General features: G+C 37.8%; 1 protein-coding gene across 1 annotated transcript; it reads right to left on the reverse strand.

Moving 5' to 3' along the window:
• Positions 1-1138: 1138 nt before the first annotated feature.
• LOC131069846 (uncharacterized) lies at positions 1139-59373 on the reverse strand. The gene is made up of 3 exons (XM_058005441.2): positions 58916-59373; positions 2245-2374; positions 1139-2132 (listed from the first exon to the last, which is right to left on the reverse strand). The coding sequence occupies exons 1-3, from the start codon at positions 59039-59041 to the stop codon at positions 2113-2115; spliced, it is 276 nt and encodes a 91-aa protein (XP_057861424.2). The 5' UTR covers positions 59042-59373; the 3' UTR covers positions 1139-2112.
• Between the last annotated feature and the right edge of the window lie 12716 nt (positions 59374-72089).

Raw genomic sequence — 72089 nt, forward strand, 5'->3', positions numbered from 1 at the left:
TTGTAGACCATTTATTCTTCCAATTTCTTTTTGGTTTTATATTTTGGGCTTTTCTTTATCACTACTTTCTGGCTGTTGTAAGTGGGTGACGTTCTGGGGGAAAGCTGTTGTTTTTTATTTTTTATAAGCCAAAATAAAGCTCCATTTTTGGTGGAGAGCACGGGGCAGCAGCAGGGGGAGTTTTTCAAAATGGAATTAAGGAAATCAATCTCTATGCTGTGTCTTTTATCCTTTCAATGACTAATGGAAAATACATGTTGCAGTTATCTGTTGTTTTGGTTATTTACTGTGTAACATGTGGCTGATTTCCAATCCTTTTTAATTTTTATTAGATTTCTGTTAGTAAGAACTTACAGGTGCAGAGGCGTTATCTGCATCACTTGGTAATGTTTCCTCAATGCATTCCTAGTGATAGCTGATTGGAGTTTGTCCCTAACCCTTCCGTGTTGTGGTCACTGGCAGTGCTCATTTGTCCATACGTTTGGAAGTGATTAAATTCTCTAAAAGATTCCCCTACTTGTTTTGGGGTGAAATTTTGAGGAGGACCAGTATTCTAGGTTAAATATGGTTGTGGATTCAACCAGTTTTGACCTAGTTTGTCTCATCTCCATGCTTAGACACATAAAAATTGGAAGCTTGTCCTTGAGAATGTAGAAAGCTTCAGCTGCGCATAAACTTTTTCATTGATGTTTTCAATTCCAAAATATATAGAAATTTTATGTTTAACGAGATACTTTGGTTCTGGGGAAAGACTGCTCTTTTAATGAAGTAGTGGTATCCGGCTTTCAACCCTCTAATAGAATCCTCATCCATGATGTCGGTTTGATTCATGTGCCTAGCCTTCCTTTACAATTTTGGCTATTCTTTGGAGGCTATAGGAGATTCTCTTGGAAGTTTAATGTCTCTCTTCCAAGACTTCTGCTGTCTCATCCCAGCTTTCCCTGTATCCAAGTTGAAATAAAATGGATATTCCAAACGGTGTTCTAGCACAAATTTGGCTCAAAGTAGAGGGTCAAATCCAGAAACAGTAGTTGGATTATGTAAGGATTGAGAATGCAATTGGATCATAACTTGAATCTCAATTTTAGATCTGCAATCTTGATTCTACATTTCATTATAGGCATAGATTCATTTCAAATTCTATCCAATCATCACTGTTATTTTCATTCCATGGTCCATAGGGTTGCAGTACACTGTAGTGATACACCCAGGGTCACATGTAAAATATGGAAACTTCTAAAGAATCGCAGGAGGAATTCAAAACATAATTTCACTGTGGAAGGTTTATGCATTTGCTCAGTAGCACCTGATGAGTAGATTTATTAAGTGCCTTCCATGCGACTCCTCTGTTAAAGCACTTCTTACCAGTTGTCGTTATAATTATTTCATCAAAAGCAAAAAAAAAATTGATAGACAATAATTCAGCTACTATGACCCCCAAGAAAAGGTACTGAAGCTGCAAATATATCACATAGGGAAATTTTGCCAGTCTCCCACGATTACAAAGACGCAGATGAAATTTTATAAAGTCCCCTTCTATGGGACCACTCCGATAGGGCGATTGTTGCTTCTTGCACAAACAAACCAGGGCAAGCTTTATCAGGGAATGATCTTTACAATAAAGGCTGCATCCAAGACTCTTAAGCAGTTCCGACATATTTGACAGGACATCAGAGACAGATAAGGATGCGCACCCAAGAAACCTGCCTCAATTTCTTTAAGAAAATTAATTTGGTATTGGTATCTTCATAAAATTTAAAATAATTTAGTATGGTTTTCAGATTTGGCTTAATTTTTGTAGATACATTAGATGTATAAACACACCTGCACCCCATTAAACCTTAGAAATAAAATTGGATATCCCTACTGAGACACCCACACTCTGGAAACTCATTATCCTATATCTACTATTTACATAACCCCCAATTAACCTGTCAATGGTATACATTTTCCCCAAATAGATGACCTTGCCTGATTTCACATTAACCCCAGTCCATAACAGGTAACAAACACAAAACAGAAGAGTGGTTCATATCACCAGTTTTGACGATGACAACATAATTTGATAAATGGTAATATATGCATGGCTTGCCACCTTAATCAAGTGGATATCTAAAATTTCTCTGAACATCCTGCAGGAAACAATTACAACGATCAATATAATATTTACAGAATTATAGATGTGACCAAATATAAATTCTATCAATATATGAATATAGATATGTTGTACATTCTCATGCTTACGTGTAGGTAAGATTGGCCTTAGAATTGGCTGAATGTTGAATGCTTTAACACAACCCAAAACATACTCATTGCCTGTTGCGACAAAAATCCTCAAGACTCTTTCTGTCAACTTCCCAGCAGACAAGGTTTTCTGATAAATGCAGAATACATTGTCCTCGTCATATTTACTAATATTGTCTTAACATCAATGACAATTAAATTAACCAGAATAATAAAAATATTAACCAAGTCTTGTCAAAACAAGATAAAGAGCAACAAAAACATTGTTCTTATTCAAGCTCCCAGTCAGTTTACTTGCCACTAAGAGAAAAGCTTGATATGGTTTCCAATTTCTCAGGAAAATTCAAAATTGTCATACCAATTAGCAGCACATTGTTATCATCCAAATGCAATACAAAACAACAAAAATTAATGCAGTTGTGTGTGGTATAAGAACTATCAAGATGCAGATAAAAAAAATATACACACTTTCAGAGTAATCTAATACACTTGAAAGAGAGCCCACAGGATTAGTGATGAACGAATCATTAAATGATGCCAGAGCATCTGGGTCCACATGTGATCCTGCTTGCCCAAAAACAACAGTTTCATTTTGGCTTTTGTTCTAATTTTGTGTGTTTTCAGGTTGTTACTACTCTTTTTGAGAAATGCTTTAGGGTTTATATCTTGAGTCTCAATGACATCAGAACCTCCATGTGCTATTATGCCACACTGGACTCTTCAACAAATACCATACTATGTTTTAGTTCCACTTAGGCAAGGATAACGTACCTGCCATTCTTCAATTTCATGTGGAAGCTATCATCACCAAAGGGAAAGCCATACGCGATTTGACTATGTGGTGCATCTCCATTCTACAATTTGAGAGTTGCTTAATAATTTCACACATTCATTCCATAATAAGAGCAATTGTTCATGCATTTGATAATCCGATGGGTCATGTAACAACCATTGTTGAGGCATTTCAGACTCTGATCAAATTCATTACCTAGACAAATAACATGATGAAGGATTTGGCTCATATATGGTCCCCTCCAATTTATCAAAGACTTCTTAATGCTGATAAAGAGAATGTGACATGGCAGAAAGGTGTCTTTAAAAATTAAGTCAACTATCCTACCTCCATTGCCACTCCTTTCAACGACTCTTGCTACAGACATCTACCAGTACTTACTTTTGCAAGTGGAGAAGATAACTGCAGAATCATGGCTGGTAAGTATTCCATTCTGAGCAGCATTTTCAGGCAGTTATTTCATTCCTGCATGCTGCTGACAGTTTCCTAGCTGGGCGTAAATATTAATGCCTGCTAATCGGACAGACAATTCAGGGCATTATTCCTTTTATGAGGTCGTGTAGTTTATTTGCCTGCAGTGATAGTTTCAATATGCTAGGCAGGAGTCATGCTGTTCTCTGGCTGGCAGTTTCAAACTTTAAAAGCTGACTAGAGCTTCCTGTAGCAACAATTCCTTACCAACAGCAATTATGTTTTAACTGCTGACAGTTGTTCATCCTTTTGCTGTGTGGCAGTCTTTCTCACAGGCTGTTACACTTAATTTCCTAGCCTGGCCATGGATTTCAGAAATTGAATGTTGCAATTACAGATCTTAATATTCCCAGATGTTAGCACGTTAGAAGAGATCATCAACGGTATTTTAATTCTCCTATTACCATGACAGGCTTATCTATTTTGTCTCATACCATAAAACATGATTGATTGATGGCACGACATTCTGGACTAAGCCTACTTTTCGGCTGGCTCCGACCTTCCCATATTTAGGAATCATGTTCCTATAAAAACAAACACATAAGTATGGGTAAAATACCTAAAAGAGTGAACAGGAAAAACAATGACAGATCCTATTCCTTAGGTGAGGGTTCAGAGATTAAAGCACATAAAAGGAGAACATATTATTTACAAGGCTGTTGTAAAGGCCTATTGCATGTGACGTGAGATTGAGAAGGTTGTAATCCATGGCATCATCGAAGGCCGACTGATTGTTTAAGGTCAAGAAAAAGACTGGAAGCCTGTAAGGCAAGTATGTTAACTGAGATTTATTAATAAAGAAAATTGTTTTCTATTATTTTTTCCGAATGCATGTTTTAGCCCATGGCTGTAAGTGTGAAAGTTTTGGCTGCTAGGATTAGCTACCCTTCATCAGGTGCCTGATCATTGACTGCATCATTAAATCTCAAGGAATAAAGCATTTTGTTCAGATGTACCCTTACAATCCTCATCAATTCACTCATCTTGGCTCTTCACAGATGGTAAAAAGATTAGACTCCTCACAAATAGAGCATTTAAAAAAATAATCTGCGATTCAACATTCTCACTACTAGGATACTCAAACAGTGGAATCAATCTTCTCTAACCAATGCCTCGTAAAATTTCATGAATGTAGTAAACCGAGTTACAACACTTGCCAAATCCTGAACCCAGCTAGACCAACCAAGGTCTGCCGACTCAGCTACAATCTAGGTGAGCACAAAATGTTAGGTCCCAGGGACAACTGAGCGGGGGGGGTGAATCAGTTGTCAAATAAATTCAAACCAAAACAACTTAACCAACTTTAATGCTTAATACCGGTAAACCAATCTTTTATGCCGGTAGACAGTTTTATCAGTTAATTACAGTACCCGTAAAGATTAACGCATGAAATAGAAACACAATAACATCCACAACACATAACACCAATATTTGTACGTGGAAACCCTGTAAGGGGAAAAACCACGGTGGGAAAACTTACCCACAATCAGATGATACTACTGCAGATAATATGTGTATACAAAGGGGGTCTGCACATGCAGAAAGGCCAAGTGCCTAGAGCTCACTGCTCAATCACAAATGGGAGTCACACTGACGACAATTGGATGGTTAAATCCAATAAGGATGTACTGCTCAAAATAGCATCTTACTATGTTGGATTCAGTATCGGTGTAGTTCTGATTATCTTCACAAAACCCTCCTTCAATCTTCAAATGATGTCTGTGTGTATAGCTCTGCTTATTCTCGCATATACGTTCACACAATTCCTTTTCGCATTCCACGTTCGATCTTGCAAATAAGATCTTACATTTATATCATAACCTAAGACCAATTTTAGTAGGTCAGCTCTAAAGGATCTTACAATTAAGTCAATTTACAAATAAAACAATGTCCGATGCAATAACTAATTCAACATGTCGGCTCAATGCAATTACAACATTAATAAAACATCTCCATAGTGTGCCGTGCTGATCTGGAATAGATAAGCCTGTCGGTGCTTATTCTGGACCTGTTTGCCGGTAACAGCAAATATGCAAATACGAATATGCCAATGAACAAATCTCCAAGACAAAGTGTCCAAACGATGTCTTCGACATAACCAGGTGTTTTCCATGGCATTCCAAGTGTCGGTGAACATTATATCCTGCCGGTGTACCAGATACCGGTGACTGTGCATAAGTCATTTGCTTGCCGGTGAACATTGCCAATTCTTCAAAGTGCCAGAGTTGATAAGTGATAGTAGGTGTTGACATCAATGACAAAACCATACCAAAATACCAACACAAAAACCCTGACATTACACCGGATAGAGCTTGCCTTTGTTTAAAAAGCAAAAAAAAAGGAATTGTTTTGAGTTGCACTAGATGAAAAAGCAACGCATTTTTTCCTTTGTCTTGAAATAACAAAATCAGTATTTTTCCCCATTTTTCAGAATTTTCAACAGTTTCTGATTCTCCAAATTTTCCTGATTTAATCTCAAAGAATTGAATAACCATTACACTTTTGGTTTGCCCAAGTCAATCCCAATCCCAAGTAATGCTACTATGGCTGTAGCAGTATTTTGGACCTATCTGAGCTAAGAGCATAGGACCCACCACAGCACTAGTGATGCTGGTGCCAAGTGTACATGGTCCCCTACAATAGTTCATGAATCCATGTGATTTTTATTTTTGATGCCAGGGATATCATAATTCGTGAGTTTTGTGGACCAAAATCACTTGGGAATATGATACATTTAAAAAAATTGTCTTGTTTGGCTCAAAATCGCTTTTGTACTCGTTTGTTCGATTTATAATAGTGCATGTGATCAAAATACCTTGTAATTGATTTGGTTTATGTCTTTAAAATTTTGGAGAAGAGTACATAGAACAACCTTGAAATCCTTTAAAAATCTCTATATTTCATTGTTTTTGGAATTTGCTAAGTCTGTGCAGAGTCTGAGTGTCGTGCCAAAGTTCAAGTCTGGTAACTAAGTAAAAGGTAAGAAGCACATCTACTCTGATTATTAACACTTGGCTAAATGGTATTATAAAGATTTCAACAAAGCATGTCAACGGGTATATTAAGGCAAATCTTGTTACACTTGCATGGTAGCATGCCTGCAAACATTAAGTACAATCTGTGAAAATTTTCTTAAATGCATATCAATCTTGCTGCTTGCATATCACAAACTTGCTGATTTGTATATTGGAGCAAGTTTGCAGAAATGGTAACACCTATAAGACACCATGCAGGAAGCAGGGCTGTCAGACAGATTTGGGCGAATAGCAAAGAAAAGAATTGAGAAAAAATTACTGAGTTTAGTAATGCAAACTACTCATTACCTGTAAAAGTAATGACAGCTGTAATAAATTCAAGTAACCTGCACTATACTCATCTGCCCAAAATTTATGCATTTTAGATTATCAGTTGTGTGCTTAAATGGAACTCAGTGCTCACGCCGTGATAATCACCTTTCATGATTTCAGCATTATAATTACACCTCATGGACACTTGGCACATACAATAAAGACTTGTCAATTGATCAAAAATCTTAAATAAAAAATTTAATCATTAATCAACCAGTTGAACTGATTAATGAAACTCAATCCCTGAATAGATCTGTCATGACTCATTTGAAGTAATTATTGATGATAACTCCAACATAAGGTCATCCTTAAGTTTAGCTGTAACTGGCATTGACCAGGTGACTGAAACAGGAGAGAGAGTATTTGTGTGAGTGGGTAGCACCATAAATACCACATCAAGGGTGTTAACATCAAGGGCGATATCACATCAACCAAATGGCGCCACAATTTCATCAGATGACCTATTACAAGTGCATTTATTACATTATAGTTAATCCTTGAGTCTAATGTGCCTTCATGAATGCACTTTGGCTCAACGAGATCATCACCATATAAAATAGAGAATCAATTTGGAACAAGTCCATTATCATCCTCTTTGTGAGAAAAGATTTCTCCTTTAAAACAAGTCACTCCCTCAGCAACAAACCTTTCCTTTTGGTAGTGGCTTAGCAAATTTACAATATCCAGACCTAAAGGAACATATTCAAAAACCAATGCCTGCATTGTACCTTGTCTCAAGGAAAATGAATTGGATGCCAATTTCTTCACATCCATTGTGGAGAACAATTAAAGCAATATTATAATATTTAGCTTATAATGGTCATTTGAATCATTTTGTTAGTTTTTAGTAACTTTCTATTCTGTAAGTAGGTCAGTATTTCAAATCTTTCTATTCTTTCTTTAGTTCTCCATCGTTTCTGTTATGGAAAGATCTTATGAAATTGCTTATATAAAAAGTATTCCTCTCCTTTGTTAATAGAACAATCAATTATCATTTCATGGTATCAAAGCATAGGTTCCTTTTTTGGCAAATTTTTTAATAAAAAATTTGTGGTCCATTTTGTAATGTCCCCAAAACTTTGGTGAAATGAATTAGTTATAATAATTATTCTAAAGCTGTCCAAATAAATAAAATATTAAAAGGATGACTTTATTTTAATTAATTTAATTGAAAGTGACTTAAATAAAATAAATATTATTAAAAGTCACTTCATTAAATAAAGTTCTCCAACATTCTCTAGAAGTTGCTTCAAGAGGTGGAAAATAGAAACTTCTAGAAGGCTCATCAAAATATTATAAAAAGAGCTTTGGAAGGGTTACAATATGTTCAGATGCTTATGGATTTTTATGATGAGTTGATATATTGATGCTTGCATCAAACTGGATCTCTGACGATAGAAACCTTAAGCAGATTGACAGAAGGGCTAGGTGAAACCCTAGTTCTTCTAACTTCTAAGGAGTGGATTCGCGATGGAGTTCACACTTATGCCAAATTTATTAAGTCTCCCTTGGAGACAAATTTGTAAGGTTTAAGATTTTGTTTCAGAACTAAGACAGTAGCATATTTTGAATATTTTATTGTTATCTCCAATGTTTTAATGAATGAACGAGTGCTTCTACAATAATCAAGTTTTATAACTGTAGAGTCTAATATTTGTGATGGAGAGTGAAATCAGGCTCTCGTTATTATTTGCAAATGTTTAGGGAGTGGATATAATGAAGTTCATATTTACTAACTTTCATTTTGTAAAATCGTGGGCTCCAAATTATTATGAAACAATGCTATATTAATGTTTGGTGACTAATATTTTTGACACCCAAAAACTATCGCATAACTATTGTGGTTGTGCGAATAATACTTGTGCCATAAAAGATTTATAAATCTAGTTCACAACTAGCCAATTGATAACTTGGAGATGGTTGGGATTGTTATCACTGGCGGGTGCAATAAGAAGAATACTGAAATCATGATGATAGTATACTGAAGCAAATTATTTGAGTGAGTTCTCTATTAACGGGAAGGGGCCAAACCATTGGGCAGCGCAGGTTACTTTGAATAGAGTGGTCGCTGTCATAGCGGCACCCCTAAACATTGCCGACAATTTATATCCCCAATCATAATGACTTCATACTATCCGGAAACCACAGAAAGCAGGGGAACATATATATTTCTATAGCTACACACAACTGGAATCATCGGATGTGTATACAGTCGACCTTGGCAATGATCGTCCACCTCAAGGCTGTCGTGGCTTTATCCCTCCATGCTACCGAACCTATAATAAACAAAGAAGTCTTCATGAGCAATACGGTTGAACATACAAGCAAACAATAGATCAAAGAGAACCTAAGTGTTGTTCTTCAAAAGGCTAATGGGCTCAAATTATAGATTCAGAAGGCTAATGGGTGTTGTTCTTCAAAATACTAGAGCCTTCTAAAGAACAACACCTTAGATGCTCGCCATGAGTCACCATCCTTGAATGGTGTCCTGTGTTGCTTCCCAGCCTGACAAGCTTCACAAACTCGCTAATTCTGAGTTTGAATTTTAAGTAGGCCACGTACTAAATCTTCCTGAACAAGCTAAGCAAGGTAGTGAATGTTCAGGTGACCATATCGTTGATGCCATAAACTAGTGATAGAGGATGATTTAGTTGCGAAGGCATGCTCAAGAGAATCACCCATATCCACAAGTCTATAAAGACCATGATCCTCAATGCCAACAACTACAGTAGGGCGTGTCGCACAATCAACAATCGAACACTTGTGAGCACTGAATATCACATCAAGCTGACGAGAATGCCACATAATCTGACTCACGGAAAAAGGTTCAGTTCCATGCTAGGAACATAGTATACATTGAGGAATATGAGATTTTCCTCCCACCAGACTATATCTAAACGTTGCCCTTGCTGACAACAGTATATTCTTCACCTCCTCCAAAAATGACTGAATCAATATAGGGAGCAAATTTTGTAAACCAATCACGACTGTGAGTGAAATGTCGAGAAGCACCCGAATATATATACCAGGCAGAAGACTTCACATGGTCTGCAAGTCTTTTAGCCATGAAGGCGTAAAAGGCAAACTCTTTCTGCTATGTGTGCTTAGCGACATTGGCTTTAGGCAGAGACCCCACCTTGCTTCTGCTGTTTGGAATCTATCTGATTGCAACAATCCTTGATCATATGGCCATATTTATGACAGCAGTTGTACTGAACTTTCTTCTTCGAACCATCCAGAGACTGACTGGAGCCCTTTTGCTGAGATGACTGAGAGGACAGAGATTTGCATTTATCCTTGTGAAAGGTTTTGGCTACAAAGGCTTGTTCTAAGCAAGACGAAGTGGCACCGCTACCAAACTGTTGTTTCTAGTGATCCTGCTACAGAAGTTTGCTGCGTAACTCTAGAAACTTTAGATCAACATTCGTAGACATAATGTTGAGAGTTTCTATGAAGTGCTCGTAGGATTTTGGTAGACTCTTCAGGGTTATTACGTTCATCCATCATGATGGAGAACAACTAGTTCTTCGGGAAGAAAGCTCGGCTTTTGTCGGACGTCTCATGCAATTCCTTTAGATGCTTCCAGATTTTCTGATGCTAACTACCAGAAGGAATCTGAGGCAATTGGTCATCTGTGACAGAGAGCTTGAGAAGCATGACAGCTTCTCGATTCCAATCATCAAACTTGTCCTGATCTGCTCCTACTGCTGAAGGACGAGATTCTATTCCCAAAACAAGATCAAGGCGACGGTATTCAAAAATAGTCAGCATGCACTGCTTCCAAGTATTATAATTCTTGCCATTAAATCGCTGGCTGCCTTCCAACATTAAGTTGGTCAATGACGCCATTGTGCACACTTCCCAATGCACAAAAAATGAGAGATCTGAAAAAGGCATAAAACTGAAAATAAATCCCTATGCAAAAATAAAGGCAGAATCAGGTACAGGCACAATTTTGGAGTCAAATCCGCTGGCACAAAAACCAAGGCACGAAAAACGATGCACCCAAAAAAATCCGAAGGGAAAACAATTTAGAACTCAAAAAACCCACAAAGAATCTGCAATTGAAAAAAAATTCCAACGAAGAACCAAACACCACAGAGGCCCTGGGCAGCAGAAAATTGTGATTTAAAACCCACAGCCATTGTCTGGAAAAAAGACGATGCAAAATGCAAGCCACAAAATTAAAAAAACTATGTCGTTTGCTGAAGGAAATCATGGGCCGGTTGCAGAGGCTTATGGCACAACGCAGGAAGAAACCACAACGCGAAATAAATCACGAAATGCAAGTCGCGAGCTGCAATCACAAAAGGGCACAAACACAAGCGACGCGCAGGTTATTACAAAGCTGCGAAATAAAAACACGACGCGCAGAGAGAAAACGGTTTGCGTCAGGCAAGAACGGTGCCTTAAAAAAATGACACAAAGAGAGGGTCACCCAAACACGAAAATAAAATGTGGGAGTTGCAGAAAGTCGCGCGAATGGACAGAGAAGGATTTCAACCTTCGACACGAGTTGCAGAGAAATCAAACAAATTTCTACGAACTAGAAACAAACCGCCCAAAAATTTAAAAATCCAGCTCTAATACCATATTACAACACGTAATTGGTAAAAAATTAGATTGATATTTACAAATGATCAAACGATCATTAAATAATTTACAAGAGAACGATGTTTCTAAAGAAGAAACAATTGTATAGAAAGAAACTAAAATTATATAATATTACATAAATGTAATAGAATATTAAAATATGTTAATTTTAGTATTAATGCTCATTCAGTGTATATTCTATTTTAGAAAGATCGTCTTCGATCTTCTCAGCAGTTTCTTTTAGAAACTTGCTATTCTTGTAAATAGCTTGTATTATTTATGAGCGTTTTGCTCATTCTGTTTATTCAATCAATTCTTTGAAATCCATTGCGTGTTTTCGCACTGTATTATGGTATCAGAGCTACAGGAATTTTTTCGAAAATTTTTTTATCCTCGTGGAAATTTTCGAAATTATTTGTTTGAAAAATTTATCATTGTTTTTTCTTGGCTGGGGCGGAATCGTCGATTTTTTCGTCGAATTTTGGCGTTTGCACTGTGTTAGCGGCGGAATCGTCGAATTTTTTTCGGCGTTCGTGGTGTTTGCGACTCTGTGCAACACCTGGGCGCGTATTTTTTTCGGCGTTCGTAGTGTTCACGGCTCTGTGCAACGCCACCTGTTCGCGTGGTGACTGTTCGGCTCCCGCGACCTCCGCCTGCAACGCCACCTGTTCGCGTGTTCTGTTCGCGTCTGCAGGCTTCGGCCTTTGTCACCTCCGCGGCGCCACCTGCAACTGTAATCTGTTCGTGTCTGCAGGTTTCGGCCTTTGTCACCTCCGCGGCGCCACCTGCAACTGTAATCTGTTCGTGTCTGCAGGTTTCGGCCTTTGTCATCTCCGTGGCGCCACCTGCAACTGTTTTTTTCTACACTATCGCGTGGAAACGAACCTCTGCAACTCGTCATTTTTGCATTATACCTTCTGTCTGCAAACAATGGCATCGCCGTCTGCAAACTTCGATTGAAGTTATTACCTTCAGTTTTCATCGCAGTTCAGTTTTTCTTGCAGAATCGTGGTGGGTTTTTCAAACTCTCATCTGGGTTGTTGTCCATTTTTTCTGGGTGCCTCGATTTTTGTGCCTTGATTTTCGAGCCCGCGAATCCAGATTCTGACAGGAGAATCCTTCTGGGTTTTTTGCACGCTTTTTTGGGTTGTCCTTGGATTTTTCTGGGTCAGCCAGGAATTTTTCTTGGGAATCGTGCAAATGGCTTCTCTCACCAATCTGATGCTAGAAGGCAGTCAACGCTTTAATGGTCACAACTACAACATCTGGAAGCAGCGTATGTTGACCATTTTTGAATATAGGCGTCTTGACCAGCTTGTTTTGGGAAAAGAACTCAGTCCTGGTACACCTGGTGCAGATCAAGATAAGTTTGATGAACGCAATCGGGAGGCAGTCATGCTTCTCAAACTCTCAGTAACTGATGATCAGTTACCGCAGATTCCTTCCGGCAAGACAGCTTCTGACATCTGGAAGCATCTGAAGGAATTGCATGAGACATCCGACAAGAGCCGAGCATTCTTTCTGAAGAATCAGTTGTTCTCCATTATGATGGACGAACGTATGTCCTTACAGGAGCACCTCACGAGGATTAAGGACATTCGAGATCAACTCGAAGCTATTGGTCGGACTATGGAGGAAGAAGACATGGTTGTAATCACTTTGAAAAGTCTTCCGAAATCGTATGAACACTTCATTGAAACCCTCAATATTACTTCCACTAATGTTGATCTGAAGTTTTCAGAACTGTGCACCAAACTTCTACAGCAGGATCGTTGGAAACAGCAATTTGGTAGTAGTACTACATCAGCCTCCTCGGAAAATGCCTTCACAGCTCAATCCTTTCAGAAGGATAAAGGCAAATTTCAGTCCTCTCAGTCTTCTCAGCAGAAAGGCTCTTCTCAGACACAGGATGGAGCTAAGAAGAAAAATGTGCAGTGCAATTACTGTCACAAGTACGGCCATATGAAGAAAGATTGCCGTCAGAGGCTCGCTTCTGAACAAAAGAAGCAGGGAGGGTCACACCAGAAGGCGCATGTTGCGGAACATTCCGAGCAGAAGGAGTCTGCCTTTTATGCTTTTATGGCTAAGAGGTCTTCAGATCATGCCAGGTCTTCTGCTTGGTACATCGATTCTGGTGCATCACGTCACTTTTCTCATCGGCGTGACTGGTTTACAGACTTCTCACCTTTCAGTGATTCCGTTGTATTTGGCGGAGGTGAGGAGTATACAGTTGTTGGCAGAGGCACTGTTCAGATACAGTCTGGTGGCAGGACTCTTCTTTTTCTGAATGTGTATTATGTTCCTGGAATGGAACTTAATCTGCTCTCTGTCAGCCAGATTATGAGGAATTCTCCTCAACTAGGTGTGGTGTTCAGTGCTCACAAGTGCTCCATCATTGATCGGGAGACTCGTCTTACTATTGCTGTTGGTCTAGAGGATCATGGCCTATATAGGCTCCTTGACACTGGTGATTCTCCTGAAGTGGCTCTGGCAGCTCGTGTTTCTCCTCTTAGCACTTTGTGGCATCAGAGATATGGACATCTCAACATTCAGTATCTCTCTCAGCTGTCTCGGGAGGGACTTGTTTCAGGGTTACCTGATATTCAGACTCAGCATCTTGGCGTATGCGGCGCCTGTCAAGCTGGCAAACAGCATCGAACTTCATTCCCACATGGAAAGTCTTGGCGCGCATCTAAGGTACTTCAATTACTTCATGCTGATATTTGTGGTCCTATGAATACATCTTCTGTTACTGGTTGCAAATATTTTTTGCTTATTGTAGATGATTTCAGTAGAAAGATGTGGGTGTACTTTCTTAAACATAAATCAGATGTATTTAGTATCTTTCAGAAGTTTAAGTCCTTTGTTGAAAAAGAGTCTGGACAAAGTATCATTACTCTTAGGACAGATAACGGGGGGGAATTTTGTTCTTCTGCATTCTCCAACTTCTGTGATACCCATGGCATCAAACGCCAGTTGACTACACCCTACACTCCTCAGCAAAACAGTGTTGTCGAGCGTCGCAATCGTACGGTTGTTGAGATGGCTCGTTCTATGTTACAACACAGGAGTGTTTCGAATAAGTATTGGGCTGAAGCAGTATTTACTGCTGTCTACCTTCTTAACCGTTCTCCTACTCAGGCTGTTAAGGGGAAGACTCCAGAAGAGGTTTGGTCTGGTCGGAAGCCTCAGATCAGCCACCTGAAGGTTTTTGGCTCTGTTGCCTATGTTTGGATTCCAGATGCTAAGCGCTCCAAGTTGGATTCCAAAAGCCAGCAACTCATGATGACAGGATACAGTGATCACCATAAGGCCTACAGACTGATAGATATAGACACTGAACGTCTTATCTTTAGTCGTGATGTTGTATTTGATGAAGACAGAGGATTCTTTCAGTCCCCTTCTTCTGAGCAGATTTCTGATGGTCAGCCTCCCAGTGTTCTTATTCCATTAGGTTCGCCTGATGGGAGGGATGATGCAGAATCTATTTTCGATGATGCACTACCTGAGTTCCCTCCGGAGAATAATCCTCCTCTTGCTGCTCCTGTTCCTGATCCTGAGCCTCTTCCAGCTCCTCCAGATGTTAGCACTTCTACTCTCCGGCCTAAATGGTGGGCCAAGACTATTGGTGATCTCAGGGATACTGAGCTCATTGAGGGTAGAACCTCCCGTAATAAGAGCAAACAGCAGCATACAGTCAATTTTGCTCTCATGGCTAACATACACAGTGTTTTTGAACCTCAGACATATTCAGAGGCTAAAGGTATACCTGAGTGGGAACAGGCTATGGAAGCTGAGTTCCAGAGTCTTCAGAAGAATCACACTTGGGCCCTTTCTGATCTTCCTTCAGGGAAGAAGCCCATTAGCTGCAAATGGGTGTACAAAGTAAAATACAAAGCTGATGGAACCCTAGACAAGTATAAGGCTCGTCTTGTTGCTCGTGGGTTCTCACAGAAAGAAGGCATTGACTACGAGCAGACTTTTGCTCCTACAGCCAAAATGAGTACCATACGGCTCGTTCTTGCCTTAGCAGCCCAGTTCACTTGGAAAGTCCATCAAATGGACGTAAAGAGTGCCTTTTTGAATGGTGACTTACAGGAAGAAGTCTACATGACGCAACCCCCAGGATTCAAGGTTGATGGTCAAGAACAGAAGGTCTGTAGACTAGTCAAAGCACTCTATGGTCTGAAACAAGCTCCTCGGGCTTGGTACATGAAAATTGATAAGTACCTGACAGATCATGGCTTTCAGCGGAGTCCATCTGATGCAAACCTGTATATCAAGCATACTAGTAATGATATTCTGTTTGTAGTTGTCTATGTGGATGACTTAATCATTACTGGCAGTTCAGCACATTTGATCACTGGGATCAAACAGGATTTGTGCCGCACTTTTGATATGACAGATTTGGGACTTCTACATTACTGCTTAGGAGTTGAAGTTTGGCAGACTGAGACCAGTATCTTTCTCTCTCAGTCCAAGTATGCCAGAAGTCTTGTGGACAGGTTCAGAATGCAGGATTGCAAACCTGCCTCTACTCCTATGGAACCCGGGCTCAAACTTTCAGCTCAGTCATCCTCACCAGTTGTGGATGAATCTCTGTTCAGGCAACTAGTGGGCAGTCTCATCTATCTTACTGCTACTAGACCTGACATCAGTTTTGCAGTGAGCTACATTTCACGCTTCATGACAGCTCCCAAGGCTGATCATTGGTTAGCAGCGAAGCGTGTGCTGCGTTATGTGAGTGGCACTTCTGATTATGGACTTCTGTACACTCGGAGTTCTGATCCTATACTCAGTGGTTACACAGATTCTGACTGGGCAGGTTCGGTTGATGACCGTAAGTCTACAGCAGGGTATGTGTTTAGTTTGGGATCTGGTGCTGTCACATGGACTAGTAAGAAGCAGCAGGCAGTGGCTCTCTCCTCGACAGAAGCAGAGTATCGGGGAGCAGTTAAGGCATCTTGTGAGGCGGTTTGGCTTCGGCGAATGCTTGCGGATATGCATGTCTCCCAGGCAGGTCCTACTCCCTTGTTCTGTGATAATCAGGGAGTGCTCAAACTCGCCAAGAATCCAGTCTTCCATGAAAGAACCAAGCATGTGGAAACGCATTGTCACTATATTCGACAGCTGGTTGAAGACGGATCCATCCAGTTGCTGTATGTTCCTACCTCGGAGCAGCCAACAGACATATTCACCAAGCCCCTTGGTCCTGATAAATTTGTAAAATTCAGGGGGTCTATAGGTGTAGTTAATAGATTGAGCATTAAGGGAGGGTAATAGAATATTAAAATATGTTAATTTTAGTATTAATGCTCATTCAGTGTATATTCTATTTTAGAAAGATCGTCTTCGATCTTCTCAGCAGTTTCTTTTAGAAACTTGCTATTCTTGTAAATAGCTTGTATTATTTATGAGCGTTTTGCTCATTCTGTTTATTCAATCAATTCTTTGAAATCCATTGCGTGTTTTCGCACTGTATTAAAATGACCACTGATAAACAATAAAGAATATTATACTAATATTTACCTCCCCGTTCTCTTGAATTTGCAGCCTTTACACATGGAATAACTAATGAAGGGGAGTCTACAAGTGTTAGCACTTAAAGGGCAAGTGTTGAGCATAAAATTTTCAATGAAGTGATGCTTGTAGAGGTTGAAGACATGACACAAATGTATCATAGCAGCAGTTTATCTTCCCATCCTCGTGAGTTTGTTGCCTATAGTCATGAAGAAGTTAATGATATATACTAAGTTACCGGTACCTCCAAGTTTTCCCCCAAATCCGGGTACGGTACGTGTCTGATTTAGATTCGACTTGGAATCCCTGTGGAATCGGACAGGGTTCCTCTTTTTTGCTCCTGAAACGTATCCCCATTTTGACCCACGAATCCCGGCGCATCTGAGGTCGACATGGCGATTCCATGGAGTTTTTTTATGAATCCGTGTCACGCATGAGGGGTTATTCATTGACTGCACCGAATGAAATTGGGTCGTTTAAAGTTTAAACCCTAAAACGAAAAGCTAAAATGCATTTTGCTTGTCTTCGGCAGAAAAAATGACACGACGCACTTGTCTTCGACGGAGAAAATGGCACGACGCACAGAAGAAATGGCAGAGAAAACCAATGACGACACAGAGGTAGACCAGCACAGAGGTAGTCGGCACAGAGGTAGACCAGCACAGAGGTAGACGACGCAGAGGTAGACCAGCGAGGGCACGACGACACACAACACACGGCACATGGCACACTATAATTAAAAAAAATTAATTCCTTTCTATAGTTTTGTTTATGTCTTGTTTGTATTTTAATCTTCATCGATTTATTTTGTTTATTTTGTTTATGTTTATTTTCTATAGTTTTGTTTATATATTCTTTGTATTTTTATTTTTATTTTGTATTTTAAACAAAATAAATGGAGCCTTAGATATAAATTAATGATTTATATATTAATTTATACAAATAATAAATATTAAATATTTAAATTTTATTTAATGTGAAAATAAAATATTAATTACAAAATAGTTGAAATAATAATTATTAATAATACAAATCAAAATTAAATATGATGTTTAATTTTAATTTGTAGTATTATTAATTTAAATATGAATATTTTTTTATTGTGTAATTAATATATTATTTTCACATTAAATAAAAGTTAAATATTTAATTATAAGTTACTTTCATAATTAAATAATTATAGGTTACTTTCATTATTAGAAGTTTGTAAATATTTAAATATTGTTATAGGTTACTTTCATAATTATAATAATTTCACTTCACTTTAAATTAAATTTAAATATTTAACATCTATAATTTATTGTTTAATATTAAATGTTAATAATTATATTTTAATTTGTTGTAGATAGCATAATGGCAACCATTGCTAGCTTTATTCCTCTACAGACTTTCAAAACCAATCCAAATTCACCCATATGTGTATATATTTATGATTTTTATATCTTTTTGTACGGACGTACCTAGACCATCCAAAAAAAAAATGTCGTACCGATGTACCGTACCCACATACCCGTACCCGCAACTTAGGATATATATTCAACCTTTGTTGATAACCCTCCTTTCAAGATGAGTGCTGACTTGACTTTGGATAATTCACTCTTTGAGTTGGATGTTGAGGAGGCTCTTGATCCCAATGACACAAATGATATGTGGGATTCAAGTGTGAGATGTGAATATAAAGTTGAGCATACACTTAGTGGACCAGTCACCAATGCCATGTCTTTATATACAAATAAAGATATCCATAATGAAGATTTGGTTGAGCCTTTGATTATTCATGACGAATTTGAGGACTTATCTTTTCTAGAGGCTCACAAGGTAGAGCTTACGTCTTTTAGACCAACTTATGAAGGAGTATATATGAATGATGGCATTGCTGGTTCAGATTTGTTTGAGCATGCAGACAGTCTTGAAGAGGTTATTGATTCACTACTTCCTTATAATGCATATGGAGCTATTCTATTTTCAAGGTATGGGGTATGCATGATCATTGTTTCTCCTATTGAGTGGCATTTACTTGCAGCAGTTGATTGGAGAAGTTGGAAGGATTTGCATCATCCTTTCCATGGTGGAGGTAGGCCTAGTGATGAGCTTCTATCATCCTTCGACATTAGAGGTACATGCGACGTTTTCACACATCGCCCCATTGCAAATGGGGACCCCACTTTTTTTGCTTTCTACGATAGTGCTAGAGTTGTGTAGCTATTAGATTTTGTTTGGAAGTGCAAAGTTGAAAATTCAAAAATTTGGCTAAGGCATGAAAATGATCTAGGCTTCCGGTTTTCTTGCACCCCCCTTCCGGTTTTTTTCGCACCCCCCTTCCAGGTTTTCCGCATCCCCTTTCATTATTCTCGCACCCCCCTTCCATTCTCATCGGCCCCTCTCCTGTTACTTTCAACACACCCTGTCATTGCTTTTGACACCCCCCTTCTAAGCAATGACAATCAGCGATCTAAGGATTAGCACCTCCTTTGCTACATGAAATCAATGCAGATCAGACTTGTCCTGGGCCTGAAATTTATCAAATCAGGCATAAAAAGTGAGAAATCGGACATAAATCAGGTCTCAAATGGGCTCATTTCATGATCTTTTCACAAAATCAGACTCAAGTTGGTGAAGAATCAGACCTGATACACAAAATCAGACTTAAAATTAGATGTTTTCATGATCAGAAAATTCAATTTCAGACTTTAAAAGGTAATAAAAAGCATGATTAAGTACTTTATAAAATGTTTTGATTCAAGTTTTGTTGTTTCCAGGTTTGATGCAAGTGAAATGAACATGCAAAGGAATGTGAGGAAGGTCAAGGATTCGAGGCATGGAAGATTTCATCATAACTTCAAGGGTGGCAGTGAATACAAAGAACATGATCAGCATGATGATACATTAGCACACTTCAACTGCAACATGTGACAAGGATCAGCTCCAAGGTGAAGGAACATCAGCTCACATACAATATCAAGATTTCATCACCTAAGCAAAGGAAGGATCAAGCACAGGAAAAACAAGCTCTACATCAAATGCAGCACCAAGGCGAAATTCCCAAACAAGAGATGAAGGGTGAAATGTTGAGTATCAAGAGAGATGCACCATTCAATTACAACTTGTGATGGGTTACAAAGAACAAGCTGAGGTGGCACCTACTCATCATTCATCCATGACTCATCCATTGAAGGAGATAACTACCACATGGGCACAAAGTTCAATGTACCTACCCTCATCATCTATTGGTTGAATTTTCAAAGAATGACATGTGTCCTGTCAAATGTAATTGTATCATTGGTCAAGCATTAAATGCTTCGCATTGAGTTTCTACCTTTTGATCTTGGCCCTTGATTATGAATCAATCTGAGCCACTGAATTGTAAGAGCACTATAAAAGGTTCCACTTCTTCATTTGTAAGGTCAATAGACTGAGTTCAAGAAAGTAGTAGAGCAGAAAATAATTAGAGTAGAGTAGGAAGAGAAGGCAAAGATTGTTGCCAAGACATTGTTGTAAGAAGCATGTAAGCTTCATTGAAGATATGGTGAAACTGACATTTTGATTCAACAATTTGCATGGTCTCTACTTCTCATTTAATTTCATGTTGTTTAGATGAATGGAAGACGTTATGTATGATCAATGGTGAAATTCGCACATCCATACTACTAACACCTTGCCAATGGTAAAGTGCCTTGCGTCGTCAACTAGAATCATTCAGCTAAAGCTTAATTTCAATTATCGCTCCTTCATTGATATGCATCAACTTGATGGTGTCTATGCTTGTCGTGATGATTTGAAAATCATAAAGCTATCCTTAGAAGATCGCACTAGCCTTGTGGAGATGTTCGTAGCATGTCAAATCAAGACTTAGTTAGAGTTTCATTAAAGATCGTCCATCGTTCTTGCATTCTTAGAGTTCGACTCGCCTTCTAAATCCTATTACCTTTTTTCCCTTTTTTAATCGAGTGAATCCCACATTCCAACATCATTCGAGCATTCAAGTATTCAGCGTAAGTCCACCCTGTGATCCCAGAACTACCACATCATATACAGCTGAGTCTATCCAAAAAGCACGTCAAGACTTGGCATTCGAGAACCTTGGAGTCATCCCACTTGATCACGCAGCTTAGCATTTGGGATTCTTTATTCAAGAGAGGATAGAATACTTAGTATTTTATTTTGTGTTGCATAGTGCCTAAAAACACCATCAACAGTGATGAGCTTCTATCATCCTTCGACGTTAGAGGTACATGTGACTTCTTCTGGAGTGAGATTCTCAATTGGATAGACGATGATCTGATTCATAACAGCTGCACAAGGTAGATTGAAATGATTGATTATGCACCTAGGATAATTTGGGATCTTCGCATTGACATGACTGGTGCATTGTTTCTTATGGGTCAAGATGAGTTGCTTCACAACTCTAGGGATAGAGATATTGATATTAGAGTAGTGCAACAGATTGGCGGAGCAACATTCCTGAGGTTGATATGGGATCCAAGTATTTGGCTTCAACATGCAAGTATAGATTGCTTGAGGGAAAGCAATCTCCGGGAAGGGAGGACTATAATGTCCCCCAAATTTTGGTGAAATGAATTAATTAAATTAATCATTCTAAAGTTGTATTAAATTAATTATTCTAAAGTTGTCCAAATAAATAAAATATTAAAAGGATGACTTTATTTTAATTAATTTAAATTAATCGTTCTAAAGTTGTATTAAATTAATTATTCTAAAGTTGTCCAAATAAATAAAATATTAAAAGGATGACTTTATTTTAATTAATTTAATTGAAAGTGACTTGAACAAAATAAATATTATTAAATAAAGTCCTCTAGCCTATTCTAGAAGTTGCTTCAAGAGGTGAAAAATGGAAACTTCTAGAAGGCTCATCAAAATATTATAAAAGGAGCTTAGGAAGGGTTTCAATATGTTCAGATGCTTATGGATTTTTATGATCAGTTGATATCCTGATGGTTGCATCAAACTGGATCTCTAAGGATGGAAACCTTTAGCAGATTGACAAAAGGGTTGGGTGAAACCCTAGTTCTTCTAAGGAGTGGATTCGCAACAAAGTTCACACTTGTGCCAAATTTGTGAAGTCTCCTTTGGAGTCAAATTTGTAAGGTTTAAGATTTTGTTTCAGAAAAAAAGCAATAGCATATTCTGAATATTTTATTGTTATCTCCAATGTTTTAATGAGTGAACGAGTGCTTCTACGGTAATCAAGATTTATAATTGTAGAGATTAATACTTGCGATGGAGAGTGAAATCGTGGCTCTCATTATTATTTGCAAATGTTTAAGGGAGCGGATATAATGAAGTTCAAATTTAGTGGCTTTCATTTTGTAAAATTGTGGGCTCCAAATTATTATGAAACAATGCTATAATAATGTTTGGCGACTAAAATTTTTGACACCCAAAAACTATCACATAACTATTGTGGTTGTGCGATTAATACTTGTGCCATAAAAGATTTATGAGTCTAGTTCACAATGGCAAATCAATAACCTGGAAATGGTTGGGATTATTATCACTGGCCAATGAAAAAAGAAGAATATTGAAATCATGGTGATAGTATAGTGAAGTGGATTATTTATGTGAGTTCTCTATTTATAGAAAGGGACCAAACAATTGGGCAACACGGGTTACTTTGAACAAAGTGGTTATAGCGGCACCCCTAAACATTGTCGACAGTTCATATCCCCAATCACGATGACTTCATACTATTCGAAAACCACAGAAAGCACAAGAACATAATGTATTTCTATAGCTCCACACAACTGGAATCATTGGGTGTGTATATAGTCGACCTGGCAATGATCGCCCACCTCAAGGTTGTCATGGCTTTATCTCTCCATGCTACCGGACCTCTAAGAAATAGAGAAGTCTTCATAAGCAATGCAATTGGGCATACAAACAGACAACAAATTCCATATGCATTAATATTGTAATCTCTGTCTTCTACATCAGAATTTATCAATGCACATCTCTATTGCCAAGAACAATATTTTGTATGTAAAAGATAGAGTTGTCTTGAGATCTTATTAGTTATTTGTAGTTATGATATGTTATCATTTGTGATTTTATATTCTTCAATCATTGTTATGCAAGTCTCTATATATATGTAAGTCTATAACAACAAACTACCTAATTCAAGTTCAGAACAATGGATTTACTTGTGTCAAGAGAAGGTATGCAAAGTGTATGTTGAAATGTCTCTGTGGAATAAGTGAAAATTTCAGAATGATATGACCATACAAATATTTGACGGAATACCCATACTATGTATGTGTAATTTGTGATGCAATTTTGGGTTAGATCTAGTAAGGGTTCTTACACATTTACCTATAAATCTTGAGGAAATTCCTAGAAGTTTTTTATCGGTTTCTTAATCAAAAATCGTAGGTTTTTGGATGGATTTTCTTATAGAATAAATTCGTGGTTTTTTCTACTGGAGATCTAGGGTTTTACCCAGCAAAGTTTTGGAATGATTTTTTTTATAAAATTGTGACTTTTTGGTTTGCATTTCTTTTTCCAAAAGAATTTCAAGAGTTTTTTCTCGACAAATTTGCATCTTTTTCTATCTAAAAACCATGTGTTTGAGATCGTGGGCCTTCTTGTCTGAAAATCATGGCAATTCTATGTTTTAAAATTGTGGATTATTTTCCTAAGAAAAACCGCACAAACTTATCTCTAATATTTTAAGAACAATTTTTAAAGAGAAATCATGGGTTTTATTCATGTTTCTCTGCATGACTTTTCTGGTGATTTTACCTACACACAAAGTCTATGCATTTCTTTTTGTTGCTACTAGAGTTTTGGTGCAACACCCTCTCCATTGTTTTTGTGCAATTTTTTTTCAAAAAATCATTGGCTTTTTATTGCGATTTTTCACAGCGGCTCAATTTTCAAGGTATTTTTTATCAATTTTTTTGCATGATTTAAAAAAAATCATGGCTCTTCCTTCAGCACCTAGGGTTTTGACAATTTTTCCACAAAATCATGAGAACTTTGAGTTTCGGCTCGGGTTTTGTTGGTGTACATTTTATCATCTACCAAACATTAGAATAAAATACCGCAAGGATACTCTATCCTCTCCTGAAAAACCACCACTTATGCTAAGGTTGCGAAAAGATCATATGGCGATTCCAAGGTCTATATGTGTGAACAAGCGACTTTAGTGGGATAGCTTCTTGGGTAGTGTATGCTGAAAACCTCAAGGGGGACTTACACTGTCAACTCATGTCATTTAAGTTGTACTTAGGCGGATTTAACAATTTATGCTCTATGTTTTTGGATTTTCTAGTTTAGGACATCAAAAAAAAGATAAAAGAGGATAGGGTTTAGGAATTCTAACTAATTCTAAAAACTCAAGAGACGGTATAGACTGGGTGAAACTAATAACAATACTCTATTTTGCTACACTAGGGACAACTACGCAAAGTATCTGCAATCTTCTAGGATTGTGCTTATGATTTTCACACTTAGGAATAATACCAACAATTGAACAATATCATTCCAAGTAGAAGTTAAACATCCACATTAAAAGCTCAGGCTAACTTTACACATTGAATGGAAATCATCCATCCAAAGAAAGTATGAGCAAAATCTCACCAATCTATACTATCAAATCTATCATTCATCTAACAACTTCAAAGCAAATAACTTCAGCAAATTTAATCTAAGTGTTGAAGGAAATATGCAACCATGCAACCATTTAGCAATAAAAAGATTTCAAGACAATACCGATAATGAACTTTTATTACTCAAATAGCTCTAAGCAACAATTTCATAAATCTCTCCACACTGAAATGAAATGAGAGAATGAGTTTATATAGAGTTTCTGAAAACAAATGAATGGCCGAGATCAATCTAAGATCAATAGTCGAGATTAAGCCAACCTAACCCTAATTAGGGTTTCCTAAAATAAGATCCAAGATCAACTGCAAATGAGAAAGTGGCACAAGATGCTACTTTTAGGATTGCACCCCCTTCTTCTGATATTCGATGAAGCTAGACACAATCCCGTCAACTTCCTCCATTGTGACATGTGGCAACATGTTGATCCTGAATTCTAATCCTTCCAAGTCATCTACACATAGAGCAAAAGTGATTTCCAAATCTAGTTCTTGCTTTTGGAAAGCATCTCTGATGGATAGGAGATTTGATGCCTTCGCCAAATTGCTCTTCAAGACTGGTCTAGTAATGGAAAAGAAGATGTCTTGTGTTCTAACCTTCAAATCCTCCAACTACATATCCCTTTCTTGAATAGTATCTTTCACAAGTATCTCTGCAACTATAAGGAAAATCTTGTCTTGAATTGCCTTTAACTGTTCTTCTATTCTATCCGCATCAACCTTTACCTTTTCCAAGACTTCATTCCGTGCAACCAACATCCAGAGCCAACCATTGAAATCATAGGCAGCCCCTACTTCAATTATTTTTCGATTAACCAATTCTTGTGGCAGTACTCCTTTTAGCTCTCGTAGGCATGGGATAATTCTATCTTGGATATCCTAGAAGTAAATCCACATTTCTGCCATGTTCACTATCCTAGAAAATAAAGAAGACGTTTGTTCATATGCTGATGATATTCCTTCCATAAATGTAGCTGCTTCTTTTCTTATACTTTCCATCCAATCTTTAGTTTCTCTGGTTGTCACTACGTCTTCCTCAGAACCTCTGACTACCTGCTATGAATTCAAAAGTGGGAGAGCCTTTGGATTGGCTTGATTGAGTTGCTTAGTTAAGTGCTTAATATAATCTCTCAGACGCTCAACTTCCCTCCTGTACTCATTCTTCTTTCCTACTTCCCTATCCAGTCTTGCTTTCATGGAAGCAACTGAATTGTCCAAGTCTTCTTTTAATTGGGTCTTCGTGCTTGGTCCCAAGTCAAAGGTGGTAATCTCATAGTCATGGGGACCAATATCTCCCTTTGCCTTGTCTACCTTTGGCACTGCAATAGATTGCACTACATCCTGTTTCATCTCTCTAGAAGGTGGAAAACCTTCTAGCTAGCTTCTTTACTGCAGTTTGCTCTAATTTGGCCAAGAAATCAGCCATATCATCTTCTTCTTGTTCTTCTACTATTTGTGTTTTTATTTTCAATCTCTCCCTCAGCCAATCAGGAACAGTGGGCTGCTCAATGCCTTCTACTTCTTGGTTGCTTTCTTTACGTGCAATACCCCGGAGAGCGGAAATCGTTCCCTCTTGAAACTCTCCTTCTTCAACATCCATTTCATTTTCTGATTCTAGGATTTTTGAGCCAGTAGAAGACGGTGGTTGTTCATCTTCTTGATGGACTAATTCTACATTCTCCTCATGGATTAGGGAAGGAATCTCCATCTCTGCCAACAACTGATCAATGGCCAATACATCTATGTTTGTGGATGCAGCAGAACGAGATGGTTCCACCCTTTGTTTCTTTTGAACAAGTCCTTCAGTAATAATTGCCTTTACTTTTGTTTTCGAAGAACTTCCCACTTCTTTCTGTTTTGCACTGTCAATTTGTTTGGCACCCTGAGAAGCTTCAATATTTGAGCAACATTCGTCTACTTCTCCCATAAAGTCATGTCAAGTTTACATTTCTTCTTCTCAGCCTTTGGATCTGCTGATCAACCCACCACCAAGAATAGTTTTCTACTGGTCGCATCAGGGTAGCTAAGTTAGGATGTTAAGGTTTTGACCATTTGATAAGACGGAGAGGTGCATCCTCATCAAAGCGTGGCTAAGTGCACTCTTCACTTTCTTCCACTTGATCTGGCACAAGGAAAAGTTCAGTGATCCCGATCAAACAAATTGGCAACCTAGACCACATCCTTTTCCTGACGGCATAATCATCAACAGCATCTGCCCAATAGTCTTCTATATCCACTCTATGTCTAAATCTTTCTCCATTCACTAATTCAATATTGCCATGAGGATCAAAGTTTGCCCTGGGCTTGTAAAAGGTAAAAGTGTACCATTGCATCTCCAATCTAGTTGTTTTAGTTGCTTGTGTTGAAGGACAAGATTCTAGCATGTTTCCAATAAAGAATGGAAAAGAGATAGCAGTCTTCTGCCTTATTTTCTTGAAGCTCTGATATGTTTCTAGCTGTCTAAGAGCTTCCAACAAGACCATCTTGATGGTTGGATAGATTGGCAATCAGTAAGGATAGCCAGTGAAACCTTGGATTCTGATATAAGTGAACCTTGAAAACTAGATAAACCAAGATCCATACTTGCTGATTAGACTTTTTGATTCAGGAGAAAGTCTTTTATGAGTACCTCCTTGCAATGTTCTTGTGATATACATGAGGAACGCATCATTCACCCATTTGAAATGACTTTTCTCCTTGAGTTGCAGCTAAGGAGAACAATCATATGACCGGAATTCATTCTCACCACCTCCAGCTATGCCTTTGCAAATCAGTCCTGAATATCTATAGGTTGCAGCCAATAGATAGATTATGTAAGAACTCATGTAAAATGTCTCTGTCCTCTCCAAGTTCATCAACTGTTCATGAAAGTTGTCGCTGATTATGCGGGAACAGTTGAATAACTTGGTCCCTGAGGTGATTTCATCCATGAAATAATACATCCATGTGTGGAATGGTGCACCTTCAGGACTGCCCATTATTTTGTTCAGTAGCAGGATGATATCACCATATTTTTCCTTGAAGTAAGGACGCAACAGATGCTTTGGCACTTTCCCTTGAGGTCTTTTCTTCTCTAACCAAGACTTGTTAACATTCGCAGCACAAAGTTCAAACTGACCATCATAGACCCTCTTGGTTTGCTCCTTAGTCTTGTATGTGGCCTTACTATGGCTTGGTATGACAAATGTCTTCTGAATGGATAATTCTGAAAGATTAGCCAGGACTCTTCCATTTGGTGCAATTATCTCTCTTGATTGTGCTTTATAGTGCAAGGCACATTCAACTATCAACTCAACACATTCCTTGGATTCCATCCTGCATCATCTTGCGAGCAATAGGTGTAGGAATGTGTCCACCATATCCATACATTCTTTTCTTAAATTCTTCCAAATCAACATGTTTGAGGTCTATGTCAGTGATGTTCTTCCATTTGGATTTGACCTTGGACTTCAACTGCACTCCTTTGTTGGCGAACTTCATTGGTGCTTCTTTGGTCTAACACCTGAAAAACACATGAAAACCTAATATTATTTTCAGATTTTTTTTGATACTTTTTTCTGAAAATTTCACTACCAGCCTGTTAAAAGGTTAAGTTTCCGCGAAAAAGCAAACTGAAAGTGAAGGGTTTGGCCAAAAAATTGATAAAATTGAGGAAAATGAGACAGAAAGGTAAGAAAATTCAATCAAATTGAATCTTTGAATGATTGAAATTTACCTTCTACTCTAAAAAATCTGTCTTAAAATCAGAGAAAGCACTCAATTTCTTGACCTCTAACACCTAGAAGATATTTACTTCCTGAAAAACTTCTCTTCAAAAATTAAAAAATCACAAATTGTGAGAGAAAACTTCTCTTCAATGCTCTCCAAATTCTCAACCCGAATAGTGGATTGTGAAATGAACTGACTGAAAATATATCGAGTTTAGGGTTTTTAACTTGAAAAAAAAAAATTATTTTTATTATTTTTTTATTTTTTTTTGTTTTTTTGTTTTAATCTTTCCACAATGGAAAGTTTTATTTCTCTCAAAATTTCATCTTTTGCCCAAAAAGCAAAGAATCTTCTAGAACTTTCTTTTAATTTCCAAAAATCTTGAATTTTTTAAAATATTTCCCCGTGTTGAAAAATAATCTTTGAGAATAATCTTAATTTTGGAAAATAATTAAAAAATTTATGTGACAAATTGATTTTCCAACTTGCTGATCTGATTTCATGTGGATTTTGATCAAAATTTATCTTCCTGGCATGGCAAAGTAATTGTCTTCATGTCTGATCAATGAGCGAATTTTCATCTCTCATCAGGCATCTTCACATATTCCATTTATGCTCAAACAATTGGAATGCCTAAGTTTGATCAACTTGTTTGGACAAAGGATTTGGACAAATTTTCAGTCTTGTCTTGTGGAAATGTCATGCTTTAGGGTTTGTGTCTAGGAATTTACTTCAATCTTCATGTCTTGGCATGCTACGTGTCAATTTGTTTGTTCTTGGACTTGGAATGTTCTTGGACAATCATCCCTTAATTTGTTTTTAATCTGTTTTATGCCTTGGAAAGAGTTCAGGCAATCATCTCCTTGTGTTTGGTGGATTGGAAAAGTTTGGACAGTCATGAGCCTTCTTGGCAAGCTTTGTTTCATCTTGTGTCATGTTTAGTGTCCAGCCCTAGGCAGACTTGGATCAGGTTATGCCATGTTTTATGGGACAAATTTCATGCTTGAATGCTTTCCTCTTGGCAAGGCAGAGTTTACACATCCTTGGACAAGTTTGGATTTGAGCTTTAATTCAATGGACAAAACCTTGTCTTGAGAGGGTGGAGATAGAAGAAGTTTAGACAATTTTGTTCTTTCTTTATTTCTTCTTTCCTTGCTGAGTTCATATGTGCTAAACCCTAGCTGCTCATTGGAATCAATGAACCTTGGATCAGAGTTTATTGCTTGGACAAATTTGGATTACTTTCTTCCTCAGCGAATTTGGATAACCTTTTTCCTTGAATATGGTTGGGCGGACTTTCCACATCCTTGGACAAGTTTCAAAAATCTTCTCCTTGATCAAGACAAACTTAGAGATGGCAGATATTCTTCCTTGCAAGTGAATTGGAATATGCTAAGACATATTACTTTGTCTTTGTGCTCATCAAACTTCCAATTTTAAATTCGCTATCTATGATGAACTTGGATGAGTCTTGGACATGTTTGGCGGAGTTCAAAGGTGGAGATTATATCCTTTTCCTGCCATGAACGAATTTGCTTTTATTCATGCCCATCTTCATCTCCTTGAGCTTGGCAAACCTTAAATCTGCTTGCTTTGATTGCTGTTTGTGACAGACTTAAACAATTCTGTTTGGTTTTCAGAACCTTAGACATGCTTTATGGCGAATTATGTCATCTGTGTTTGAAGTCTGATAATCTGATCAGGTTCTGTCATGCTTGGAAGCTGCTTATTTTGCTCAACCTTAGCAAATTTTGGACAGAGGCTTATGCTACTCTCACAATATGCGAACTTTGCTTAGCGAAAAGAAGTTTTAATGAAGTGAAACCATGTCTTATACTTGCTTGGTGGTTTCTAGAAGTTTCTATACTTGCTTTCTTCTAGAAGAAACTCCTTCAATCTTAGCGAATTCTGAATGCTTTCTTTGTTCTATTTACTTCCTTTTTTTGGAAGCCTTGGAAGCTTCTCCTATATGCGATTTCTAGAAAGCTTTCTGCTTTGTGCTTTATTTAGCTTTGATTCTCCTTCAAGATATGTGAACTTGGGAAGCTTTATTGATTTCCTTCTAGAAGGCAAACTTGAGATTGTCTTTCATCTTTTCAGATTTAGAAAGCTTCTAAACACGTGTGCTCTGAATCTTTCAAATGCCATGTCACTTGCTTTACTTGCCTTATCCTTTCCTCACTTTGGTGAACTCTGAAAGGTTCTTACTATGCTTTCTTGGCTTTCTTTTTAGAGGACAAATTTGAGGATGACTTTATTTGTTTTTAAAATGCCATATCATTATGCTTTATTTCAAACTCCAAGTGAACCTTGATCTTTTTGCTTTCACATGCCATGTCACTGCCTACTTGGCTCTACTCCATGCTTTAGTCTTATCTTTAAACTTAGGTGAACTTGGAAGGTTCTTATGCTTTTCCAACTCTGGCGAACTTGGAAGGTTCTTATGCTTTTCCAACTTTGGCGAACTTGGATGATGTCCTAGGCAAGTGCTTGGACATGTCTAGGCAAACTTGAATGAGTCCTTGCCATGTGCTCATGTTTTGTTGCCTTGGACGAACCTTGGACAATCATCTTCCTACCTCTTTTCACACTTCCATGCCTTACTTTATTTTCAACTTGATTTTTCTTGATTAACCCCTTGTAGGAGTTTGACTAACTCTTGCCAAGAGTTAATTAACCTTCGGTAGGAGTTTACTATCTTTCGAACAATTTTGCTTGATCATAAGGCGGACCTGACTGAGTCTTGGACAACTTTCCTATGCCTTAGCGAACCTTGATCCTGCCTAAACATCTTCCATGCTTGCCATTTCTGGGCAGACTTGACTGACCATCTGGCATTTTTACTTCTTCAACTTAGGCGAATTTTTCAATGTGCCATCTCCCACTGTTACCTTTATACTTGATCAGCAGGTCATCTCGAACAAAACCCTAATTAGGGTTTCCACTTTGCTTTTTGCACTTGGAGACCTAATTTTTGAAATATGAGAACATGGGCACTGATAATATGGCTGATCTTCTGGAACAAAACCCTAATTAGGGTTTGCATTTTGCTTTTTACTCTTAAAGACAATTTTTCAAATTTGAGAACATGGATAGTAATAATTTGGCATGAAGATCAAAACCCTAATTCCAAAAAAAAAATGCAAACCCTTTCTTTTTATACTTAAAAGCAAAATTTCTCGAATATAAAGACATGGGCAGGACTGATGTGACCTAAAGAACAAAACCCTAATCTCAGAAAATAAAAATAAAAAATAAAAAATAAAAAAAAATTCAAAGCCTTGTTTTTTATACCTAGAGACAAGATTTTCAAATTCCGACAACATAGGGAGAGATGAAATACCCTGAGGAACAAAACCTATATGCCACTTTCAAAAAAGTAAAACATTTCTAAAAATAGAAAGTTGTCAGAAATGACCTAAAGCAATTGTGATCCTCATCCTTCAAACCTTCTAAGTGCTTTGACAACACTCATACATGATTCTAAACATGATTTCTCAACTTGGCTTGGGATGACCTCAGAAACACAAACTCAAAACTCTCAAAGAAAATGGAGTTATGAATCTGCAGAGCTAGGACAAAACCCTAAAAAGTAAAAAACTAGGGATCCCCATCTGTGATTGGGCGATGTGTGAATTAAGTCACAATAGGTTTGCAAGGAGCTCGATATCTATTGTTGTTCTTCTGCCTAGGCTTTCTACAAATCTTGCATCTAAGGTTTGACGGTATTTCCACAAAATCATGGTGTTGTTTTACAACAACTTTTCGGCTTTCCGCCTTCGACAATTTCTTTTGAAGATTTTTTGTAAGGTTTCTTTCTGTTCGTTTTTGCAAATTTTTTAATCAAACCTAAATTTGCTTCAGCAAGTGTTTTTGCATAGTATTTTCAACAAAATCGTGCGTATCAATTTTTTGCAGTGTTTTGGAGTCATGCCTAGGGTTTCCAGGACGAATGGCATTTCTGCAAAAGTACTAAGTTTTTGCACATTGTTGTTTTTCTCCAAAACAAAGGATTTTTTACCTGGTTTTTTGACGATTTTGGAAAATCGTGTATTTTCATAACTATGAAGGTTTAGAGCGATTTTCTAGAAAATCGTGGGTATTCAGAAGTTTTGCATGCTTTTTAAAAACAGATCATGGATTTAAAAAAATTTCCCCATTTTTTATCAACAAAAATCAAAGGTACTTGAAAAGATTTTTATCTCATTTTTCGTGTCTCTAGATGGTAGGAAGTTGTCATTATTGTGTTAAACTTGGTCATATAAAGAAGTTTTGCAGAAAGCGGTTGGTTGATCTAAAATCCAATTAGGGAGGGTCTCAACAGCAGGCTCTTGTCATAGAGCATTTAGAGATGGGGTCAACCTTCTATGTATTCATGGCTAAAAGACCAACAAGTCATGACAAGTCTTCTGCATGGTAGTTAAAAGAATGGCCATTTAGCTTATAATGGTAGTTAAAGTAATATTGTAATATTTAGCTTATAATGGTCATTTAAGTCATTTAGTTAGTTTTTAGTATCTTTGTATCTTTCTATTCTAAAAGTCAATTAGTATTCATAATCTTCCTATTTTGTCTTTAGTTCTCAATCGTTTCCATTTTGGAAAGATCTTCTATCATTGCTTATATAAGGAGTCTTCACCTCCTTTGTTAATGGAACAATCAATTATCATTTCAAAAACAAGATTCTCAAGGGGCCAAATGCATGTCGAAATAGATTACCATATGTTCTAGCCTTTGACCAGTAAAATTCACTGGTACTTTACAAATCCAAACAGCTTCACAATTAGAAGAATATGCTGCAATTGTAATCTGCCTTAGTAGAAATAAGAGCAATTGCCACCTATTTCATGCTAAATTAGAAAATCACACTAGTACCAAACGAAAAATAATACTTGTATGTAGACTTCGAAGTCTCAATATCTATTACAAATCTAAAATCTAAAAATGCAAACAAATCACCCATTAACTGTGAAAAGTACAATGATGGAGAGTAGTCCCCTTCAAATAGGAGAGCTTGTAAGTTTCAAAAAGAAACAGAGAGATCAAATTGTTTTCATTGCTCAAATATATAAGAAATTTACATATTTATAGATAAAGTGCACCCCCTTGCATGTATGCCAAATGTCAAGACACAAGTCACTTAATATAAAGATGCCAAGTGTCAAACATCAAAATAAAGAGAGAATATGACACATAACCCTTTAGTGCCCTATCTTACATTTCATTAAATAAACAGTATATTCTAACACTCCTCCCCTACAAAACCCTTAAAGTTTAGATTCTAGCACACATGCCAAGAACCCCTCTAAAGAAACAAAACTTATTTTTACTCAGCAGCTTGGTGAAGATGTCAACTGTTCGTTCTAAGTTGGGACAATACTCCATTGCATGAAGCCCTCTAAAGAAACAAAACTTGTTTTTACTCAGCAGCTTGGTGAAGATGTCAACTGTTTGTTCTAAGTTGGGACAATACTCCAACCCTAATTTTTTTAGCTTCAACCTTCTCTCTAAGAAAATGGAAATGCATTTTAACGTGTTTAGTTATCACATCTGCTGTCAATTCTTGTGTGAAATATAGGAAACTCTGCAAATTGTGTGAAATATTCAGCTTCTGGTGAAGAAATTGCTACCTGTTTTTTGGAGATCCATGGAATTACTGCTAAATTACAAGAGTTAATCAATCATTTCTATAGTGCATTGGTTAATCAAAATTCTTTCATAATAGGGTGAAGAACAGAAGAAACTTCAATAGGGTTTCTAAGGTCAAGCTAGCCAATGGTTCAATTCTAGAAAATCCTGATCAGATTAGGAAGGAAACAGTTAGATTTTTTGAGAATCTTCTAAACAACAGGGAGGGATCAAATCTGGTGGCTCAAAGAGAAATTCTTCAGGGCATTCCTTGTGTGGTGATGGAGGCACAAAACAAGTTGCTTAGTGAGTGTTTTACGGAAGAAGAGATTAAGTTGGCAATTGGTAAAAATCTCCCTGATAAGACCCTTGGACCAGATGGGTACCCTACTGCTTTTTATCAAAAATGTTGGACTGTCATTGTTAAAGAGATAACAAAAGCCATAGAAACTCAAGGGCTTCCAAGAAAATTCTAGAAGAGTTTGTAATACATTTATAACATTCATACCCAAGAAGGGTAATGTTGTCCAGCTTGATGAATCCATGCCCATTTCTCTTATTAATATTCTTTATATTATTATGGCTAAGGCAGTGGCTCATAGATTAAAGAGAATTGTACCGAGGAGATCCATTTTAGATGGGATAGTGATAGCTCACGGAGCGATGCACTCTATACATAGTACAAGGACTTCAAGAATGATGATTAAATTGGACATTAAAAAGGCTTATGACAAAGTGGATTAAAGGTTTTTTCTGAAGTTTCAGAGCTCTAATACCATGTTGAATTTTGCAGCACAAGCACCTGCAAGATCAAATGACAAACAAAACACCTTCCACAAACGAAAGCTACATAAATAAATGCTATTTTACTCAAAAGCAAAGAACACAAAATGAATTACAATTGTACAATGAGGTGTTTATAAAGAAAGCCCGGAGTGAAATTTAGGAGAACTAAAGTGCAAGCATGAGGAACTAAATAAAGCTCAACTCTAGTTAAACTAGATGCATAAAAACTATACAAGGTGCACAACTAAAATAAGCACTCTTAAGTGAACTTAAGCCAAAAAGCATAACTAGTTGTAAAAAAGCAACTAATAGCTAAATATGCTCTAACATCAAGAGATGCAATGTATGAAAAGAAACATGAACTGCTAAAAAAGAATGAAGGACTAAGAAGCCTCTAAGAAAATGTCCCAAAAGAAAAGGAACATGAAGAACATCCTCGAAGCACAAAAAGCTGCAGACAACCATCAAATGGTAACTACTATAGTGTTGAATAAAGAAGCTCCTCTCAAACCAAGATGATGATCAAGATCAAGAAGACAACAATCTGCACGAATGCCCCTAACGACACTATTCGAACAATCAAATGGAAAACAATGGCAAAACATTTGTCAATCAAAGATACAAATGGCACATGAATCTGCACGAGTGACCCCAACGACACTACTCAACCATTAAAGAATTAACTACTAGTCGAAAATACAGGTGCCAATAGTTTGGAGAACACTAATAAACAATAGAAGATGGAAGGTCGCCTCCACAAAATTGGAATGCAAGAGTGGCTATATTGTAAAAACTCCAACTCTCTGAAATACATCCACTGCATCCAGCTAGTACATAGGAATAAATACCGAATACGTAGCTCACTCCAAAACGAAACCAAGGAAGCATTAGCACCAACAATAGAAACACCCCATAATGCTAACAAGGGAGAGGCATCACAGATCCACTGAAACTGTGTCACCATGAACTGGATGAAGGAGAATTTGAATGTGCACAAGAAGGTACTTGCAACTAAAACAAGATATGCAACTAGTGCATACATGCATGGGACAAGAATCTCTTGGGTTCAATGTTGTCGTGGTGGGACACTCGCCGGACAAAAGTGTGATGGCAAAACAAAAGGCACTACACAACCCCCCATGGCACTTTATAATACCGTGCATGTACAAAATAATACACAACAGAATGTGCAAAATCCCCAAAACCCATACACAAGAGTGGCACTTTATCTCAATGTGTCTACAAGCAAAGAAGTGCATGAAAAGGATACTCAAAATGCCCAAATAGGGCATTGTGTTGCAAATACATGTAGGATAGCCCAAGAGAAGCCATCCACTGCAAACAGAAAGATTCTAGGAACTAGAATGACCAAGTAATCAGCCATGAAGTGAAAACACAAAAGACTAAACAAAAGTTACCTAGGGCAATATTTGGAAAAATTAACAACAAATTTGAATGGAGAACTCTGAGAGCTTTCCAACAATATACAGAAGCTAAAAAACGAAGTTCGTTTGCCCAAGTTATGGCCCTAGAAGTGCGAAAACAAGTCTGACTTTGGAGGCCTATAGCAGACACATGGAGCAAAATCTAACAAAACTACCACCATGGACAGATCGACACCGGAACTAACTTTCCAATGATATGTGAAAGTCAAAAATCGGAGCCTATATGACCAAGTTATAAGCAAAAACACAATTGTATGTCAATTAAAGCTTAAAAGGCTTGAAGGGTTCTCAAAATGGAAAAAAAATTAAAATAGCAGCATTCTAAAAATATAAACTTTTCAAAAATAGTAAGTTTCCAAAAAAAAAATTATTTCCAAAATAGAAACTTTTCAAAAAATAAAAAGTTTCTAAAATTTGAAACTTGCCAAAAATGGGAACTTACCAAAAAAATTCGTCGATATTCACCCAGTCACAGATTTTGACGATTTGGAAGGCAATCTTAGGGTTTTTGGGCTTTCTGAGCATGATAGTGACCTCCATTTCAGTCCAAAGTGCCCAAATTTTACACCTCAAAAAGTGTGCCCTCAATCAGCTTAACCCAAATTTCAACTACTCAGATTTTGATTAAACGATAGTCAATCTTAGGGTTTTTCGACACTACGCATGCAATGGTGATGCTCATTTTGCTCCAAAATTGATAAAAAAATTGCTCACAACTAGATCCACAAAAAAAGTAAATCTGGGACCCTATAATGCTTCTACAAAAAACCCTCAAAACTTGAGAAGGAGCTTGTCGAATGCACACTCTAATACCATGTTGAAGTAAAGATTGAGCTCTAACACCATGTTGAATTTTGCAACACAAACCTGCAAAATCATACGACAAGCAAAACACCTTCCACAAGAGAGTTGCAAAAATGAATGCTACATTACTCAAAAGCAAAGAATACAAGATGAATTACAATTGTACAATAAGGTGCTTATAAAGAAAACACAAGCTAAATTTAGAAGCATTCCTAAGTGAACTTAAGCAACAAAGCATAACTAGTTGTCAAAAAGCAACTAATAGCTAAATATGCTATAACAATTTTTGATGAAGATCTTAGAGGCTTTTGGATTCAGCAAGAATGGATAGAATAGATCTTTACACTCATTTCCAGCCCCAGATTCTCAATGTTGATCAATGGTTCCCCCAAAGCTTTCATTGAAGTATCGAGAGGTTTAAGGTAGGGAACCCTCTTTTCCCCTTTCTTTTCATTATAATGGTTGAAGCTCTAGAAAGAACAATCGGCAAAGCAATATCAAATAACAGATTGACAGGAATGCAAACAAAAGTAATTTACCTCCCATATCACATCAGCAATTTGTTTATGAAACAATCCTTTTTGGAGCTGCCTCTAGCTAGGAGGCAAGAGTAATTAAAGAGATCCTTCAAATTGTATTCAACAACTTCAAGACAAGCAATGGGAAAGGAGAAGTAGGAAATACATTTCTTCACTTAACTAGAAAGGAGCGCGAAATTATGAAAGTGTTGGCATACAAAAAAGGCCAACTTCCTTGCTCATATTTAGGAATGCCCATGGCCAAGGGAATTAGATCAAATAGACTATGGGAACCTTTAAAAGAAAAGATAGTCAATCGAAAGACCTTGTTGTTATCCTAGGCTAGTAGGACCAATCGAAAGACCTTGTGGTTATCCTAGGCTAGTAAGATAATGATGTTAAAGGCAATTATCTCCACCATCCCAATTTAATTGATGTCTTTAGTTGACGCCAGCAAGAAGATGAACCAACAAATGACGAAATTTTTTTGGCAAGGGAATGAGGAAAAAAGTGAAATTGCATTAATAACATGGGATCAAGTTTGTCAATCAAGAGAAGTAGGAGGATGGTGTATTAGAAAGCAATTATTACAAAACGGAACTTTTAAGGCTAAATTAGTGTGGAGGATGTATAGAGTGTTGTTTTTAATTAGGGTGGCGGATTCCAATTGTCGTGGGCAACATTGGAATCTGCCTAAGGGGGCCAGCCCCTTCTCCAACACATAAGGGCTGGGCCCTATATCTCCACGCTACACTAAAGTCTACACGCCATCATGATAGGGCCTATCCTAAACATTTTGCATTAAGCAATTAAATAAATTAAATAATTAAAAAGGTTTTAATTATTTTGCAAGCCGACATGTTAAAGGAGTTTGCTCCTCATATATATAAACATAAAACCCACATCACAATTCATTCCATTCAGTTCTCACTTCATGCGAAATATACTTGTCTGGATAATGCGAACTTCAAGAAGAAAGACTACATCTGCACCTACAGCAATTACATCTGCTACATCAGCAATTTGGATCTGCTAGTTGAGGTGTGAATTCTTGATTAGAAGTCAGCGAACTTACTGAAGATAGTGTGAATTCCTTGAAGGTCTGTAAATCTGGGTTAAAGGAGCAGCAAGTCAGCAGCAACCAACACACGTGACAGCCAACCAATCTGTCATTCTTTCTGTAACAGCAACGTCTGCTTCTACAAGTTCTTGAGATAAGTGTTGTAATGATTGCATAACCATAATCCATAATCAGATCCGAGGATCTTTTCTGGCTGGGTTTTTCCTCCTAGGAGGTTTTCCCAGGGTAACTCTGTCTAGTCTTTATTTCATTTTCTTTCCTTACTTTGCTTGAATCTGAAACTATAAATCTCTAATCTAATTAATCTAATCAGTAATCAAATTCTGATTTTCTGAGTTTAGTTAATTTGAAAGTGTTAAAATTAACATAGAGACCCACAAGCTAAGTGGGCAAAATTCAACAACATAAGTATTTGGAGAGTAATGAGGAATCTAATATCCTCACAACTATAAATACACCGAGAGGATCAAAGATTTGGAACTTTGTGAGGGCATGCAAACTCTAATAACAGACTATCTCACTTGGGATGTCCATGATGGGTGGACAACATTGTTCCGGGAAGACTCTTGTTTTGGGAAGACTCTTGGGATTTCTCAAATTGATTTCTATGCTGCTTTCCAAGCATACATGCTTCACATAGAGCATTGGCTTTTACAACTTTGGGCAGATCAATAACCATATTTGATATTTCTAAGACCATACTATATTCAGACAAATGTACATACATTGAATGTGAATGTCACCTTTTATTGAGATAAACAGATTGATTTACAAAATTTAGATTGCAGAGGAAAAGTAACCATGAGTTTATAAAGGAAATTCTTTTCCATTCCTACTAAAATTTTGTAATCCTGCTTTTTATGTCTAATAAAGCATTTGTCTTCATCAAATTCAACATTCAGATGTTTTTTGTTCATTTGACATTAACAGAGGACTCTTTTCAAAGCCAACAAGACATAAACATTTCCTAATTACTTTATTTCACTGTTCACCAATACCATTAAAATAATCCCTTTTCCTTAGATTAAGTGAATAGTGTTATCACCTAGTTCCACAGCAGCTCTGGAATTGTATTTTTTGAATGTTCCAAACCAGTCTTTTCTGGAGGCCATGTGTCATGATGCTCCCAAATCAATGAACCAAACAACCTTGAATGTAAATTTTGCAGAGAGAGCACCACAAATTTTGAACCTTCACTGTCTTTGCCTGGTGTTTCTTCATTAAAAATCTCCTTACTATAATTTTCACTTTATCTCTTTCCTTGTGCAATATCAGCCTTCCTGATCCTGCAATATTTGGCAAATTGTCCTGGAATGCCACGATAATAGCATAATATTCTTCCAAAATCTTGCTATCCTCATAAGAAGCCTTTATTTCCTCTTCCATATTCTTGCCAAATGACTCTGCCCCTGATTTGTAGAGTCCAAAGTGAAGACATTTTCTAGATCTGAATCCCCTTCACAAGAATTTCTCCTTTGTTCGATGAAGAAGACTTCCACAAAGTTCCTCAAATTTCATTTTGATTTATTTTCCCATTTCTGAGAGATTAGTTACTAACTTTCCATAAAATAATGGAACTTTACTCAGAGCAGGCTGAACAAACTCCTTATCAAACAGCTTCACCTGCAGGTGCTAAACTCTCCCGTGTTTTTCATTTTAGTCTTTAAGTCTGTAACTCTCCCGTGTTGATCTTCTTCCATATTTATCTCTATATTCTGCTGAGGCGCAGAGAATCCCTGATGGACTTGTCTACTCTCAGTGTCACTTCCGGGATCTGCAAATTGCTGTAGCATCCAACGAACCTCTGTGATTGCTTTGTGACATCCTTTACAAGTGAATTCTGAATGAGAGGCGTCGTGAACCCAACACCAATTGGTCAGCAATAGCTCATGAATCTTACTCCTCATTTCAGCTCTCTGACACACGTTCGTCCATATGAATTCTTTGAAACTCTCGAACAATCTTTTCTCTTTATCCGGATCGTCCATCACTGTGAAGTCGAAAAGGTCTACATTGGTTTCCCCTATGGAGGAGGTTTGTAGTGTCAGAATTTCATTCGTCCTAGGTGTATAGGACCCTAGGTCTGTTTCAAGGAACAATACCTCATTATTTTCTCCATATTCTGTAATCATTAGTCTAAGTCTTGGGGTACTATCGATTTTGATTTGATTGGGAACCCCTTTCCATGGCAACCACATGTGAGAGAAGTCAGTGGAAATGTATCCATTCAGTCTTCTGGACCAATCCCTACTTAACAACATGCCATATCCATCTGGGATGTCTACGACAAAGATATCGATGCAACTTTTGCACTCTTGGGTCTGCTGCCAATTGCATGTGAATATTGTTGAGCTCTCCCATCACCGGTACCTTGGTCTTATCTAGTTGTGTGACTTTCTTATTAGTCTTTGCCGGAACAAGTCCTAATTTTTGACAAACGGCTAGTGGCATCACATTGCTGGAGGCCCCAGAGTCTACTAGGCAATTATGCAACATTTTACCAAATATCCTCACCGACAACAGGAATGGAGCAGGTTCATCTTTCCCTTGGTAGAAAACTACTTGGTTCTTTCCTGGTTCCTCTTCTTGCTCTTTGAAGGGAGAATCCCCACTGTGTGAGCTTTTTGATAATTCTTTTGCTAGAATTTCTTCCTGGAATATGTTTGTGTCCATGAGGACTTCTTCTGGTGTGGTGCTTTCCTGGTTTTCAACTGAAGTCTGCATCATGCCTACAAAATTTGGAGATTGTTGTGGGGCATTGGATGACACAATATTGGTATTAGCGGGAACATTGACCGTTCCTCTGTGTACGGCATTTGGTTGAGGGATTCTTGGTGCCCCAGCTTCAATAATACTACCAAAGATTGTTTCTCTTATTTCATGGATTTTCATCAATTCAATCAAAGGCAGACTGACTTTTATCCTTTTGAATTCTTCTAGCACAAATGAACTTAGCCTCTTTAATTCCTCCTTAGGGCCGTCTTTTGTTTGGGTGTGAACGGGCCCTAGCTGGGGATCTGTTAGTCACCTTTGGTCAACTTGATGGGAACTAACAGGTTTTGAACTACTGGGTTGGACATTCTACTGATGATATTCAGGAGAATCCCGAGGAGGTGTTGGTGCATTGGTAGCATTGGGATTGGGTGAGGTCTGAAAGTTGTTGGGAGGAATAGATGTGGTTAAAGGCTCATTGTATTGAGCATTCCTTTGGTATACACGAGGTTGATTTCCGGACGTTTGTTGGAATGCTTGTACTTCCCTCGTGCCTTCAACTAGAACACTATCATATAATGGGGGGAAGTTATAGCCATTGACGGTGGTTGGCTGGTTCGATACTAATTGGACTTCAGGCTTAACTTGACCTTGTGGCGGTTCCACGGGGCCATTAGCAGACGCAGGTGGGAATCTCTGGCTAAGCTGGTATGATGAACCATTCTGGAATGGGGACCTGACATTTTCTATGACCAAAGCTTGATCATATCTCGTTACAGGAACAATCTCATACCCAGTCGGCAGAGCTTCTTCTGCTCCTAAATTCCTTCTCTCGCTTTGGAAAATGTCTGCTGCTACCTGGAATTCATGGCATTGTAACTCGGAATGCTCATCAATACTGTGCAACCTACACCATCCTGATAGTGCAGCGTCTGCCAGGAATACTTTGTCTGCGGGACAACTATCTGCAGCAGGTTGGCTATCCAAAGGGGATGGTACAGTACCGTTGTTGGGCCCAATATTCCATGTTCTCTTCTGGGGAACCTGATTATTGTTTCGGAAACTCTGATTATTCCCTTGGTAGTTCTGACTGTCTCTTTGGAAATTTTGACCGTCTCTTGTATATCCGGAAGAACCTTGTCCTGGATGATTCCCTTGATAATTTCTCTGCATTTGGTTGTTCTGTCCTTTCAAATATGTTACCTCCACCGACAATTTCTTTACTTGATTGATTAATTCCCTCATTTCTTCTTTCTCCTTTGAGGTCCGACTGGAAGTTGTCGCGTTTTCTTTACTTGATTGGTTAATTCCCTCATTTCTTCTTTCTCCTCTGAGGTCCGATTGGAAGTTGTCGCGTTTTGGAGGTATACCGGCTGCGGCGGTGGTACTTGTGAGACAGGATTTCCAGGGTGAAGAACCAACTGATTACTGGCCATAGGAATTGGGTTCATCACTGGAGTATTTTGAGACAACGCTCTATTGATATTTTGGACTTGTCCTTGTGCAGCAGGATTTCCCAGATAGTTCAAGGGTCCTGTAGCGGCACCTACTTCCAGATCATTGCTGACTAAAATAGCTGAAGCATAGGCTTCTTTCAAATTGGTTGGGCGGGTGCCTTTTGTTTTTACAAACATGGAAGTGAGGCGGTCCAATGTTGCATAGTAAACAGGCAATGCAGCAGCATTATTTAAGTTGTAGGGATCTCTTAGTCTTGTATATGCTTTGTGAAACCTATTATTGAAAGTGCTAATAGGTTCATGTTCTTGTCTTCTTATTTCCACAAACTGTCGATATAATTCAGAGGGAGAGATTGGCGATCTGAATTTTTCTAAGAAGATATCTTTCATCTCTTGCCAATTATGAATGGAGTCAACTGGCAGGTGGATATACCAGTGAGAGGCTTCTTCATCAAAGGTGTAAAGAAACAACCTACAAGGCACATCTTCATGCTGGATATCTCTATTATGCAAGAGATCTTCAAAAATCTTGATATGTTCATCAGCTGAGGGACTTAGGTCACCACTATGAAACCTAGAACATAAGTGTTCAGGGCTCTTTGGCATTGCATTATAGGCGGTGAAGACCATAGGGGATGCATTGGCCGGACGCCACGCCATTGGGATGTTTGTTGGGGAAATCACTGGCTGAACTTGTTGGGCAATTGGTGTAAAGGAGACTGTAGGCGAAGTGCTTGGGACTTGAGGGGAGGGGGTTCGGAATAAATTGGAAATGTCTTCCACCTTTGGTCTTTCTTCTTCTGCTTGATTCTCTCCTTTCTCTGGCGAAACTTCTCTTTTCTGTCTAGATCTAGTGGGTCGTTCCAATTCTACGAACTCTTTGGATGAACCTTGTGCTAATCTGAGGATCCTCTGAAATTTATCCGGGGAGAAAGAACTTATGCGATCCAGCGTAGCGTTTATTCTTGCTGAGGCGGTGCAGGAGCAAGTTCAAGGCCTGGATTAACTTCCTCTTGTTCTCTCTAATTTTGTGCATCGATGCGGTTAGCAATATCTTCTTCTTCTTCTAGGACGAAGCACATTCGACACCACTCAGGATAATTTCTTTTCACGGACCAGGCTAAGCTATATAACTCAGTGATGATGTCTTCTTGTTCGTTGTTGAAGCTCAAATCTAGTTGTATCACTGGTTCGGGGTCTCTTCCTGGTTCATGAGGATTGATAGGCAGACCCATCTCTCACCATGTTAGTGGACTGGGAAGAAAATTGTAGGATTTCTTTCAGAACTTGCTTGTGAAGGATAGAAATCCTTAGTCTCTCTAGATTTTCTTTGATCACAGTCTCTATTTGTCTTCCTTTTTCTTCTTCTTTGGCAACCACGTGACTTACTTGCCTGAACTGAGAGTAATTTACTTTGGACTTCCAAGCAAGTGCTCGTAATTGATCTGTAATGCAGGACTGATTTAGTCCTTGTTCAGGTTGTTCAAGAGGCAGATTGAATGGGAATTCATGCGGCAATACCATGCTGCCTCATATCTGCTATCCAGAATAGGTTGCTTTAGCTGGTCAAAACTTGACAATGATCAAGCCCTTTTATGTTGCGTTTGAGAGGAGGGTTAAAACAAAACTCTGCTTAATTGCTCACAAGTATGAATTGGTATGATCTCTAGTTCCACTGCTTAGGAGGGTAAAGAAAGAGTTGTGGACGACTTCTACAAGTACAAACTCGAGTTCAGCTGGTGAAGACTTGATAATGATCAAGCCCTCCTTCTAGCTCCATTTTATGTTGGTGTCTGTTTTATCATCTACCAAACATTAGGATAGGATACCCGAAGGTATTCTATACTCTCCTGAAAAATCACTACTGATTCCAAGGTCTATATGTGCGAACAAGCGACTTTAGTGGAATAGCTTCTTGGGTAGTGTATGCTGAAATTTTCAAGGGGGACTTACGTTTGACAAGTATTCTTTTGAACTGTTGAACTTAGATGGATTTAGCAATTTAGGCTCTTCTTTTTTTGGGTGGGATTTTCTGGGATTTAGACTTTCAAAAGAAAGGGAAAAAGAGATAGGGTTTAGGAAGGCTAATCTAATCCTACGAATTTCAAAGATGGTATCAACTGGGTGCTTTCGAGAAACCAAACCTTGCTTCACCACGCTAGGGACAACTACACAAGGCCGGTGCAATCTTCAATGGGTTGTGCTTATGATCGACATGTTGGGATGCACAGGGGATGGGCTCACACTAACTTTGCACGGTAGAATGGAAATCATCCATTTACCAAAAGTATGAGCGGAAATACACCATCAATTGACACTTATCAAATCCTTCATTCAAATTAACAACAATGAAAGCAAATCTAAATTAATTCTAAGTGTTGAGGCAATTGAAACCATGCAAATCATTCAAATAATAGAGATTACAAAGCAACGCACATGCAATATATTATCTGGAAATGACCTTAAGCAACAATACATCAAAAAACCTCACCCTTTTCAAATGAGAGGAGGCAACCTTACATAGTTTCTCAAAAATAAATGAATGGCCGAGATCAAACAGTGATCAAGGGCCAAGATTGAAAGTCCTAAACCCTAATTAGGGTTTCCCGAAATACTATCAGTTCAAGCAAATGAAAGAGTGACAAGTGGCGTAGCTGCTAATTTTACTGAGGTGAGTGGCCACTTTCCTCTTTCAGAGATTCAAAGTATCTAGACACCACGAGCTTGACCTCCTCCATGGTGACACTTGGCAAACCGCCAATTTGGAAGTCGACGAGATCCACATCGTCGGCACATGTAGCAAGGATGCCTTCCCACTCCACCGCTTGGGTGAGGAAGTTGTCATCGATGGAGAGGAAGTTTGCAATCTTCGAAAGATCACCTTTGTCAATCATCCTTGAATCTCGGAAGAAGCTTGTCTGAATCCTGGCTCTCAAGTTCTCTGCTTGCAAATGCTTCTCCCTTAGGCTTTCCTTCTGCCAGATCTCTGACGCCACCCGGAATACCTTGCCCAGGATTTCTCTAACCCTTGCCTTTGTCTCAAAACACTTGGTCTCGGATTTCTTCAAAACCTCAATCCGAGTGACCAGAGCATAGTACCACGTGTCGAAGTCATACCTGTCTCCTGTCCGTATGATGCCTGCATCCACTAAGCTCTTCTTTGACATGCCTCGGATAACTTTCAAGTGAGGGAGTATTTCATTTTGAATTTCATCCACTTCTTCCCAATTGGATGATAGATCCTGGATACGATCAATCAACAAAGAAGTTGCCTCATGTGCTGATACTAAGTTTTCTACCAGGGTGTCAGCACGTATCACAGCGTCTGAAATCCATTCCTTTTCTTGAGTGTATGATCCCTTCATCTCATCATAGTCCTTCATTGATACTTGCTGAAGAGGCTGTGGTGGAGTAGCTGGGACTTCATGGTTGAGCGGCCTGGCAAGGTGAAGAACATATTTCCTCCACTGCTGGTTCTCTTCTTCCACTTTCTTCCTCTTTTCTTTCTCATGAGCCAGCCTTGTCTTTAGAACATTACAGGAGTTGTCAAAATATTGGATCTCCTGGTCTTGGGTAGGCTTACCCATCTCTATGGTGGTGATCTTGTAGTCATCAGCGGTGACATTGTCCCTAGTCTTCCCTTCTTTGGGCACTGCTATCTGGACTGTCCTGAATCTGGCACTGTCTCTCTGAATCAAGGAGAACTTCCTGGTTGGTTTGGGCGGTTTAGCTCCGGCGGGCTCATTCACCTTCTCCAGGAATGTTGTGGTGGCCTCCTCGGTTGAGTGGACCTCCTTGGGAGCCTTGGCCTTTATCCTTGCTCTCAGCCAATCAAGAATGGTTGATTGTTCTACAGTGTTCCGATCAAACTCATCGTCTGCTTCTCCTGGGTTCGCTGGTATGCCATCCAAGAAGATTATAGGGGATTCATCCTACCCCTTGTCTGGAGTTCGGAAGACCTTCTCCACCACCTCCTCAACTGGCTGGGAAAGCACTCTTACTTCATCATCACTCACATAGATGTTCATCTCTTGTTCCCCAATTGTACTCTGATCAAGTGCAATGGAAGCAGCACTTAGGATGGAGTGACTTTTGCTGGATTCTCTTCTCTCAACTACAACCCTTTTCCCTGTGCACTTTGTGGAGCTTCCACCCAACTCCTTTCTCTTTCGAGATCCAACGCTTTCCGGATTCCGAGCATCACCGGCGGAGGTACAAGGGTGGACGGACAGAGTATCATCCACTCCCATTAATTCATAAGTTAGAACCATACCTTTGGCCTTCAACTGTTTTGTCTTTTCAGATGCCCACCACCTTGAGTACTCAACCACTGACCTCATGAGGTCTGCTAGATTTGATTTTTCTCCCTTTGTCCAATCTATCAAGACTAAAGGTTCATTCTTCATCTTCTCAAAACCCAGCTGCTGAAGTTCTAGGCTTTCTTCCACCTGATCGGCAACTTTGAACACTTCCGTTGCTCTCACCATACTTATAGGAATTCTTGACCAGAACCTCTTCCGAATCTCGAAACTATCGGTTGCATTAGCCCAGTAGTCTTCCAGATCCAGGCTGTGCTCAAACGTTGTCCCTTCGATCTTCTTTATCCTATGGAATGGATCGAAATCTTTTCTTGCCTTGTATTGGTAAAAGGGATACCAGGCCAGTTCTTTCTCAACGGTAGCTGCAACTTGTGATGGTGGACATGTTTCCAGCCCATTACCAATTGAAAGTGAGGATGTCCCTACCTTCTTCTGCTTATCCCTTTGAATCACTATATACTCCTCCAATTGTCTCACAACCTCGAGCAACACCACTCGGTTGGTAGGGTAAGCTGGAAGCTTGTATGGAGGACCAGAGAATCCCTAAATTCGGAGGTAAGTGAACTTTGGATATTGGATGTACCAACACCCGAACCGACCGATGAAGTTCATAGACTCTTGAGAGAGCCTCTGGTGCAGGCCACCTTGAAGGGTCCGGGTAATGTGCATCAGGAAGGCATCATTCACCCTTTTGAAATGGAACTTCTCCTCCATATGGAGCTCGGGATAGCAATCATATACCGGAAATTGGTTCTCCTTGTTCCCAACTTCTCCTCTACAAGTGAGACCTCTGTACCTGTAGGTCCTGGCTAAAGAATAGAACAAGTAAGAACTCATGAAGAAAGTCCTATTTGCCTCCAGATTCCTTAGCTAGCTGTCTAAACTGTCACTGATCATACGGGCCCAGTCTATCATTTTTACTCCATTAATTATTTCATTAATGAAATAATACATCCAGGGTTCGAATGGAGCTCCCTGAGAATTTGCTATTATTCTATTGAGCAAGACAATCATGTCCCCAATGTCCTCCTTGAAGTATGCTCGCACTAGGCTTCTTCTCTGGAGTTTAGAGGCACCCTTCCTCGGCTTGTCTAGCCAGGAATGATTAACTATGGCATCATATTCTTCCAGGTGATCATGGTACAGACTGTCAGCTTCGTCCTTGGTCATATATATTGTGTTGTGGTACTTAGGGATCCTGAAGGCCTCTTTGATGGCCTCATCGCTGACATTCGCCAACACTCTTCCATCAAGTGCAACAATATCCTTACTGATGGGGTTGTAGTGTTTGGCACATTCAACTACTAGTTCATTGCACTGCATGGTGGGGAGTAAGCCGGCAACGTGCACGATACCACTCTTCATCATTTTCCGCGCAATGGTGGTAGGCACAAGGTTGTTCAGACCAAACATTCGCTTCTTAAACTCCCTCAGATTGATGTGTCTGAGGTTGGTGTTGTTGATGTTCATCCACTTGGAAGTCATCCTTGACTCTAGAAGAGCATCTTTATCTACCTGGAACTTCATGGTTCTTAAGACCTGCAGATGAATGATAAAAACTTTAACTTAGAAAAATTCTGCAGAATTTCGAAAAAAAAAATAACCGCGCCGCGAAATGGCTAAGTGTTGGAAAATTTTCCATTTTTTCACTCTCATGCTTAGCCACAAAAGTTGAATTTTCACCTCGAGACCCTCAGCCTTGAAGCTGGTTGACGTCACCATCAAGTGTTAAAAAACTTTCGAAAATTTTCATACTTAGCCACAAAAATTGAATTTTCACCTCTAGACCCTCAGCCTTGAGGTCGGTTGGAGTTACCATCAAGTGTTAAAATTTTCAAAAACTTTCATACTTAACCAAAAAAAATAATTTTCTTTCTCCAAAATTTTTGAAAAAAATCATTATTAAATTCCGGAAAATATTCAAAAAATTCACAATTTTAGTTTTACCTCTGACTTGGATAGGAATAAGGCTAGACTTTTCTCCAAAATATTGAGAAAATTCAAAAAAGATGCCTTTCTCCAAAAATCTGTAAGCCTTCTGCCAAAAAAAATATTATCCCACTTCCAGCAATATCTAGAATTTCCTCCAGATGATCTTCAAACTGACATACTTTACTAAGCTCTCCTTAGTAATTTTGAACTTCTTGATATAATAATGAATTTGATAATGAAGTATTTGTAGACAAGTTTTAAGCAAAACCCCTAAAATCATCCAACTCATACTTCTAATTCTAAAAAAAACTTTCCATTTTGATTTAAGTTTGAAGATATTCATTAATCCTCCAATATTCCCTTTCAAAAAAACTTTCCATTTTGAATTAATATCTCAATAAATTTTTAATATTCCCTCAATATTCTCAACAAAAACTTTCCATTTTGGATTTATTTTGAGGATTTTTTTTTTATTTAGATATTTCTTCATTTTGGATTTAATTTTGAAATCTCTGTGGATTTTGTGACATCATGTTGACTTTGTTTGACCTTCCATGTGTAGGTTGATTTTTCGAATTTTATCTCCATCTTTTTCAAAATTTTGGCGAATTTTGCCAACCTCTCCAAGGTACGGCGGACTTTGTCTAGAACTCCTTCATGGCCTCTCTTAACGTGAAAATTTGACTAAGGCATTGGGGCGAACTTTGATGTTAACTCCTCCATGGCCTCCTTTACCTTGGCGGACTTTGGTGTTGACTCCTCCATGGCCTCCTTTAGGTGGGGCGGACTTTGGAGTAGGCACCCTCAAGGTCTCCATCATCCTAGCGGACTTTGGCTATGACACCCATGGACCCTCCTAGCCTATGGCGGACTTTGGAGGTTGCTCCCAACACTTGGCAAGCTTGGGCAGACTTTGTTGTTAGCTCCTTCCTTGAGCAGACTTTGGAGACACCTCCTAGGGTGGACTTTAGGCATCCCTCCTCTTGGGCGGACTTCAACCTTAGCCCCTTCCTGGCTTCTCAAGCTTTGGCGGACTTTGGCTTGGCCTCCTTCATGGCCCCTTCAGACTTGGGCGGACTTCAACCTTAGCCCCTTCATGGCTTCTCAAGCTTTGGCGGACTTTGGCTTGGCCTCTTCATGGCCCCTTCAACCCTTGGCGAACTTTGGCTTAGCCTCTTCATGGCCCCTTCAACCCATGGCGGACTTTGAAGTTACCTTCTCCATGGCCCCTCTTCTTGCTTGGGCAGACTTCAACCCTTGCGCCTTCATGGTCTCCTTCCTCCTTGGGCGGACTTTCACCTTAGCACCCATGTGACCTCTATAGACTTGGGCGGACTTCAACCTTAGCCCCTTCATGGCTTCTCAAGCTTTGGCAGACTTTGGCTTGGCCTCTTCATGGCCCCTTCAACCCTTGGCGGACTTTGGCTTAGCCTCTTCATGGCCCCTTCAACCCATGGCGGACTTTGAAGTTACCTCCTCCATGGCCCCTCTTCTTGCTTGGGCGGACTTCAACCCTTGCGCCTTCATGGTCTCCTTCCTCCTTGGGCGGACTTTCACCTTAGCACCCATGTGACCTCTATAGACTTGGGCGGACTTCAACCCTTGCTCCTCCATGGTCTCCTAAGGCATGGCGGACTTTGACCCTTGCTCCTCCATGGCCTCTTCAGGTGGGGCGGACTTTAGAGTGGGCACCCATGTGACCTCCAAACTCATGGCGGACTTTAGGCAAGGCGCCCACATGGACCCCTAAGGCATGGCGGACTTCATGCATGGCTCCTTCATGGCCTCTTCAGCCTTCGTGATGGGGTTTGAACCTGCAGAAACACTTCAAAACCCTTGTTAGCCAGACTTAGAAGAATTTTCAAAGAAATTTCAAAATTTCACAGTTTAATCTAATTTAACCGGATTTAACTTGAAATTTGACATCCATGCTTAGGTGGATCATCTGAAGCAACAAAAAGCCTAAAATCTAGGGATTCAGTCTTTTTAGGTCAAAACTTGGAATTTTCAGGTTCCGGTCGAAGCAAGTCAGTAGTACAAGTGTAAACCCTAGGTTTGCATCCCAGAAAAAGCAAAAAGCCTAAAATCTAGGGATTCAGCTTTTTTAGGTCAAAACTTGGAATTTTCGAGTTTTGGTTGAAGCAAGTCAGTGGCGCAAGTGTAAACCCTAGATTTGCATCTCGGAAAAAGCAAAAAGCCTAAAATCTAGGGATTCAGCTTTTCTAGGTCAAAACTTGGAATTTTCGAGATCTGGCCAGAGCTGGTCGATGGTGCAAGTGTGAACCCTAAGTTTGCATCCGGAAAAAGCAAAAAGCCTAAAATCTAGGGATTCGGCTTTTCTAGGTCAAAACTTGGAATTTTCGAGATCTGGTCAAAGTTGGTTGATGGTGCAAGTGTGAACCCTAAGTTTGCATCCGGAAAAAGCAAAAAGCAGACATCCCTAAAAAATAGGGAAAACTTTCCAAAAAATAGCCATACTGGGAATTGGGCTAAAAAGGCCAAAAACGAAACTTCCTAAAAAATAGGAAAAAGCTAAAAAGCAAACTTTCTAAAAATAGAAAGTTGTCCAAATTCGTCCAAATCAATTGCGATCTTCGTCCTTTGGCCTCTCTAAGCACTCTGGTGGTGTTCACACTTCGGAATCACATAACTTGCAAAAACTAACTTTCAATCATTAAGGCCTGAAATGCTCTGAACTGGACAAGGCTTGGTGAAACTGCAGCAAAAGGTCACAGGATACTAACAAAATCCTAGAAAGCAGGAAAAGAGAGGGTCCCCATTTGCAATGGGGCGATGTGTGGAAAAGGTCACAACACTACCCCAGACCTCTTTTGCTGAATTAACACTCGTAACATGAGGCAAAAGAGAATCAAATACACACAATGTAATAGCTGCAAGAGCATACCTGTCTTTTCATCATATATTTGAGCCTTATTTGTGTTTGTTAGTCTTGTATCAGTCCATGTTACAATGCTCAACGCTACTTTTGTAAGAAGCGTTTCTCTCATCTTTGTTTTCCAGCCTCCGTTATTTGTGTGAGTCAGTTTTTCAGACTCCAGCAACATACATATGGAAGCCTTAATCTCAAAAAAAACAGATATCTAAAGATCAAACTGTCTTCTGTTAATGTAATCACACCACATGAAATCACATCAGTACCAAGTGTAATTCAACATAGACTTCAAAGTCTTGACATCTTTTTACAAATCAAAATCTACAAAACCATGCAAACAAATAACCCATTAACTGTGTGCAAAATAACATGATAAAGATTAGTCCCCCTCAATTGGGGAGCACATGCTTTGCAGTCCTCCAATGGGACTGCCTCAGCTATTCCATGAATCAAATGTGTTAACTACATCAACAGACAAAGTGTTCAATCAACCACATCTGAATTCTTACAATAAGCTACCTTGAAATTCAGCATCATTGGAGCTGACATTGGCTTGCAACAGAACATATAAATTCTGTTCAGAGTTTCCAGCAAATACTTCCCTTGACCAAGGAAAACATCAACTTGCCAAACTCCTCATCCCATAACATCTCATATCCTTTGTATCAAGCTTACCAGCGAACTCATTCTTACAACATAAAAAGTGTTAAAGAACATCTGGCAAGAATGACATCAACATACAAACCTAAAACTAGCAGCTCAGATTTATCAAGAATAAAGTACAAATTTGAATTTGCTGACAATGAAAATCCCAAATTCCTTGTTTAGGCCATACTCCATACAATGCCTTTTCTAGTCAGCATAAATGAGCATCACATTCATGGTCTCAAAAACCTTAGGGTTGGTCAAGATAAATTTCTTTTCAATGAAACCATTCACGAAAGCTACTTTTACATCGATCTGATGTATATTCCAGCTAAACCAAAGAGACACAGACAAGATAATTTTGATATTGGTACACCTTGTTATAAGGGCAAATGTCTCATCGCAGTCCACTTCCTCTTTCTTAAAAACTGTTGGTCTGCAAATCTTGCTTTGTATTTCATAATGCTCACGTCTTCTGCATGCTTTATTTTGAAAAACAATTGGGCATTAATCACGAATTTCCCCACTAGTATTGGTACAACCCCTCTGACATTACGTTGGAATTATATTCTCCTTTGTGGCTTCAAATGTCATAGCAACATCATCCAAACCCACAGACTCTACATCAAGAATAGCAATCAAGAAGCCCAAGAAATTCTTCAGTGATGACTTATGTGAAGTCAAGTACTAAACTTACGGTTACCAACATGTTCCTCTACATCCTACAATGACCTAAGAAAGACACTGTTGGTTTTTACCATCAATTGTAAGGATTTAGATCTTGCCTTCTTGACTAGAATCAATCAAATCAGAACTGATTTCTGATCTGAATTCAGTATAGCAAGTGCCATGGGCTTTTCGGTCATCCTAAGAGGGTCCTAATTACTTGAGAACCATCCCTTAATAAATTTAACATCTTTACTTGCTATTGTCCCTCTCTGTCTGGGAATATATATCCAAAAAGCCTTGGATGCCCCACAACCCAATAAAGCTGCCTTTGACACTTTAAGAGTCCATCCTTCTATCTATAGGTAGATGTATGTAAACCAGGAAACCCAGAACTTAAAAAACAGATGCCTTTTGCTTCTCCCCTGTGAAGGCCTTCTCCAATATTTTGTCTACTAATTCTCTGTGTAGGCACCCATTCAAGATGTAGAAATCAGTATTAGATGCTTCAGCCCAAAGACCGAGCAAATTCTTACCATGAAACCATCATGTTTGCGGTTACAGTGATAGAGAGATTTATTCTCTTGGCCACATCACTTTATTGGCAAATGTAACAAATCATGAATTCTCTCTTTATCCCACCATCTCTCTGCTGTCCAACTTCTTGGAGGTGTACTCCGCATTGTCTGATTCGAGGTTCTAACCTTCTTACACATCTGGTTCTCCACGAAATCCCTAAACACTTTAACCTTGGTCAAATCTCCCTGTTTAGTCTTCATAAAGTAAATCGATGACTTTCGTGAAGAAAAATTTAATTAAAAAAGACATCATAAATACTAAAAACTACCTGATATGGATCAATTCAACGATCTCCGTTGATCTCCACTCACTGATGGGAGCACTTCCATGTGCATCCTTTGGATACTCAATAATATGCTTAGTTTTAATATCGATAGCCCATGCAACATATTCTTTTAAAGAGAATAACTTACTGTAGTACAAATGATCAAAGCATTTGAATTTTGTGTCATAACTTGACCAACTTAGTATTAACAAGGACCAAGGTTCAAAGAGTCGCAGAGGCTAAAAGAATCCTATAAAAACCATTATGCACCCCCTTAACCACAAGCTAAGAAGAAAGCTCTTGGTTGTAAATCCAATGACACTAATTCTAATGATTACCCTTCCCCAGTCTGAACTAACTGTTCTGGCCTTGTTTCCCTTACATCACCTATGGCGTTCTCTGTACCAAATGGATTTGTCATCCTCCTATCACCAACATTGAGTCTATTGATACTTTGTCAGTCATGGTTTGGCAGTCTCTGTCCATACTCTCAATAGTCTACACATTATATTCTCCCAACCCTCATAGTTGGGCCTCTACCCAGCCTATTCCAGTTGGGGTAGGTACCAATAGTGAAGTGAAAACTTTCATGTGCCAAACATCAAAGTGATCAAGCAAACGAAAGAATGAAAAAATCATAAAATTCAAATTAACATTCATTATCATAATTGCTGAAACAAAACAAAAAAAAAAGTTGGGACAATCCAGAAAATAAACATGTTTGTCAAGAAAAATACATCGTCTAAAAGAGTTAGAACAGAAATGGTGACAAGTTACTAACTTCATCACTAAATGATGTCAGAGGGTACACACACGAAACCCTCTATCACACAAATTTATACAACCAAATGCAACAATGAAAAATGAAACAGATTTGGAATCTGCACAATGAACTCATGAAATGTTCATTCAAATTCACCAGTAAATCATTACAACAACTCCTCAAAATGAGGATACATCAACTGCAGCCTCTACGGCTAGGAAATATGCCTTCAAAACTGAAAATAAACTGGTCTACAACAACACATAAGAAACAAGCTACAGAAATTCTTTATTCAAAATCACATTCCTTCTCAACATCTCAGCGATGCAACCTGCAACATACAATATTAACTCTCTCTAGAATTTAAAAACACGCATCTCCAGCCTTAGTCACCGGGTTTGCCAAATTTCATGGTTGAAGTTTGAAATTCGGCAAACACTTAAAAAATGTATACAGTTCGTTAAAATTCATCACTAAATTCATACGGAAAACTTTTTATTAGGTTTTTTTAAACAAAATTCCTACTGCTCGCGGCTAGGGCACAACATATTTCTTCAAGGTGTGACAACAGAGAAACGATGGGAGAGAGGAGATGATTTAAGGCTATGCCACCATGGAATCAGTCTGCTCGAAGTCCCAATGGCTGCCGGGCAATCGATTTGATAGTGTAAAGCGGAAAATCGAACCCTAGGTGTTCTCCCCCTCTCCAAAGAGAAAGGGGGTCACTAGGATTGACGGTTTTCACTTAGGAGGGACTTTACATTCAAAAGAGGGGTTGAAACCCACAAGATCCAATCCCACACAATGCAAGACTGGATTCTAAATGAGTTTCAAGGGTTGAGACATCAAGGATACCCTCTTTTGTAAAGAATGTAGATAGAAAGATTGAACTAGGAATGCATGCAAAGTAAGAAAGATTCACTTATAAACAGAGATAGGGATACGGGATGAAGCTGCGGACCTGGAATTAGCAGTAAAATGTCGAGATGATGCTGTTCTGCAAATTTGAGCGAAAGTTGACGAGACGATGGCGCCCGGCATGCACACGGTCCTCCGAAAAATCCGCAAAACGAAGGGGGATCTGTTCGTCTCTGCATAAGAGTTCCAGATCTTCAATTACAGCCGCATACCTGCAACCTACACACAGAAAAGAGAGGACAATTGGGGGGTTAGGGATTAGGGGTTTGCCTTTAGGTCAAACCCCGGTTTTGGAATTAACCAAGAAATGAGAATGCTGTAAATGTAAATGTTTGTAATGTAAACAAGTACTGATACCTTGTTGTAAGAATGTTTGTATTCTTACATGCGAAGGTGTAATGAATGTTGTATTTTGTATGTTGTAAGTGATCTCCTCTTCAATGGTTGAATCCTTGTCTTGAATGCAACACTTAGCCTTAAATGGAGACTTAGAATGCTCAATTGCTTGAAGGAATGCTTGAATGCTTGAATGTTTGAATATCGCTTCCGCCTCTTGCTTGCATATATCTTCCTTTTTCTTACCTTTTTCTACCTCCTCAAATGGGAGGGGAAATGTAGTTTATATACTTGTCAATTAGGGCTGATAGACTGATTTTTCCGACCTTAGGCCGACCTAGAAACAATATTTTCCAATTTGCAAACTTAAAGACCCGATGCCCAAAAGAGACCGGGCCCAAAATAGGGCCAGGGACCAGGGCACTGGGCGCCATGGTCCTGAAGGACCAGGGCGCTGGGCGCCATGGTCCCACCTCCCGGGACAGCAAGGTGCAAGGAGGATCATGCCAGGGTGCTGAAAAATGCAGTTTTTGGTGTCGTAAACAGGTTTCGGGGTCTCCATTCAGGTTCAACGTTGCGCCGCCATCGTGAAGACCCAAATGTAGTCGAAATTGCAAGTGTCGCAATTTTAGGACGCTACAGATAGTGTTCGATCTTGGCATAGCTTTCATTCGTTCCCACTACTGCTCTCTCTCCCATCGGGACTTCATCCCAAAAATTTTAAGTTTTCTTATATGTAGTTGATTTAAAACTTTTCTATAGTTTAAAATTTAAAACATATATTTTATATTTTAAGAATTTAAATTCATTAAAAAATTAATATTATTTTATTTATATTAACATTTAATATATTTTAAACTTAATATTATTTTACTTTACTTGTTTATTTTTATTTTTTAATATTAATATTTAATATAATTAAACATATTTAAATATCTAAATTTAATTTTTAAACTTATCAACTTAAATATAATATTATTTTAAACTTTATTACTTATAAATTATAATTTTGTGAATATATTACTTATATTTTAAAAAAATTATATAAGGCAAATTTAATGCCGAATTTTTTTCCAAATTTTTACCCTTGCCGAACTTTATCCGAATCTTATGGTTGCCGAACTCAAATTCAAACTTGAATCTAGTGACTTAGTCTCCAGCCAATATGCTGCTATAAATACCTCCTTACACCTACAAAAAAATGAGTTTTTCAACAACATCCAGCTCTTCCCTCTTGCCAAAATCTGGAAGTTTCTTCTTCAATTTCTCAAAAAGACCCTTCTTCCCCAAACTCCCTCACTCCAAATCTGCACACCAAGAAATGCGATGCCCAGGATGAAAAGAGGCATGCCAAAATCATTAATTGCGAATCAATTAAAATTTGCCAATTTTAGAGCCATTTTTTTGGACTCTACTCTTCACAAGTAGTGGCTCTATTTTGAAAATCTGTTCCACTCCACTTGGGCGTCTAGATTCACCACTACTACCATTCAGGAGTCTTTAATGAGCTAGTCAAAAGGCATAAACACCCAAAATCTAACGCCTTCTAGAAGGAAATTTGAAATTTCAAACTTGAAGTTCCCTCCCACACTTGGATGCCCCTGCATCACTAGATAAGAGGAATCATCAACTAAAGCCACCTGAATATGGTTTTTGTTCTTCTATTAGTGAAATGAATAGCCTCTTGTAATGAAATGCACCTCCATGATCCACAATTCATGTACCAACTTTGATCGGAACTTATAGATATCCAATGCTAGTGTATCAGTGGTTATCAAGCTACTGGCTTATGGATCAAGGATGCACCACTCAAAGGGATAAAAATTCAGCATTTTATGTGGCTGAACTTACTTCAGGAAAACGGCATTTTTTGCAAAGGGAGCATTTTTCAAGTTTATTTCTTTCTATTTAAAAAACCTAGGCCATACCCTGCCCGTTACCAAAAACATACCAGTACGGGTATGCAGGCCTGAGAAGGGGTACCTTGCAATGTAGCTCCTTAAGCATTAGCTCTTCATAAGCCACTATTACTTTCATTGAGTTGTAATAAAACCTTCGTAGGGTAACCGTCACGTTAAATGCCATGACTGAGTGTTAAACCCTTCGCCCAGTCATGCAGAGGTTGCATCCAGCTATGCATCGCACCCATCAAGTTCGAGTGCTCTTTTCCCCAATTTAAACACCCATCTCGCAGGCAGCAAGTCAAAAGATGTGATTTGCCCAATTTTAACATCGAAATTTAACATTTATTATGCCTCCTTGGCGATTTGATCCAAGGGCTCCACTTTGGATGCCTTGATAATTTTACTGCGTGTGCTTATCTCCATCAGGCATGGATGTTCTGACTTGAACAATTACTATTTATATATGTTACTGTATCTGTGTTCTATTTAAAGATCGCCTGACGTAAGGATAAACTTCATATATCTCGCGTGATGGTAAAAAGAGATGCTTACAATTGCATGGCTCGGGATGAAATCACCGCAGCCCAATAAGGTTAAACATAATTCATTAGAAGGCATCTGCTAATCATATCCTCGCCAATGATTAACCTAGCCGAACATAAGGAGCAAAGACAAATGGAAAATGTCAAACCCTTCGAACAGGGAGCAAATTGTCCATCCGTACCTGAAATTGCTAGAACTAAACCAAAAACAAACCCAACACAACACAAATGTCTTTAAAAAGCATTCAAAATAAAACCTTTCCCAGACGCAGAAAATCATCAAGCCCTGAAACTTCCACCGAGATTTTTTTTAAACAAACACTACCCACAAAACGGAACTTGAACTGTGATCAAAATAAAGCCCTATATGATAAAACCCTAATCAATATGAAAAAATAAACGGATGTGGTTGAAGAATACTTACCGTGAAGAGCTCGACAACAATATGATCAGGTATCGAGTTGAGACTACCAATGCGATGTATGTTAGAAACCGCAGTGTCTATTGTGAGATTGAGCAGAGTTGGGGAAGCACTGCGAGCTGATGACATGTGACTACCCGCTGTATAATGAAATTCTCTCCTTTTTACAGAATCAAAAACCCCAATTGCAGATGATATTCACACGATAATTGTCAATCCTGCCAGCATGTATTGTAAGTTGAATTTCTGTAATCTTTTTTAGCACGATGATTTTGTAACCCCGACACGCTCAGCAGACATTTTCAAAGGTTGCGAAGAATTCTGGTTTGAATTTTCGTCGTTCCCGACAAAGCGGAAATTTGACTTGTCTTTTATTGCTGTTTTCATCTGTTTCTGTAGCTCAAAAAATTTCAGCCATTTGGTAGCATACGCATCTATTTCCGATCACGATATACATTTCCAATATGTTTTAAAATCTAATTTGTCTTTTTTTATATATATTGAGATAATGCAGAAAATTACACAGATTTAGGCAACCACAAGATTTGAAAAAATAAAAATGGAAAACTCCCAGCAGTCTTATAATACAAAACCACAACAACTAAATTGAATATAGCTAGCAAAGAAAGCATCCAAAGTTCAAAAACAATAATGTCACTACTAAACCTCTTTTTTCGTATGCCTCTTGAATCTTCTACTGTGTATCTTGATTAGAAAATCTGCAACTCTTGTTATTTTTTCTTCGTCAAATATGTTAGTCAAATGGTTACATTTAGTGTCTAAACATAGTTGATTTGAATATCATTGTAAGTTGGACACTCCATGATGTAATGTCATTCTATCTCCACCACCCCTTGAGTGCAATATCTACATCTTATGTCTTCCCACTCCTCTTTGGGTAGCATCCATCTTCCTATTTCGCATCTAAGTTGATGTGAGTTGGTTCTTATATGAGCAATTCACATTTTTGCTTTTCATGTAGTTCTTTTGTGTATGGTCATGTGTGGGATTGAAATGTTTGATATAGTATTTGCTTTTCCTCCCTGTTTACCATGTCCACATGTTTTCTTTAAATTTTTCTTGTGCATACTTTTTTATTTCTCCTTTGTTATTTGGGCAATCTTTTATGTTAACATGTCACTTATTCGCCCATTTAATGTTTTGTTTCATCCATGTGCTCTTGCTTCTATCTAGTTTCTCTATTGCTGCTACTTTTGGTCAACGATGTATCTCCACATTTTCTAATCTTCTTGGATAACTTAACAATCAAAACATAGTTGATGCTTCAATAGGAAAAGCCCCCACTTCCACTAGGACAATCTCATATGAGATAGGTGATTTAATCTTGAGGCTATTCATAATTAAAAAGTTTTGTAATCTCTTTATCTATCTCCATTTCCTTGCTTAAGTGTTGTTGCCCCATACCTCACATCCTTATAGTACCACAAGTAGCCCAAAAAGAGTTTTCTTAGTTTTCTAGTCTCACAGTTTAGCTCTTCTACATCTATTTTGCAGTGAGTATAAGGCCCCTTGAATCTTTTTTGCTCTACGTGTTTCCCACCTAACTTTATTGTGCAATTCAAGGCCAAGGTACTTATATGCATTGACCATTTGTAAGAGATTTCCCTCAAAACAAATTCTTTGTGGACCTTTTTTCTCTTCAAGGTAAAGATCATGATCTTGGTTTTGTTAGTGTTCACCTACATCCCCACCTCATGGCAAAAATGTTCTAGAGACTTCAAGTATTCTTTCAAATCTCAATGTGTTCTTTTTGCCATTAAAATAAGGCCATCTACATATAGAAGCATCTTTATTACATAATCGGTCAAATGAACTCCCCCATGACCAAAATTATCTATCCATTCCTCTAACTTGTCAATTTATATCCTGAATAAAGTAGGAGATAATGGGTAGCCCTGCTTGACCCTAGTGTCACTTATGAAACATTTTGATAATCCTTGTCTGGCTCGTATTTTAGCCCAAACTTTGTCATAAAATCTATGAACAATAGCTCTATATTGCCATGGAATTTCTAACTCTTCCATTCTATTCCACAATTTGCTTCTAGGTACCATATCAAAAGCTTTATTGAAACAACAAACTAGCAAAAGAATTCCCCTCCCTATTTGTACCATACTTTTCAATCAAGTGTTTGAGTGTAATACAATGATCAATGGTAGAATGCTTTGGCCTAAAACCCTCTTGCCATTTCACTCTATTTCCCTCCTTTTCAACCCAAATACTGATTCATCTTTCTATCATGCTCCCAAAAAGTTTACCAAAAAGAGGATTGATCATTTTAGTTTAGTAATTTGAGGGGTTATGGGGATGACAACGCTAGTTATCCAACTTGTCGAAAATCCATTTTGAAAGACTCCATTGAATATTCTTTTGATGTATCGAGCTTTACCAACTTCAAGCTTTCTAATTCCTTCTTTGATATTGTTTGAAGAGAAGAGCTTATTTCTTGAACTGATTATCAGAGGGGTATCTTTATCTTGAGCTCTCTCATGTAGTTGTTTTGCATATTTTAGCCATTGAAGATCTGTGATATTATTTTCTTTGATTATGTCTCTTTGTTGCAACTCTTTCCAAAAGCCCCTTGGGTTGTGCCTCCCAAGCAAAATCAACTATTTTCTTCTTGTTTTCATGTAATCCCCTTTTTTCATTCTCACTAGCTTTGTATATTCCTTGTTATTACCCCATATTTTGACCATTTTCTTTGTTGCCTTGCAGTCTTCATGATACCACAAGTTTGCAGGGAAGTTATTCTTGTTGCTTCTTTTAGATCTATACCTTTTGCATGAGCTAAGACCCTTGAGGATTATAGAGGTCAACTTGATGTTGCCCATTGTTTCCTTGTTTGAATTGACAAACCTATTTGTATCCCACTTCATAAAGTTTTTTTTTAGCATTTTTCGAAGATTTATTGGTTTTCATGTGTTAAAATGATTGTCCCTTGAGTGACCTCTTTATTTTCTATTTGGTGCATCTTCTTTTGGTGTTGATTATATTTTTGCATGCTAATCTTTACATATATTGGGTTGTAGTATGATTTAATTTATATGGTACAATCCTTCACCTCTACATCTATTAAACTTGTCATAAGCTTCTTTGAGGTTATAACATAATCCACCACACTTTGACCATTGTAGGTGTGACATGTAATGTTCCCTAAGCTTGGACAAGCCTTTAAACCATTGCATATAATTAGATCATATAAGCCACAAACTCCCAACAAATTTTCCCCATAATGTGTGATAGCTCCTTTTTAATCTCGAGACACTCTCTTCCCATTTTTGTCTCCCTTCCTCCTCTAACCATAAAGGATTGTCTCCTAATCCCTCTTCATTGTTAAGGCAAAGAGATTGGTTTGTTTCTATAGCATTAAAGTCTCTAATTAAGATGTTTTCACCTTTGTAAGTTGTATGTTGATATATCCTTTTTCAAGGTTGCATAAGGGTTCTCTTTGTCTAATTTCTTCTTATAGAATTTTGAACCATGAGGAGCAAAGTAGCATGTTGCAAGATAGATTACGAGCTTTTTAACCTCTATATTTATCCATATGTGTTGCTTATTTGGGTCTTCCTTTTCCACATATATAATTCTTTCCCAAGATTCTCTTACTAAGATTGTCACTCCTCCATGGCCCTTTCAACTTTCACTTACCTCATTCCATACTAATATCTTCATGTATCCCTCAAAATTCAAAACCTTACATCCTTCATGCTTGTGTATTTCAAGTAAGACAATCACGTCCATGCCCTCCACTATGGGCCCTAATGGCCCTCTTCTCCAAGGGTAACCTCTACAATTCTAGCTTACCATTGAGATGGGCCCTGCCTTCCTATTTACTATATATTATTTTGTTGATGAACTAGTCTTTCCCTATATACATCCATGCTTCATTATCTAAACTTCTTGCTACTACTACTTTTTCCCATTTCTTCCTTCTCTCTTCTAATTGTAAAGGGGTGAAATCTTCATTTGTGAAGAATCGTGTACCTTTGAGAAACCTTTTGTTCCTCAAAATTTTGTTCTTTTCCTCTATGATTTTCAATGTTACTCTTAAATTTTTATTTTTGTCATCTTGTGACACTCTACCAATTCTACTTGCAAGATGAATATGCCCTATCCACTCCAACTTGTCTGCTAGAAAGTCTTTTATTAACCTATCGGTATTCTCATCTTCTTCGTGATCCTTCAAATCTTTTATTATTGTATTTGTTGCCATAACCTTCCAATGTCTTTCTTCCCATATTTGCACTCTAATCTACTTCTCTGCAAGTTCCTTTTGACTCTCTATTGACCCTTTCATTACTTGTGTCAATGATTTTGCCTCTTTGAGTTGCTCCTTTAGTTTAGCTTCTTTAATATCTATGTTTTCTATTGCTAATTGAAGCTCTCATAGATGTGAAGTATCTCTTCCCTTTGTTTCTTTAAGAAAAATTCCATTTTTTATCTTTTTTAGTTCCTTCTTCATGGTCATGATTTCTTCCTGCCCTATTTTCAAACTAGATTATAGTTGGATGATTTCCTCTTTACGAAACTTGTTTTCTTGAGTTACTTTATGATCGGTGTCCATGATCTCTTGCCATTTGTTATACTTCAACCATTTTGATGCTTCCAAACCTTCAAGTCTCCTCTTTAAACACATTAATTCCTTAACATACAGATCTAAGGACCAAGTTAAAGGAGTTGAATTAGGGTTATATTGGTCCAGCTTGTTTTCACCTTCAATCTCCTCTCCTATTTCTGTCTTTTGTTGCTTCGCTCCCTCAATGAATTTGAGTTGATGATTTTATTGGCATACTCCTTCAACTTGATTTTCAAGATGTACCTAACCCACTTGCATTTCCATCTTTGTCTTTGCTTGCTCTTGATGCACCTCATGAATAATTGGTGTTTGATCGAAGCTTACTAGCCTTGGCAGTATAGTGATAAACTTAGTGTGCCCTAGCCACCTTAACCTCCTATTATATTGGCTTTCCTTCATTGTAAAATCATCTTATATTGATTTGCATTAACAAATGTAAGTCCTCCTCTTACATTTGGAACTTTGTCTTGTGTGTAGACATGGGGTTCCAGATTCCTTGTTGAGAAACTTGTGGTATACGACATCAACCTACCTATCTAAGACACACTTTCATTTTCCTTTCCAATCCTCCTCTCACATCTTTCCTCAAGGTCTTCTAATGAGGTAGTGTGCTCATCCTCTTTGTATTGTGAGAAGTCTATCAGTAGATCCACCTCCTATCATGTGATGTTTTCTACCATATTATCTGAACTTTGATATTTTTGGGTTTAGAGTTTAGAGTTATTGTAAAACTCACACACAACAATTGCCAGAGTTTTTTTACTGTTATCAGGCTTGTTTCCTATTGTGGTTGCCAGAGTGAGAAATGATTTGAGGAAAATACATATAAAAAAACCCAAATATTGACAAAAACTATCATTGGAGAGAAGATGTGTCATTAACTTACCTATAATGCTTTTACACATTGTCTTGAGGTCCACCAAATCTCTGTTATGCCCTACTAGGGCCCACTCTGATTGGCCCACGAGAAACCCTCGGATCGTTGGGGACTAAAGCCCTTTGCTGGTTCTTGTAAACCCATTTCGAATCTCACTCAAATCTCTACTCAAAACACATGTTGCCTAGAAAAATCCAAAGCTCGAATCTCTGCTCGAAACCCTAGTATATTTTTGTGCCCTCAATCACTGGCCCGTGGGACCCTTTATGATTGCCCTGACTTATTTGATGCCACTTTCTCCAACCAACAGATTTTTCTTGGGTTTGCATTCTTGTCTTCAAGCGCATTGTCTGGAAACGCCTCTAAGACTACTCGACAGGGGATACCTCATCAAGGAGGTCTACATTGTACTTTAAAATCTAATTCATTATGATACTTCTATCACAATTCAACTTTTTAGTTTTCATTCAAAATTCATTAATCCATGTTTTATTAATAGTGGTTTTATTGAAATTCACCTAGTATTAATGAAGCATCCAGTACTGATGAATTTCATAAAAAAGTATCATGATTTTTAAGGTTAATCATTCTAGAATATTTCAACTTAAGCATGCTTAGGGAAGGTCCCCATGTTGATGCTTAGCTTATTTTTGCTAGCAACCATTGTTCAATATTTTTAGGAGCAATTTACGTAGCTCGTGGCCCCATGGATATTTAATTTTGTTGCTTATTTTTTAAGAAATTATCTTAAATTTTATTTTTAGAAATCATTAATAATATTTTATTTGTAGTAAATTTAGGAGAAAATGTTGGAGGGATATAAAATCGAGGGAAATAAATTTGTGGAGCCACTTCTTATTTCCAACCTTCCCGCCAACCCCCCTCCCCCCACCCCCTCTTTTTTTAAAGCTTATTTTTTATTTCTAAGCAGTAGCTACTCCACAAAAATAGGGAGAGATTCTAATTTATCCTTTTTCCTATAAATAAAAATTTGTATGGGGACACACCAATTGATTAAATTTAAGCAGATAATGCAATTAAGTAGCTATGTGGGGACATGGGGTTAATCATGGACATTCTTTGATATTAAACTCATTTAACTTGCTAATTCATTTATCAATATATAAGAAAGGATCAAGTAGCTAAGTTTTTAAATGGAAAATATTTTATAAGTAAATTGAAGAGTTTGAAGTAATCATTTAAAATACTAAGTATCAATAATGTACCCCATCATATATGTTCTTGTTGAGTTGTCAAGAAACACTTTAAAAAATTAGATTCAAACATATACATGTAAGTATATATTACTACACACCTTACACCTCATTGTATGTTTAGTTGTTTTTTATGTAATGTGTGAGAATAAATGACCTCAAATTATATTTTGGAGATTTAGTTTTACTTATACATGTACATATGTATGTAATTGTTGACTTAGATGATTATCAAGGTCTAGAAGAGCTTATGTAAGGTGTGATAGGAAAAAAATAATAAGGAATAGATGAGTGTAATCTGAGGGAAGCAATAATCATCAAATATTAAGACAATATTTAAGAACACATTTGGTGACATGAAAGTTAACATACAATCCACAAGCATAAAGTTTGGACTATATGCCATAATTGGCAAACTAGTTAAAGCACCTAATGTGTTATCAAATGTCCAATAGATACATATATAAATAGTCTTATTGTTCAAGCTCTACACATTTATGTTTTTTTAAACCATTTTATGTAGTATCTGGTCAATAGGACCATTTATATATGTCCCTATCAACTATTTGATAGCACCTTTGTATGTTCTTATTGGTTTAAATTAGATGGACTTGTTAGCAAGAAAAGTGGGGGACCACAAATTGGAATTTCGTGCCCTAAGTATTCTCTATAAGTTATATATATACCCTGGACTAGTACTAAAAGAGGGATTAGAGATTAATGTCTTATGCGAAATTAGACAAGGTGATAGAATAACTTATAAATAGAAATTAAAAGGTATTTGGCACATATCATACAACATTAGTTCATTTTTCTAATTGATATCATGTATATTGCATTCCCACCATTCCATCATACATACTATTTTTCATACATCCAAGGATGCATCACTTCTTATCATATCTTCCTATCTCACTTATCATACTATTGTCTCTCTATTACATTATATTTCATTCTATCCATGTTTAATCATATTAGGATGTGTCCCTTATAATCCATTACTATTATTGGGGTTACATTGTTGATCAAGAGCTTCACAACCACCTTGCAATGGTTTGCAATAGGTTTTTTTGGCTATATCATGTACTCTTTTGATTTCCTTTCTAACATCATCCCCCCCTTTCAAAATTATGTCTTGTCCTCAATACATCTTCATGTTAATTAGTTGGAATGATGGCTTCATATATTTCCTTTAAATAGGTGAAGGTGTTATCCCATTGGGCTTTGGCTTACTAGAGGAGTTGATTATGTACATTGATCTATGTCGGGATTTTTGTTACTCACAACAAAGTGGTAGGCATTTGGATCCATTAGGTTAAAATTTGTGTCTCTTTTTATCAATGTCATATGTGCATATGCATGTTAACAACTTCCTCGAGTTGTTTGAATCGGTTCCTTGTTTGCCCCCTTTGATCTTGTAGCTGTTAAAATTATGCATGCAATGTATACATTTGTGCTCGAGTTTTACCATCCATATATTTCATGTCTTCATAGGAAAGTGGTATCTGAAGAATGTGTAGTTCAATTTGATCTATTTATGCCTTGATGTTTTTGTGATATTAGGCCATTACAAAAAAAATCAATAGTGTGTTGATACCACTCTATAGATTCTTCAAAGCATTGATACTTGTTTCCAACATGAAATGAGTAGTGGTGCATTTCTTTCTTTCTTGAAGATTTGCAATGATAGAGTAATAAATATTTGATGTTTTTTATATTCTATCCTAGAGCAACCCATCTACCAAGAGTTTTATTTGTGCAATAAGGGGTTGGGAAGAGTCCCCTTATACTTGTGGGAACTTATTCCTAATATCTTTCATTATTTCCTCTAGTTGTTTACTATTGTCCATGTGATATTTCAAAGTATCCTCATGGAAAGTTTGGTGAAAAAAATTGCCCAATTGAAACTTTTGTAAAGGGGAAATGTTTAGAGGTCAATCTGGGAGCCAACCAATGGAAGTTGTAGCAATTGTAGAGAGGCCATTGACTAGATTTATTTTCTTTGACCAAAAGGTCCTTGATGGACTACATAGGGTAAGTGGCAGTAGATGATGAAGGTTTCTCTAAAGATGGTGGTGAGAAGGTATGGAAATGTAAATCTAAATAAGATGGAAACACTACAAAGTAAGATCCAAAACTCACACTCACACTCAGTCAATAAAGTTGAAGATCTATGCATAAATCAAATGATGGACAATAATACCATAGAAAAGACTCTAGATTGCTCCATTGTTTCTTGATAATTGCTTGAATGATGTAGTTTTTTCCTTATATTTTGTCTAAGTATAGCTTTGATATCATCATGATAGTGAATTAATTTTCCCATGATCCGTATATCCAATTGTTTCAATATAGAGACAAGGTTCCTTCCGGAAGCTATTATGAAATTGAAATATGCAAGATTCTCTCATTCCTATTCAATGAAAAAAGAAAACAAAAAAAAAATGAATCAAGTTGATCAAACAGAGCGGAAGTAACTGACAGCTAGCAAGATGGTTCTATCCTGCTCCCTTTTAACATTAAGCAAAATAATATTGCTATGTTAGAAGAAAGTTAGCTATACTTAGTATACTTCAAATATACCCTTGGTAACAAATTGACAATCAAGCAGAGATTGTAGAAGATATCAGTTGTTTTCCATTTCTCGATCTCTTTCTTTCATGGGATCAATTTACACTTGATTTTACAATAATGGATACTTGATAATGATGATGATAGATACTTTCTTGATAATGATAGATTGCATAAGATGCTTGATCATAAGAGTGCTAGCTAGGAAGAAATGAATGAGTGGTGGTCTTATTTATATGTCTCACTTAACATTTGATCAATGCTAAAGATTAATTAGAAAGATCAATGGATGAAAAAAATTGAGAGACGATACAACCTATAATTTGCAAATAAATTGATGAATTTGAAGGATAGAGAGAGTATAGATGCATAGAGGAAATAAATAAAATATTTATTTTTTTATTTGAGGTGGGAAAATTAAATAAATTATCTAGAATTTATTTAATTTTGGAAGAAGTGTTAGCTAATTGAATTTTTTTTTAAATTATTTAGTTATAGTGGGAAATAAATTAAATAATAAAATATTTTAATTGATATTGAAAGAAAATAGTGAAATTAATTAAATAAAAATATTAAATTAGTAATGGATAGAAAAGATGTTGATTGGGGAGGAGGTTCCTCTTATGACTTCCCCTAAACTTGGGTCAGACTAAAAAATCTAAAAGCTCGCCGATCAAAAAAATAATGGATAGAAAAGGACAATGAATTAATTAAATAGTTAAAATCTATTTAATTAATAAAGGAAATGTTATCTTGATTATTTAATTAATGGAGAAAACGTAAGATTATGTATGGATAAATAATTAATGAGAAGGTGATGACAAGATGAAAATGCATTAGTTAGTTTTAGATGTTTGCATTTTGCCCCTTTGAGACATTTTTATTTTGATGGAGATCCAAACTTGCAATCACAACAACCTGGCAAGGGCACAAAGTCCATGAGCACCAAGTGAGGGCCTTCACAAATTAGTTTTTGTCATCTGATATGGGGGCACAAACCTATAGGCTAAAACCTCTTTGACCAAGAGCCAAGGATTGAGGGGTATTCATTCTGCCAAATTCTCCCAAGGCACGATCTCAAGCTCATCCCTTATGATGTCGGAGCCTTGCACTCAGCAAGACATGATCCCTGGTGCTCTAATTTGGATCCATTAAACTTCACCAGTAGACAAAGGGCCCATTGATGAGATAATATTTTTAATAACATTGTTTCAAAGAAAAAATGATCCTAGTGATATGTCCCAAAGATTAGATAGAAGTAGGGTACAAAAGGATGGATGGATGTACCTCCTCAAAAGCTTGGTACAAAAAAAAAATTTGGGGTCAAACTCTCAACAAAGAAGTGATTTAGGATCATCCACGGTGGATATCATTTCTTTGTAGTGCCCCTCCCTAATTCATCTCGTCATTTTGTACATCAAAGGAATATATTGATCTAGCTTAGTCTACTTTATGATGATTTGACGGTATCATATTATGTATTAACCCTATTTCATGATTGTATTGGATATGATGATGGATCTATATTTGATCATTATTCATGATGGATCATATTTCTTATGGGATTTTGATGACATTATGATTATGCTAACCCTACTCTATGATTATGATGACTACGTTAATGCTACGATGTTTGTGATTGTCTTCTAGTATCTTTGTGATTAGAGATGATGTCATACCACTCATTGGGAGCACGATATGACACTGTGATTCTCTATCACTTGCCTAATCATTTATGATGTATATGTGTTGTATATATGTTGTATTGTGTTTAGTGGTGGATGCAAGATTCCAGGTACTAGACATCAACTCCACATGGTCTCACAGGTCTGAGTGTGTCTTTATCCCAATGGAAAGTTGTTGGAGATGGCATGTATTTCCCTCTCATACTTTAGGCTTAAGTTGACACCCTTGTCAATTAGCGTCTTGGCTTGAATCATTGGTTTGTGCCATGTGGTATGTTGTTCAACCTTATGTCAAGTTGCCTTGTGAGTTTGTGATTATTTATTAATTAATAATAAATCAGTCTATATAGTTTATAAATATTAAATTAAATTAATGGATGACATTAATATTTAATATTAATGTGTGATTATTATTATTATTATTGAAAATTATTATTCATTAATGTTTATTTTATGGATTTATATTTTATTAGTTATTTGGAATTGTGGAAATTAATTAATCAATTTTATTTATTTTTATCGATAATTTTTGTATTGTATTAATTCAAAAATAAAAGATATACATATCAACCAGCATCCATGAACCATTTACATGTTGTAAATAGCATCCCCAAAATACCTGCAGCCATATCATATTCTAAAGCCATACATATGCAAGCCAAAAAGGAAACTGTCCAGTGCATCTCCGCACCAAATATTATAGAGATGATTTAAAACAACTAATAATAGTATATCAAAAAAGCAAAGAGAAAATAATGGCCAAATGGCCACTCACTCGCTCTCGCTCTGATTCTCCTTCTCCCCTTCCACCTTATCAACAAGAGCTTTACCCCTTGCCGCTTCACTTTTCATCTTTAGTATGCACTCCAGGCATCCAAAGTCGAGGTCTCCTTCCAAACTCGCTAGCAGTTGGACATCCCGCCCTTCCTCAAACCTATCTCTCAGTTCCCTCCCAACCTCCATCCATGCCACCACCTTTAAAGCCTTCAAAACCTCATCTTTTCTAATAAGTTTTACACATATCTTCATGGCTTCCCATCCAATGCGATCTTGTTCGCGAGATTGTTCCTTTATGTCATCCTTCAGCCCACGAAAAAAGGGCAACAACTCCTCCTAATCATCTCCCTCCTTGATGCGAATTCTTGTCTGGGGTACTACCCACTCCATAATGGAGTTGAGATTGGTCACATACTCCCCGTCGATCAATTTGGTCAAAGTGAGTTTGATTTTCTCCACCTCTGGCTCAAACTCACATGCCCATGCCAGAAACAGGGAATACACCTCCATATTCGTCCTGTAATAGAAGTGGATGTGCGCCACCTCTTCTGCGAGCATAAGATGCACCACACTCCATAACTTCTCCTCCTTGTACCGGAAGAGCCCCTACATCCTCTTCTCTGACACTTTGCCCAGGAAAGGCACCAACTCCTTCTCTGTACATAGGGTGAAATTTGCTTCCATGAACACCGGCAAAATATATTCACTCCAACTTCTACAATAAGAATGTCATAAGAAACACTGAGAGTTGCAATAATAAAGAAGCACAACCCCAAACATGCAAACCAAAGGAAATAACTTCCTCTGTCATCGTTTGAGTTGAGTAATAAATGCAGGATTGATGTTGTGAATGCCATGAGATTGTACGACAGATTTGCTACCTCCGCCACCCTCTCTAAAATGTGTTGTCTGTCATGGACAACTGCCCCTTTAAAGAGAAAGCGCCAGCTTGCAATGTACTTGCCATAAAGGAACTTACTCTACGTGCATATTGTAGACTACAAATTATGACTGCATTTAAGACCACCTCCACACACTTCTGTCTCCTTTCCACCACTTGGCCATATAACTATCCATGTCGCAGCCAATATTATAGAGTAGATCCACTGTATTTGCACCTTGCCTGACATGGGAGACACGAAATTCCACAAATAAATTGTGTTTCTCTCGGATAATAGACACCCAGCGATTTAATTTCCAACAAGGAGTGTTGCCTTTAGCAATTGCATCAAGACCACCTGAGAGTCTCCTTCCAAATGCAGTTGTTGGACTTTCATATTTAAAGCCAACTCGGTTGCCAGAAGTGCCGCCTGAGCCTCTGCTTTGTTATTCATACCATCCTATAGACGTTGTGCTCCTTTGAAAAGTATAGATCCAACAACATTCCTCGCCACTACCCCAACAATTGAGATTCCCGAATTTCCTCTAGAAGCACCGTCGAAATTTATCTTTATCC

This window comes from Cryptomeria japonica, chromosome 5 (assembly GCF_030272615.1).
Source record: "Cryptomeria japonica chromosome 5, Sugi_1.0, whole genome shotgun sequence".
NCBI lineage: Eukaryota > Viridiplantae > Streptophyta > Pinopsida > Cupressales > Cupressaceae > Cryptomeria > Cryptomeria japonica.

Bases quoted from the DNA above. Each gene is read 5' to 3' on its own strand.
- LOC131069846 (XM_058005441.2), bottom strand. From the start codon at position 59,041: ATGTCATCAGCTCGCAGTGCTTCCCCAACTCTGCTCAATCTCACAATA. The intron at 2,375-58,915 runs GTAAGTATTCTT...TGCATTTATCAG, and splicing joins TTGTTGTCGAGCTCTTCACG to AAAACCTTGTCTGCTGGGAA. The intron at 2,133-2,244 runs GTAAGCATGAGA...TGTTTCCTGCAG, and splicing joins AAGGCCAATCTTACCTACAC to GATGTTCAGAGAAATTTTAG.